The 71,932-nt window shown below is 45.9% G+C and overlaps 1 protein-coding gene and 1 pseudogene across 2 annotated transcripts; both read left to right on the top strand.

The window, feature by feature from the left end:
- Positions 1 to 8,096: 8,096 nt before the first annotated feature.
- On the top strand, positions 8,097 to 48,042 carry Txnrd3 (thioredoxin reductase 3). Of its 2 annotated transcripts, none has more exons than NM_001106609.2 (16): positions 8,097 to 8,511; positions 15,017 to 15,077; positions 16,000 to 16,109; positions 18,570 to 18,674; positions 18,883 to 18,955; positions 27,527 to 27,646; positions 35,120 to 35,262; positions 36,299 to 36,414; positions 37,575 to 37,800; positions 38,864 to 38,956; positions 42,366 to 42,442; positions 42,866 to 43,022; positions 44,767 to 44,874; positions 45,568 to 45,663; positions 46,648 to 46,782; positions 47,295 to 48,042. In NM_001106609.2, the coding sequence occupies exons 1-16, from the start codon at positions 8,353 to 8,355 to the stop codon at positions 47,361 to 47,363; spliced, it is 1,848 nt and encodes a 615-aa protein (NP_001100079.2). In that variant the 5' UTR covers positions 8,097 to 8,352; the 3' UTR covers positions 47,364 to 48,042. Both variants share the same exon structure in this region, with proteins under 2 accessions (NP_001100079.2, NP_001171641.1).
- Positions 48,043 to 48,174: 132 nt separating this feature from the next.
- Positions 48,175 to 58,662, top strand: LOC134486611 (high mobility group protein B2-like; annotated as a pseudogene).
- The last annotated feature ends 13,270 nt before the right edge of the window (positions 58,663 to 71,932 follow it).

Consider the following 71,932-nt stretch of genomic DNA (forward strand, 5'->3'; position numbering starts at 1 on the left):
GTACCAGACATACAAGTGTTATGCAGACAAACATACAAGCAAAACACTCACACATATGAAAAATTTAAAAACTGGTCTCTAAAAGGCAATTGTTAAAGACAAAGGCCTGTATGTTTTATCCCTGCAAACTGCTCTCTCCCCCTGGGGCTCCCTTAGATACCTTGGCCTCTGGACTGAGTTTTCTTCCTTTCTTTATTTTCCTGTTTTCCTGCTTTTTTTTTTCTTAACCTTGTTGTTTCATATTAGGATACATTGCCTTTTAAAAATTTTTTAAATTTTACTTTGTGCATATGAATGTTTTGCCTGCACGTATATATGCTTACCATGTGTGTGTCTGGTGTTATCAAGGCTAGAAGAAGGCACGGGAATCCCTGGGACATGGACAGATGATTGTGAGCCACTGTGTGGGTGCTGGAACCAAACCTAGGTCCTTTGCAGGAATCGTTCACTTAACCACCGAGCCGTTCCTACAGCTCCAAGAAATTTTCTTAGACAAAGACATATGCACAGATGTATATATACAATAGAAACATATGCTTGCTGCTTTCCCAAATATTACGGTATTGACAAAGATATAGAAATGGATTTTGACAGCAGTACCTCAAACTGTCTGGGTCTTTTTGGGTTTTATTAATCACTTATTTTTCACACCCTATTCTTGTTTAGCTTCCATACTGTTTTCTAAAGATTGAAGGTATAATTCTCATATTTCACGGCTCATGGCTTTACAGTGTGCGATTAAATAGATCGCCTTATATTCAATGAGTTTTGCACCAATCAAGAAAATCAAGTCTCAAGCATCTTCATCATGCATTAAAAAACCCCTTGTAACCCACTGCTCGAATCCCCACAGCCCCACATCCTGTGACTCCTCTTCTTGCTGGCCCCCAGCAACCCCCATCTGCATGTGCACAGAGTATTCTTGGCTCTATAGTCTGATTTTAATATATTTCCTTTCAACTAATTAAGAATTACAAGGGATAAGAGGGGCTTAATTAGGCCACATCCATCCTAAGAGGTATGTACAGAAGAAAGGACAAGTATCTAGGAAGGAAGGGAAAGGAACATGGTTACAGTTTCCAGGTTCCGTGTGCCTCAAAGACTCGGTCCTGGAGGCTCATTCCTCAGCCTATAGCACTAATGAGGGATGGTGAAACCTTTAGGAGGTGGGACCTGGTGGGAGGAAGTTAAGTCATGGGAGCCATACTCATGGAGGAGATTTTAGGATCCTTGGCTCTTGGCTTCATTTCATCTTAGATTTTTTTTTAAATTCAAATTCTATTTATACTCTTTTTAAGTCAGTGTGACCACATCTGAAAAAATGTATTTACTTTTTGTCATAGCTGTGATCAAATATCCAGCAAAAGCAGCTTGAGGGAGGAAGGGAGGGTTCCTTTCGGCTCACAATTTGAGGGTGTAACCCGTCATGGCTGGAAGGCATCACGGCAGGAGTGTGAGGCAGCTGCTCCCACTGCGTCCACAGTCAGGAAGCAGAAGTCATACATGCTGGTGCTCACTCTCCCCGCCTTGTTCAGTCCAGAACCCCACACCATGGAAGAGCAATCCCCACAGAGGAGGTGGGAAGCCACCTTGGTTAGCCTGATCTAGAAGCCTCCTCACAAACATGCTCAGAGGATTGTCTCCCATGCGACTCTAGGTCTGCGAGGCTGACAGCACTCATCATCAAGATTACAGCCTGTCTCCTTCTGTTATTTAAAGGCTTGTATAGATGGCTGGGATGATGCTCTCCACACAGACAATGGTTTGTATTTTTCCAGAGCTGGGATGACCCTTGACTCACAGTTGCGTTTGTCCTTGACACTTTCATGCATTGACGGAGACAGTTGGGAGAAACTAGTGAGCGTGTGCTGTTGCCAGCGGGCGTTTATGTTATAGAAGAAAGCAAGCTATCAAGGCAACTTGAGAAGTGGGGGCCGGGGACCACGCAACATGATTGTGAGGAACAAATACACGAATGGGACAAAGCAGAAACTCATGGTTTTGAAAGAAAGCCATGCGGATTTCATCAGTAATGCGGAAAACGTGACAAGCAGACAGCCTTGTAGAAGCCGTTCAACAGATGGTGTTGGCTTTTTGTGACTGTAACTGACAAAACACCTGAAACAATCGACTTCACAGGGGAGATGTTTATTTTGGCTCACGGTGCCTGAGGTGCTCCGCCCTTGTGCTGTGGGACCTGTGGTGAGGTCTCACTGAAGCTGCCTCCATGTTCTCCCCAAGCTTACCACTGGTGGCAACCTCAGGCCTATGAAGAAACCTCTACAGGGGAGGGGGAGCCTGGACAGCAACATGGATCTTTGAGGTGGGAGACATTGTATATACAAACCACAATCAAGACTAGAGACGAGACAGATATAACAAGAAGAGTGGTGGGGACATCCCTCTCATTCTGTCACCTTCTGTCCTTACTTTCCCCAGCCCCTGACCCTGTTCAGCCCACAGGGCCATTGTCATTCTTCTGCCTCAGGTCATCACATTAGGTTCCCATTTGTTTTCTGCACAGCAGTCCCAGGCCTTGACCATAGGGTTCTGCTTACTCTGTAGGTGTCAAGTCTTCTCTCACTGCCATCCATGTTTGTGTTTGCCAATGTGTCTCTGCTTGGCTTGTGATGACCTCCTGGGACTCCGGGGCCAGCCTTCAGTGTGTCAGCACCAGCTCCCATTATCCCTGTCTGTGAAGTTGCCTCTCCAGCCATGTTCTCAGTCTGGGTCTCTCTCTTAAGGGCTCTGACTCCTGAACACAGACAGGCTCTGTCATCAAGCCTGTGTCTTATCACGACCCAGGCTAGTCACCAAGTGTAAAGGTATGACACGGGTCACACAGGCCCAGGACAGGGTAGGGGTGTGGGGCAGCTCCTAAACATATGCCTTTATGCCACCTGCCTGCTTTGTTCTACATAAGCAAGATAAGAAGGAGAAGGATTCAGGATCCTGACCTTTCACATACGGATGGGAGGGAAAGTGAAGTCACATGACGTCAGTACTGGACACACTGCTGATTTGTGATTCTGGTGAATCACTCAGTAAACTTCGCAGTTGTCCTGCTGCTGTAAGCCAGACACTGTGCTAGACTCTATGGCTAGAGGTGTGGGTCTCCTGATGATCTAGTCCCTCCTTCTTGGAGCTCACGTGGTAAAGGGGTTGGGTAAACCCTAATGGCAAACCATTAAGTCAACGTGGTGGAACACTGTAGCCCAGCACTTGGGAGGTAGAGACAGGAGGATCTGGAACTCAGGCTCATTCTTGGTACCTAGTAATTTTAAGTCCAGTCTCGGCTGCTGTATGAGTCATGGTTCTCTGAAGGAACAGAACTGATGAAATGAAGAAAGACAGACAGACAGATAGGCAGGTTAGAGATATGTTAGAAGGGGATGTATTAGAGTAGCTAACTGGCTGTGGTCTGAGTAGTTCAATAGTGGCTGTCTCTGGACACAAAGGCCAACAGTCCAATAGTTGTTCATCCCATGACACTGGATGTCTCAGCAGTTTAAATCTGGCACTGGAGTCCTAGAGTACTCCTAGAGAGCTGGCTATCTTCAGTCCACCTAAGAATCTCAAAGAAATTAGTTCTAATACCGACAAGTGGATGCCTCAATAGCAGGACAGATGGCCTTGCCAGAAAGAGTGGGGACAAGCAGGTGAAAAGCAAACTTTTCTCCATCTGTGTCCTTTTATCTAGCTGCCACCAGAAGGGCTGGGCCAGATTAGGGTGGATCTTCTTGCTTCAAATATTATGATCACGAAAATCCGTCACCGGAGCCCTCAGCAGCTTGGGTGTTTATTGATCTCAGATGTAGTCAAGCTGACAGCGATATCAGCCGTCAATGCCCAGTAAGAGCTTACCTCAAATCCAAGAGTAATCAGAGCCTTTCCATCAACTGCCTGGGTTCCTTATGCTCTACTCAGACAGACCTCATAAATAAGCAAGAAGCTCTCTCCACGCCCTGTAGCAGACCTTGGTGGCAGTTAGGCAGGTGGGAGCAACAGCAGGTGGTGCCCCCTAGTGTTACATTTCTCCTGCTGGCATCTCCTGCAGGCATCGGTACTGGATCCCTTAACATTACAAACACCTCAGAGGTTGTCTGGCGATGTCTGGTGGTGGTGTTAGGATTCCTCAGTGTGGAGCCTGAGACCCTTGGCCCTATAGTTCTCTGGAACCCCTCTGGTGACTAGAGCTGCAGATTCTGGCTCCTTACCACCTCCTATCCTTTGGTCTCAGCTCTCTGCCTTCTCTTTTTGCCTCTCTACTTCCCACCACTGTCACGGTTTGAATGTGAAATGTCCCCACAGGCGTGTGTATTTGAACATCTGGTCCCCAGCCCCTGGCAGGCAAAAGTCTAGGGATGTGTTGCTGGATGACACAGAGCTGTAAGGAGAGGACTTTTATAAGCTGGTCTGAGTTCCAGTCAGAGTCTCATTGGGTCCTGGCTGGCTGAGATGTGAGTAACCCTCCTGCTGCCCTGGCCACCTTAGAGCCACACACCTTTCCTGCCACTGCCAAAAATAAAAGCCTTCCTCACTAAATTGCTTCAGTTAGGCATTTTGTCCCAGTGACAAGGAAAGAAATGAATGCAACTGCCCTTCTTTCTTTCCCAGCACCCTCCTGGCTCAGCTTGCTTGCTGCCCAGCTTTTGTGCCCCAGCTCTTGCTGCCATGCCACCTGCTGCTTCTTTCTCCATGTTACCCCCTTCAGTCCACACTACCAAGGAAAGACCACTCTGGGGGAGCCTAATGCTGGAACACCAGGGGAGGCAGCGCAGGAGGGGGTCTCCCAGGCAGCTCGCCAAGCGAGCACAAACAACCTGATTACGTCATCCAAGAAGGGGTGTCTGGATCAGTCACAGCCATTGGCTTGTGTGTGTACCAACCACATCCTTGGCACTGAACATCAGTCCCTTGGCCTACTTGATAAGATGATACCTATATCTGACACTGCCAAAGTGTCCAAGAACCTGAGACAAGATGGATCATGGACCCAGGGGTGACCTACCACCATTCTGGAATAGTATTCTTCTGTAGAGGAACAGAACAATAACAATAACATAGCTGTACACATTAGAACTGCGCACCCCTCAACCCTCGCCAGGGAAGCTTCTTCTTGCAGTGGATAGAAATTAACGCAGAGACCCACACAATGGGGCAGTGAGCCGAGAGGGAGAGACATTGGGGCACTCAGTTCTAAATGGGATGGCTTCATTAAACCCCTCCCTTCAGGCATCTATGCAGAAGAGAAGGCAGAAGATTGTAGGAGCTAGAGGTGACGGGCAACTCCAAGAAACATCATCTTCTGGGCACCAGACGGATGCACATATGAGCTCAGAGACAATGACACCACACACAAGGCCTGTAACAGGTTCCAACCAAACAGACCCCAGGGGTTTAAGCTGTGGGTCCTGAGCCCAAATGACATGATACAAAATGTGGGGGCCGTGAAAAACTTGACAGCAGTACAAGGTTTCTGAAGGGGCTGGAGAGATGCTAAGCAGTGAAGAGCACTTTCTGCTTTCATAGAGGACCCGGGTTTGGTTCCTAGCACACACGGTAGCTTCCAAGTATCTGCAATCCCAGTTCAACGAGATCTGACACCACCGATGACCTCTCTGGGTTCTTGTATACATGTGGTGTACATACATATACTCCACACACTCGTGTGTGTACACACCCCGCACCCCCCACACCCCTACACACTCACTTTCTGAGGTTTCTGAAAGCCCAACAACCAATTCAAAATCAAAACATAATGAATCAAAGGCGATTCTGCCGGTAGGGCTTGCTTTAGTGGGGCAGCCTTGGTTTCGAATACACCACATGCACGCATGTTGCCCTGTGCATCCCATCAAACCTACACACAGCCCACAAACACTGCCCGAAACACCTTGTCTCAGAATGGAAGATTGGAACATTGTGCACCGCAGTGTTCTTAAGTCTACAGCAAATTTTTCCGTTGCTATAAAAAATGAATGGTTTAATTACAGAAAACAAAGAATTTTAATATTTTCCTTCCAGCATTCCTCGGCATGTAAGGAACAAATTAGTGTATATTTAGATTTGTATTGTGTTAGAATGTTTGATTTCAAAAATTGCTATTTGAGCTGCATACTTAAGTTTCATAAAAAAAAGATTGTTAAATGAGTGTTGGCTTGGGACTAGAGCAGAACTTCCAACCATTCCTGAGCTAGCTCTAAACACTCTGTGTTTATGCAAAGCAGCACTCTCAGTATTGACAATTATAAAATTAAAATATTGATCAATTATGAAGACAGTCACAATGTTCTACCTCTATGGTATCAAATATTCAGCCAAGATTTGTTTCATGTAAAAATAAACTACCCCGTCCATCTCATTAGAATGTAAATTTGCTCTCCTCTTTAATAAAGGGTGAAATTATAAAGATACCTAAGAGTTTCCTAAAAAAATAAAATTCATTAAGATTTATTACCAGTACACATTTGTGAATCTGTTTAATGTACATATACCTTTGAGATCATGTGAAATTGTTCAGGTTAAAAGGGGTTGCAAGTGAAAAAAATTGAGCTTTTGTAGGGTCTCCTAGGGTTCAAGGGCTGGTGATAACAAGTCTGGCTCAAATGTTTGAAGCAGGCCTGGTTGAGCCTGCTCTTCAGAAGAGGCAGCAGCACACTATCCGGTCGTGTGGTTTTCTTGAGGCCTCTGTGGAGCGAGTGTTCCAGACCACAGGTGCTAAGGATAGTCTAGCTAACTAACAGTGGACACTAATTAGGGTCAAAGTGTTTGCTTATTTACAGGAAGAAGAACTTTAGAAGGAGTATTTATAGTAATAACTTTAAAACTTGAGTCTGAGGAGAAGGCTCAGTTGATAAAATGCTTGCGTACCTTATGTTCTTATTTGACCCAGAGCAAGAAAGTTACCTCTCTGGCCTTCTTTCCAAATGGTTCCTGTGTTGTGGATGGCTTGAGAATATGTTGTGCCCTAGTTACTTACTGTTGCTGTGATAAAACACTGACCAAAAACAACTCGGGAGAGGAAAGGGTTTATTTGGGGAAAGTTTCAAGTCACAGTGCATTCCTGGGGAAAGTCAGAAAACTCGAGAAGGAGCAGAGGCTGACGATGGAGGAATGCTGCTTATGGGCTTGCTCTGGATAGCTTGCCCAGCATGCTCTCTTACAACCAAGTACCAGTTGCCCAAGGGTGGCAGCTCCTCCCCAGTGGGCTGGACACCGTCGCATTTATCACTAATCACAAAATATTCCACAGGCTCACCTGCAGGCCAATGTGAAGGAGGGATTTCCTCAGTTGAGTCTCTTTCCGGGCAACTCTAGTATGTCCTAAGTGGACAAAAACTAAGCAGTACACTGTCACAGTGAGTGTGTGTGTGTGTGTGTGTGTGTGTGTGTGTGTGTGTGTGTGTGTAGTGTTGAGGGGTCGGGGAGGTAGAGATGTAGGAACCTAATATTAAAACTAAATTGCAGGGCTGGAGAGATGGCTCAGTGGTTAAGATTGCTCTCTCAGAGTTCCTGAGTTCAATTCTGAGCAACCACTTGGTGGCTCACAATCTCTTGTAATGGGGTCTGATGCACTCTTCTGGTGTGTGTCTGAAGACAGCTACAGTATACTTATAGAAAAAGAAATACATACATAAATAAATATTAAAAAGCTGAATTGCAATAGGAACTTTTTATTCAGCTTCTGTAATGCAAGCTTAAAAGAGAGTCAGTATTTTCTAGATAAGATTTTAGTCACATTTCCTGAACTAAAGTGAAGACATATACCTTTCCTGAAAATTTGGAGGTTGATGGAGAATCAGGAGCGGAAGAAACTGTAGGGAGGACTCTGGGAGGCAGAAACTGGTAAAACGATAATGAAAACAGTAATTACAAGAATAGCAGAGTATACAAGCTTGATACCACCCCTTTGAAAATGACAAGTGACTGCCACCCTGCTACTTGGCAATAGACTGAGCTGTTTGCAGGCTCACAGGACTGCGCTAAGTGGGCGTAGCTTAGCCCTGTGGAGGCCTTGGAGGTGGGGCTAAGCTTTCCCAGGGGCGTGGCTGGTCGGTAGGCCGGCTCCCTCCGTGGGTCGCGCGGTCGGGGGCGTGGCCCCGTAGCAGTCCCGTGCGCCCGTGGCCAGTGCGCAGCGTTCTCAAGTTCTCAGCGGCTTTGCTGGTGTCGTCCCCTAGGCGGCTGCCCGCGACTCGGTTCCCCAGCAGGCCCGGCTCGGCCGGGAGCGACAACGAAGCCCTGGAGAAGCCACCGTCCCCGCCGCCGCCTCCTCGGGCGCAAACCTCGCCTGGGCAGGGGAAGGCTGGAGTCGTCCCCAACCGCCGCCTGGGTGCTGTTCGTGGCGGCCTCATGTCGTCGCCACCCGGCCGCCGCGCCCGCCTGACGTCCCCCGGGACCAGCCGCCCGCCCGCTGAGGTCCGCGAGGAGGTGCGGCGCCGCCTGCGGGATCTCATCGAGGGCAACAGGGTTATGATCTTCAGCAAGAGTTACTGTCCACACAGCTCGCGGGTAGGCGGGGCTGGCCGTAGCTGAGCTCTGGGGCGGGGCCTGATGGGCAGGGTCTAAGCAATCTCTGTGGGAGGAGGGAAGTGGAGGTGAGGACTGGACCTGGTAGGCGGGGCGGGGAGGAGCATGGATGAAGGGGCTCAGCTAGTTCTGCGAGCGGGATCTGGGGACCGATTTGGGGGTCTGAGCACTCTCAGTGGGAGGGGCAAAGCCAGCTCTTATTAGTTAACCCCTGGTGGGCGGGGTCTGGGCAAGGTTGGTGGGTGGGGCGAAGCGGAGGTCTAGGGAGGGTGCCTGATGGGTGTAACCCGAGGGGGTCTGGGCGGGGCTCATTGGGCCGGATGGAACCGTGGTATGGACATCTTGGGCGGGGCTATAGGGAGGGTCTGAGTGGGTCTCAGTGGGCGGGATCTAGTGGATGCGGGGAACCGGGGGTTACTGGGTGTCTGGGGGAAACCTACTGGGCAGGCAGTCCTGAGCTGACCTAGGCGGGAGGTGGGCGGTGCCTGAGGGTGGGCGGAGTAGAGCTTTTGTGGAGCCTCATTGACTACCTGTTCTGACTGAGTAACTCACTATAGGGTCCCAGGCACTAGCCACCTAGGGAAACACTTGCCTTCCAGACTGATATGGGCTTTAGTTTATTAAAAAAACAAAAACAAAAAAACAAAAAACCCAAATCAACATTTAAAATTGTTGTCTTACTAAAATGGAAGTGTGAGGGATGGCGAGGTTCGCCAAAGCTAGATCTAGATCCCACTTGTGAACTAGCGGGACTCCTTGACCAGATTTCAGAACTAGCTGGGGGCTTGTGTTCCACTTGTAAGATGAAGATAGAGGAGGTTGTATAAATCATGGAAGTCGTGGCTAGTTTAATCTCTGTTGCACACTCCGTATTTTGGAGCTGGGTGGGCAGTCAGCATTGTTTTCATATTATGAGTTAAAAATATTCTTATAGAGACAAACCTTTGGCAGGAAGATGCAAGATGGCGCTATTCAATATCTTGATCTTTACTTAACATTATGAGAAAGTTGAGCCAATAAGGGCCAGGTGTGTAAGTTAGTGGGAGCAAAGCCCCGGCTTCCATTTCTAGCACAATTTAAAAGAAAAAAAAAAGATGCTGAGTTAGAAGGATCATACATTCAAGGTCAGCCTGGGCTCCTATTAAGAGTCCTACCCCAAGAAACAGAACAAAATGGTGCCTGCTGTAGGACCCAAGTTCCATCCCCAGAACTCATATAAAAATGATGGCGTAGTGGCATGTACTTTACCTCAGTATATAGAAGGCAGAGACAGGTAAGTCCAGACTACCCAACTCATATGTGTCAGGCCAATAAGAGAAGTTATTGAAAAGAAGGTAGACAAACAGCTATCTTTTGGGAATGACACCTGAGGTTGTCCTCTGGCCTCTATAGCTGCAAGTGCACCCACATGGGAAGATACACACAGGCACGGTCACACGCACATTTAACAAACTAATAAAATGTCCCTAGCAGCGTGGATACTGCAGGATGTTTCCTCCCTCCCCCCAGGGTTAGCCACATCCCTTACTCCTCTGAGAGGTACCTGATGGGGCACATCACTAACAGTGCTCTGTTCCCTCTGGCAGCATGGACCTTTATGTGAGTAGAGTCACATGATGCTCAGCTCTTCCCTTAGCAGGTGTGCTTGCAGACTCATGCATGTTAGGACCTGTGGCTCTGTCTCACTACCTCTCACTGCCGTGATGTTCCCTAGGCTAACCACGAACCTGGGGTAACTCTGCTTGGGTCTCTCAACTGTGGGGATTACAGGCATGAGCCACCACTGGCTGAATATTTTGATCTGAAAAACAGTATGGATAGATGCCTCTCCTTGGAAGCACAGCCCTGGCCAACTTACCTAATTGCTTTTGAGCCACTCTTGTTCTTTGCCAAAAAGCCCAGAAGCGGTGGGCGTCTTTCATTGATTCATGGCGTTGGTCACAGCGGCAGGGCGTTTCCAAGTACTTACACTAATTTGGCCTCTGCTGGTTCTTGCTCTCCAGCCTTGCTGACAGCTGCTGCTTTTCCCTGTGCAGTACTGGTAGGTAATGCTCTTTGCAGAAGTTTTCATCGCCCTAATGAAGCCCATGTGTTATGGCTCCCTTGAGTTTTCTCTTGTGAACCATTAAGACCATTTTTTTGTTTATTTTTCTCTTGTGCTGATTTGTAGGTTTTCTTTATGTATTATAAATACTGATCCTTTGGTTATATGTTGGGGAATCTCGCAGACTCTCATGATGGGTCTTTTGGGAACTGAGGCTGGTGAGTGTCCCACTCCACTTTCCTCTCACGGTCTTACTTAGATCTCTGCTTTAGTCTCTGCAGTCATAAACACACTGTTTTGTAGCCTGATTCCCACACTTGTTCTCTTTAACCCATGGGGAGCTGCTGTTGGTGAAGCCCAGTTACACTGGGGAGCACATCCTTTCTACTGATTGGATTTTAATTTGTGCTGATCTCTTTCTTGAGGTGTGTTTTGGCTTAGAGTGGGGGAGCAAAACATTTCTTGAGGTAAGGTCTCTTACCAGCCCAAACTGGCCTTGAACTCTCTAGCCTTTCCTGCTTCTCTTTGTTCCTGGGTACATCCTAGAAGCCTATCTTTTGTTAACCATTCACTGGCTGATTTTGTGGCAGTTTGTTTGTGGGCCTGTTAAATGCATCACCCACAGTCCATCGTGGTTTCCATATATGGCCCCTACAGAATTGAGAAGATCTATCCCTTCATTGACGTGGTTATGCTGTTTAACAAGCTTTAGTTATTGGATACTGTTTTAGTCAGGGTTTCTGTTCCTGCACAAACATCATGACCCAGAAGCAAGTTGGGGAGGAAAGAGTTTATTCCACTTTGTTTTTTACACTTCCACATGGCTGTTCATCACCAAAGGAAGTCAGAACTGGAACTCAAGCAGGGCAGGAAGCAGGAGCTGATGCAGAGGCCTTGGAGGGATGTTACTGGCTTGCTTCCTCTGGCTCGCTCAGCTTGCTTGCTTCTAGAATCCAAGACTACCAGCTTAGAGATGGCACCACCCACAAGGGGCTGGGTCCTCCCCTCTTGATCACTAATTGAGAAAATGCTTTACAGCTGGGCCTCATAGAGGCATTTTCTCAAGGGAGACTCCTTTTTGTGATAACTCCAGCTTGTATCTAGTTGACATACAAAACTAGCCAGTATAGGTACTTAGCATTGTAGAGACATGAACATGGATGAATCTGGCCCTCAGAAAATCAGAATAGTTGAGCTGTCACCAGCTAGCTCTCATGTACAGAAAAATGAGCTTGTGACAAACAAGGGCTGTGGCAATAAAGGATAAAACAATAGTTTCTTCAGACATCATCACAGGCTAAGGCAAGGACAGGTGGGCTCCTCCTGGGGTAAAGAGGAGGTCTGCTTATGAGGGGAGGCATATGACATAGTAATTGATGTAAGGAAAGAAAGGAGAAGGCAAAAGGAAGGAAGTTGGCTCAATAGAAGGAGCAAGGAAAGAAACTGGAGTGGGGGCTCTCTGGAAATGGCTGGAATTTAACTTCAAAAGTTTTTAAGTGTCTCACGATGTTTTATCATAAGTGTGGGCTTAAGAATATGATAAAGAAATGTTACCCAAGAGCGACAAGGATCTGACCTGGCCACCACAAAAAACCTAGTAGCCATGGGGCAGATGGATTCACAGGCAAGTTGTAGTTAAAGGATGTGTGCAGGACAGTTCGAACTAAACTAGGGCAAATGCTTTGATGTATATTTTTAAACACATTTGTCACATCAATAGAGTAGAGGCCAGTGACATGTGTGGGGACTGGAGAAGCCCTGAAGAGGTGAACTCCCAAGTGACTGTTTGCTGTTGACATGGGTTACCGCCATGTCAAGAGCTCCAAAGCCTGAAACCCACGGGAAAATGGCAAAAACCTTCCCAGGCTATGCTCAGGGAAGTGACAAGTCTTCCCTCCTGGTCAGAGCATTAAAGTAGATAGTGTGCACATAAAATGTCCATTAGAGTTTCCCTCTCCTACCCCTTTTCTACAGCTTTGAAGTCTGCTCTCCTCCAGAGGCTGCTTCTACCAAGATTAGCTAAACCTGTTTCCTTGACTGAGCTGTATGCCATAATCCTGCCTGTCATCCCCACTTTCACCTCTATGATAAAATGCTTGGGGAGAGGATGCTGAGGTTTCTCCATCCGAGGCTCCAGATCACCATTTCTGTGTATCTGTGTGTTTGTCTTTTCTTCATTCCCCTGTCCCCCTGAGTCAGGTTCAAGTCCTCAGAGCCATGCTCAAGGCCTCAGCATTAGAAAGAGTCACACTGTTGGCCACCATCATCACAGTCTATCTCCAGAACATTCCATCTGAAAACCCATCAGCACAGTAACTAATGTTCCTACCTTCCCAGCCCTCACAAAGCACCTCACCAAAAGATGAGTTCAACCCCTCCAGGTGCCAAATGTAAGCTACATCGTTCAGTGTTTGGCCTTTCGCTTCTGGCTTGTTTGGCTTAGTGTAATATCTGTAAGGCTTGACCATCTTATAATGTGAGCTGCAATTTTCCTCGTTCTTATGGGTGAATAATGAGCCACTGTGTGCGTACATGTACCTTGCCTATCAATCCAGGCACCAGTTGATACTTGCCTTGCTTTTGGCTGTTGTGAGCGATGCTCATGAACATGAGAGAACAAAGGCCTGTTACAGAGAATCTTTAATTGTATTTTTCTGAGGAATTGTTGTCCTTTTCCATGGTGGCTTCCCTCATTCACTGACAGATGCAGTGGTCTTCAACCCCTCTGGAAGGGGTAAGGAAAGACCCTTTCACAGGGGTTGCCAAAGACCTTGGAAAACATATATATTTACATTATGATTCATAACAGTAACAAAATTAGTTATGAAGTAGCAACAATAATGACGTTATGATTGGGAGTTCCACAACAGGAGGAAGTGTATTACAGGGTCACAGCATCAGTTGAGAACCACTGCTCTAAAGGCTGTTGCCTCTCCTCTTCCTTGCCTGCCTATCTCCATTGCCTTGAGCTAGAACTTCCCCAAGGCCTGTTTCAAAAGAAGTCGCCCAGGTCTTCTCTGCTATTGTGGCCTGCCTCTCCCCTTGCAAGATATTCTTGAGCTGGAGGTGGGGACAGTGACCTAATTCTCAATGAGTGACACCTAGCTTCATGAGCAGAGTTCTTAATGGGCCTATAGCCTCTGGTCACCTTGGCTTATCTTTCTCTGGGGACTTGACCTTACACAGATAATATGACCAGGGCAGGCCTTGGCATTTTCCACCAGTCTCCCATGTAGAGCATTGGCCTCAGGGTTGAGTGGAGTCAAAGAGAGCCTCTGTTTTGAAGCTTCTGTGACTCAGAACTGGGGTGGAGCTGAGGGGGACTGGTGACCTGCCATTTGAGGAGATACTATTTTGGGGCCATATTCCCTTGAAGTAAAGTTCCTGCCAGGAGAAGAAGGGGCAGGTTCAGGCACCAGGGCCACAGCCTCTGCTTTTCCTGAGGCTTTAGAAAAATTTTTTGAAATAAATGTTCATTTGCTTAATGCTCTTAGGAGATTTGTACAACTTGAAAGGGTCACTCTTAGATAATTATCATGGTTAGATATATGTCCCCAGGCCTTGGAGGCTCCAGGTTTTATCTCAGGGGTAGAGGGAGTTGAGAGAGTCACAGAAAGGCTGTGAAAAGACCCGTGGTGGCTGTTGGGATAACTGGAGGAGGTGAAGTTGATGGCAGCGGTGAGAACAGGAGCTAGAGTTACTGTTGGGAACTAGAAAGTGGAACAGTTCAGCTGAGAGAACTAAGACTCAGCCATTGCTCGCATTGGGCAGGTGATGGGGAGGATAATGTGACCCAGAAGATGTCTGGAAGGCAGGTGTTTGGTTGAAACCTAGCCAGAGCTTTGCACAGTGGCTAAGGTGCAGATTCAATGCTCTTGAGTGATGCCCACACTGTGGTCTCTCAGTCTTCAGTGACCTGACTCTGCGGTGTTTTCCTGGGCCGCTGGTAAATGGGCCGTAGTTAAACTTTCACCAAGCTCCCGATTCCTGCTCCAGAGGGCGGTCTGTGTGTTGATCTGGTTCATTGCTGCATCTCATGGACTTGGAACGGTGGTTGACTGGTCCTAGGTGCTTGATGGTTGATTTAGTTGGATGGACTTAATGACTGTTGAGAGGAAGCACAGGAAGAGGAAATGATAGAGTTGAAGGTTTGCACTGAGGCATGGCACCCATAGAAGAATGCCAGGAACCTGTCCTGTGCCAGAAAAGAGATTTGGCCAGGAAAGTTAGGAGTCATAAGATGGCAAAGAGAAGAATAGAGGTGGCAGACTGGGCTAGTCTGGGGAACCATATAGAGGAAAATCTGAGAAAACCGTTGGCCACAACCTATGTCCCTAAAGATAACTGGTGACGGACATCTCTTATCACCACATGTGACATGGGCACCTTTCAAAGCTGCTGAACCTTTTGAGAGCATGAAGCTCATAAGGGTCTCTCTTATAGGTTAAGGAACTCTTTTCATCCTTGGGAGTGAACTATTACATCCTGGAACTTGATCAAGTTGGTGAGTGACCGCCCGTACACACTGCTGTTTGTAGCAAATGCCAACATGGCTGTTCTTTGCCACGTACTTTGCTAAACTCCGTTTGTTTTCACATCTTTCTATCAAATGAGCCCTTTTTGTTTGTATTCAGCCATACAGGCGATGAACCTTCAAAGGACAGTTTGATAAGGGTTTTCCATGGTTGAGGAAGGGCGTGGGAGGGGCTGTAGGCTGTTAACTCTAAAGTGTTTGAGGCACTGCATCCTGGCCTGCCAGCATTCTACAGACCAGGTTAGGTTGTCATAACTCCACTTCCTGGTTTGTTACCCCTGGGAAAGAACATGTTACGTTTTCAGCTTAGTTTTGAATCTTTGTCATCCATGGTGTGACAGTCACAGAACGTTTCACAGCTTCTGCTGTTCATCAGAATTTGGGATATGATAGTGACCAGAATAAGGCTAAACTTTGCCTTCATGGCATCGGCTTATCACCAAGTTGCCTGAAGAAAGTGAGGTGCTTCTGGTTCGAGTCCTAAGTGTCACAGCCCAGTTGTATTTTCCAAAGTGGAGGGTGAATTGCAGACCACACTCATGGGTACTTTTCAGTGTGACTGTAAGAAGGGTTTTCTTGGCAGCGATTATGACACTTTCCACTTGGGGTTTGCCTTCTTAAAGGACACTTGCCCTTGGTTGCAGCACAGCCGTTGAGTATGTAAAGGCTAAACCACATGCTTCGTTTTGAAAGGAATCCTTGAGTAGGCCTGTGGGTTTAAGGTGTCCTCTGAAGGTATAGTTGTTTTCCTACTTTAAGTCGTTGTTACGTAAATTCATGGAGCACTGCCCTGTCAGGACGTGAACAGGATAGCAATGGGCAGTGGAGCACTGGAAGGCTTGAGCTCTGCAAGGGCCCTTATGGTCTCTTTGTATACTGTTTTATTCCTTAGATGATGGGGCCAATGTTCAGGAAGTGCTGACAGAAATCAGTAACCAGAAAACGGTGCCCAATATTTTTGTGAATAAAGTGCACGTGGGTGGATGTGACCGGATTTTCCAGGTAATGATGGTCATCAGACATGGCCCTCAACACTGTTTGTTCACACTGTAAGTTAATCAGGGTGCAAGGGAAGTAGCAGTGGAAAGGCACAGGGGCTGAAGACTGCAAGGGAAATGAGCTTTCCCACCAATAATACCTGAGAAGTTAGACAGTGTTAACTGCCAGGCACAGGAGGGCTGTTCTTAGCCTGCAGCCAGAGCCTCATAGGACTGGGCCCACTAGCCCATGTTTGTGTGTGTGTGTTTGTGTGTGTGTGTGTGTGTGTGTGTGTGTGTGTGTGTGTGTGTGTGTGTGTAGCATCATGAGGCCCCTGAGGGATTCACAGTGGCTCAGGAGCGTCTCATGTCTTATGGGGTGTCTCATGAGGCCCCACCCCTTCCTAGAGATAGATAAGCTGTTAGTTACCAGCAAGACAGTAGTCTTATGCAGTAGTGTAGCTGACGGCAGGTTGCCCACTGTCCTATCAACAGCCCAATTAAAGTGTATAAACTCACTAAACAGCACCTGGAGCCATAGTTTTGCGGCGCCTTATCTAAGGCGAACAGAGATTTGTTCTTTTATCCCCAGGAAAAGTGACAGGTGGGTCACTGGTGCCAGGACAAGTCTGCCTCCTGACAGGGAGTGAAACAGACAGCTTCCCACAAGACTTGGTGAACACAAACATCATTGTCTAGAGAATTATAATTCTGTCAAGACTGCCATTACTGTGTACAAAGCATGTGGCTTTTAACTTGATTCTGAAAATGCAGGGAATGCCCAGGAGCCATTTTAGTAGAGAGTGACAGATTAAATCTGGGTGTCTATGCAACGTGGCTCAAGAGTAGAGTGGGTGCCTAGCATGTGTGAGGCCCTGGGCATGGTCTCCCCTTAATGTTTATTAAATAGGGTCCTTATTCTATAATTAGTTTTTTGTATTACAGTTCAGTTCTGTTTAAATCCCTTATGTAGGTGAGCACAAGTAACCAATGGTTGATTAAGTACATATCTGAAATTTAATTAAGAATAATTTTTGGCTGGGAGGATTGCCACATTGACTGTTAATTTCTGATCCACATAATTATGCAATAATAGCTCTGTTGTCCTGGAAGGGTCCCAAAATGGCTTAGGCAATAAGTACCAGCCCATAGCACTCTCTCTAGCACCATCAGTCCCAAGCTTGAAGATGATGCCAGAGAATATGGATCTGGAGTTTGAGGAGGTGGATTTTCCTGAGTCACATACAATAAGAAGGGCAGGGCAGTTTTTCCTACGTTTTAAAAACCATCTCAGGCACCATTCCTCAGTGGTCGCAGAGCTCCTTGAATGCTGGTGGTTAAGTGCAAAGCACCTGGGCTGGTTCGCCAGCAGGGCCAGCTCTTACCTGCTGCTTCCAAAGCAACACTGTCTCTGCAGGAAGACAAGGGGGTCAAATAGACAAGAGACTCCAGAGCCTGCTTTATGGCCATTGAGAGAGAAACAGTGAGAGGTGTGTGATAACAGAAGCCCTCCCCTTTCCCCCCTCCCCCCATCATGAAGATAGTCACTGGTGCCTAAGAGCTAGGTTTCAAATGAAGACTAGCACAGAGGAAAAAGGGCTTAAAAAGTGACAACTTGATCATCTCACCATGGAAAGTGGCCTCGTTTGACACTGATAGCAAGCCCAGCCCTCTGGAAATCCAACACACGGTTAACTATCAGAATATCAAGGTCACACTGAACATAAATGTGTGTGTATCTATTCCATTGGCATAAGTTGTACTCTACTTAAGTCTACGTAGGTTTATAACCCCAACATAAGTGATTCATTGTTCCTGAGTTCCTGAGGCTCTTTTTTTTTTTTTTTTTTTTTTTGGCCAGGAACTAAACTTGGGGCCTTGTGTTCCCCTACTAAGCTAAATACTCCCACTTGGAGTGATTTTTAAAAAAGACTTATTTTTAATTTTTAAGTGTGTGCATGAGAGATTGAGAGAGAGGGAGGGAGATAGGGAGGGAGGAATGGAAAGAGAGAGAAAGAGAGAGAGAGAGAGAGAGAGAGGGGAGAGAGAGCGAGAGGGAGGGAAGAAGGGAGGAAGGGGGAGAGAGAGAGAGAGAGAGAGAGAGAGAGAGAGAGAGAGAGAGAGAGAGAGAGAGAGAGGGGAGAGAGAGCGAGAGGGAGGGAAGAAGGGAGGAAGGGGGAGAGAGAGAGAGAGAGAGAGAGAGAAGAGAGGAGAGGAGAGGAGAGGAGAGGAGAGGAGAGGAGAGGAGAGGAATGAATACTTGTGTGCCAGCAGGGGGCAGCGATGTCAGCTCCCTAGAGAGTCAGTTTCCAGCACTTGTGTGCACCCATCATGGGTGCTAGGATCTGGACTCAGTTCCTCAGCTATAGCAGTCTGTGCTCTTGACAGATGAGCTATCTCTCTAGCTCTAGATTTGTTTGTCAGTGAATCCATGCTGTTTGTAAATGGAGTCATGTGGTATTCTGTCCCCTTTGGTGATTCGTAGGCACATCAGAATGGTTTACTGCAGAAGCTCCTTCAGGATGACTCAACTCATGATTATGATCTCATCGTCATCGGCGGGGGCTCTGGCGGCCTCTCTTGTGCCAAGGTGGGAGCAAGAATGGCCTATTTTGACTTTTCAGAAAGTTAACTGTAATTGTGCAATCTACACTTTTATAAGAGTTGGTTCAAAGAGGGTGGAGAAGGAGTATGGTGTCTGGCAAACTCAGGTGTTCACTTAAGGGAGAGGAAGATTGGGGTGGGAAGGGGACAAGACACCTGTCCATAAGACATCTGTCCATGTGCTTGTTTTGTAGGAAGCTGCCAACTTGGGAAAGAAGGTCATGGTGCTAGACTTTGTGGTTCCCTCGCCTCAGGGCACGTCCTGGGGTAAGCTATAGTTGCTGCTTTTTCTCTGCTCTTTTTTTTTTTTTTTGAAAAGCAGGATATTGCATTTAATATAATAATCGAAAGTTGCTGAAAGCTACTCATATACATACAGACATTCATAAAGATTTTGTACAAACTGCCATGCATTTTATTCCAAACAGTGAAAAATAACTTGAATAAGAACTTTTCAGTTAAGGTCTCAAAGGGTTGAAGTTCACTCGACACCTCTGATCTTGGCAGAATAAATTTTTGTGTGAGATAAGCCTTTAACACCAAAAAATTTATATTTTTTCTGATCTTAGAAAAATCTCTTCCATCCACTCTCCTACATTCTTTACATTCTGCTTTTCTGATGAACACACTATGTCCCAGAAATATTCTATGATTTTGGTGAATGCATGAAGGGCTTTATAAAAGAACAAACCATGAACAATGTAATAGAGAAGGGTACTCTATGTACTACTTCTTTTTATTCTACCCCAAATTTGCAGAAAATTGACCTATTCTTTCTTTTTTTTTTTTTCTTCTTTATTAACTTGAGTATTTCTTATATACATTTCGAGTGTTATTCCCTTTCCCGGTTTCCGGGCAAACATCCCCCTCCCCCCTCCCCTTCCTTATGGGTGTTCCCCTCCCAACCCTCCCCCCATTGCCGCCCTCCCCCCATAGACTAGTTCACTGTGGGTTCAGTTTTAGCAGGACCCAGGGCTTCCCCTTCCACTGGTGCTCTTACTAGGATATTCATTGCTACCTATGGGGTCAGAGTCCAGGGTCAGTCCATGTATAGTCTTTAGGTAGTGGCTTAGTCCCTGGAAGCTCTGGTTGCTTGGCATTGTTGTACTTTTGGTGTCTCGAGCCCCTTCAAGCTCTTCCAGTTCTTTCTCTGATTCCTTCAATAGGGGATCTATTCTCAGTTCAGTGGTTTGCTGCTGGCATTCGCCTCTATATTTGCTGTATTCTGGCTGTGTCTCTCAGGAGCGATCTACATCCGGCTCCTGTCGGTCTGCACTTCTTTGCTTCATCCATCTTGTCTAATTGGGTGGCTGTATATGTATGGGCCACATGTGGGGCAGGCTCTGAATGGGTGTTCCTTCAGTCTCTGTTTTAATCTTTGCCTCTCCCTTCCCTGCCAAGGGTATTCTTTTTCCTCATTTAAAGAAGGAGTGAAGCATTCACATTTTGATCATCCGTCTTGAGTTTCGTTTGTTCTAGGGATCTAGGGTAATTCAAGCATTTGGGCTAATAGCCACTTATCAATGAGTGCATACCATGTATGTCTTTCTGTGATTGGGTTAGCTCACTCAGGATGATATTTTCCAGTTCCAACCATTTGCCTACGAATTTCATAAACTCGTTGTTTTTGATAGCTGAGTAATATTCCATTGTGTAGATGTACCACATTTTCTGTATCCATTCCTCTGTTGAAGGGCATCTGGGTTCTTTCCAGCTTCTGGCTATTATAAATAAGGCTGCGATGAACATAGTGGAGCACGTGTCTCTTTTATATGTTGAGGCATCTTTTGGGTATATGCCCAAGAGAGGTATAGCTGGATCATCAGGCAGTTCAATGTCCAATTTTCTGAGGAACCTCCAGACTGATTTCCAGAATGGTTTTACCAGTCTGCAATCCCACCAACAATGGAGGAGTGTTCCTCTTTCTCCACATCCTCGCCAGCATCTGCTGTCACCTGAGTTTTTGATCTTAGCCAATCGCACTGGTGTGAGGTGAAATCTCAGGGTTGTTTTGATTTGCATTTCCCTTATGACTAAAGATGTTGAACATTTCTTTAGGTGTTTCTCAGCCATTCGGCATTCCTCAGCTGTGAATTCTTTGTTTAGCTCTGAACCCCATTTTTTAATAGGGTTATTTGTTTCCCTGCGGTCTAACTTCTTGAGTTCTTTGTATATTTTGGAAATAAGGCCTCTATCTGTTGTAGGATTGGTAAAGATCTTTTCCCAATCTGTTGGTTGCCGTTTTGTCCTAACCACAGTGTCCTTTGCCTTACAGAAGCTTTGCAGTTTTATGAGATCCCATTTGTCGATTCTTGATCTTAGAGCATAAGCCATTGGTGTTTTGTTCAGGAAATTTTTTCCAGTGCCCATGTGTTCCAGATGCTTCCCTAGTTTTTCTTCTATTAGTTTGAGTGTGTCTGGTTTGATGTGGAGGTCCTTGATCCACTTGGACTTAAGCTTTGTACAGGGTGATAAGGATGGATCGATCTGCATTCTTCTACATGTTGCCCTCCAGTTGAACCAGCACCATTTGCTGAAAATACTATCTTTTTTCCATTGGATGGTTTTGGCTCCTTTGTCAAAAATCAAGTGACCATAGGTGTGTGGGTTCATTTCTGGGTCTTCAATTCTATTCCATTGGTCTATCTGTCTGTCTCTGTACCAATACCATGCAGTTTTTATCACTATTGCTCTGTAATACTGCTTGAGTTCAGGGATAGTGATTCCCCCTGAAGTCCTTTTATTGTTGAGGATAGCTTTAGCTATCCTGGGTTTTTTGTTATTCCAGATGAATTTGCAAATTGTTCTGTCTAACTCTTTGAAGAATTGGATTGGTATTTTGATGGGGATTGCATTGAATCTGTAGATTGCTTTTGGTAAGATGGCCATTTTTACCATATTAATCCTGCCAATCCATGAGCATGGGAGATCTTTCCATCTTCTGAGGTCTTCTTCAATTTCTTTCCTCAGTGTCTTGAAGTTCTTATTGTACAGATCTTTTACTTGCTTGGTTAAAGTCACTCCGAGGTACTTTATATTATTTGGGTCTATTATGAAGGGTGTCGTTTCCCTAATTTCTTTCTCGGCTTGTTTCTCTTTTGTATAGAGGAAGGCAACTGATTTATTTGAGTTAATTTTATACGCAGCCACTTTGCTGAAGTTGTTTATCAGCTTTAGTAGTTCTCTGGTGGAACTTTTGGGATCACTTAAATATACTATCATGTCATCTGCAAATAGTGATATTTTGACCTCTTCTTTTCCGATCTGTATCCCTTTGATCTCCTTTTGTTGTCTGATTGCTCTGGCTAGAACTTCAAGAACTATATTGAATAAGTAGGGAGAGAGTGGGCAGCCTTGTCTAGTCCCTGATTTTAGTGGGATTGCTTCAAGTTTCTCTCCATTTAGTTTAATGTTAGCAACTGGTTTGCTGTATATGGCTTTTACTATGTTTAGGTATGGGCCTTGAATTCCTATTCTTTCCAGGACTTTTATCATGAAGGGGTGTTGAATTTTGTCAAATGCTTTCTCAGCATCTAATGAAATGATCATGTGGTTCTGTTCTTTCAGTTTGTTTATATAATGGATCACGTTGATGGTTTTCCGTATATTAAACCATCCCTGCATGCCTGGGATGAAGCCTACTTGATCATGGTGGATGATTGTTTTGATGTGCTCTTGAATTCGGTTTGCCAGAATTTTATTGAGTATTTTTGCGTCGATATTCATAAGGGAAATTGGTCTGAAGTTCTCTTTCTTTGTTGTGTCTTTGTGTGGTTTAGGTATAAGAGTAATTGTGGCTTCATAGAAGGAATTCGGTAGGGCTCCATCTGTTTCAATTTTGTGGAATAGTTTGGATAATATTGGTATGAGGTCTTCTATGAAGGTTTGATAGAATTCTGCACTAAACCCGTCTGGACCTGGGCTCTTTTTGGTTGGGAGACCTTTAATGACTGCTTCTATTTCCTTAGGAGTTATGGGGTTGTTTAACTGGTTTATCTGTTCCTGATTTAACTTCGATACCTGGTATCTGTCTAGGAAATTGTCCATTTCCTGAAGATTTTCAAATTTTGTTGAATATAGGTTTTTATAGTAAGATCTGATGATTTTTTGAATTTCCTCCGAATCTGTAGTTATGTCTCCCTTTTCATTTCTGATTTTGTTAATTTGGACGCACTCTCTGTGTCCTCTCGTTAGTCTGGCTAAGGGTTTATCTATCTTGTTGATTTTCTCAAAGAACCAACTTTTGGTTCTGTTGATTCTTTCTATGGTCCTTTTTGTTTCTACTTGGTTGATTTCAGCTCTGAGTTTGATTATTTCCTGCCTTCTACTCCTCCTGGGTGTATTTGCTTCTTTTTGTTCTAGAGCTTTTAGGTGTGCTGTCAAGCTGCTGACATATGCTCTTTCCTGTTTCTTTCTGCAGGCACTCAGCGCTATGAGTTTTCCTCTTAGCACAGCTTTCATTGTGTCCCATAAGTTTGAGTATGTTGTATCTTCATTTTCATTAAATTCTAAAAAGTTTTTAATTTCTTTATTTCTTCCTTGACCAGGTTATCATTGAGTAGAGCATTGTTCAATTTCCACGTATATGTGGGCATTCTTCCCTTATTGTTATTGAAGACCAGTTTTAGGCCGTGGTGGTCCGATAGCACGCATGGGATTATTTCTATCTTTCTGTACCTGTTGAGGCCCGTTTTTTGACCAATTATATGGTCAATTTTGGAGAAAGTACCATGAGGAGCTGAGAAGAAGGTATATCCTTTTGCTTTAGGATAGAATGTTCTATAAATATCCGTTAAGTCCATTTGGCTCATGACTTCTCTTAGTCTGTCTACATCACTGTTTAATTTCTGTTTCCATGATCTGTCCATTGATGAGAGTGGGGTGTTGAAATCTCCCACTATTATTGTGTGAGGTGCAATGTGTGTTTTGAGCTTTAGTAAGGTTTCTTTTACATATGTAGGTGCCCTTGTATTTGGGGCATAGATATTTAGGATTGAGAGTTCATCTTGGTTGATTTTTCCTTTGATGAATATGAAGTGTCCTTCCTTATCTTTTTTGATGACTTTTAGTTGGAAATTGATTTTATTTGATATTAGAATGGCTACTCCAGCTTGCTTCTTCTGACCATTTGCTTGGAAAGTTGTTTTCCAGCCTTTCACTCTGAGGTAGTGTCTGTCTTTGTCTCTGAGGTGTGTTTCCTGTAGGCAGCAGAATGCAGGGTCTTCGTTGCGTATCCAGTTTGTTAATCTATGTCTTTTTATTGGGGAGTTGAGGCCATTGATATTGAGAGATATTAAGGAATAGTGATTATTGCTTCCCGTTATATTCATATTTGATGTGAGGTTATGTTTGTGTGCTTTCATTCTCTTTGTTTTGTTGCCAAGACGATTAGTTTCTTGCTTCTTCTAGGGTATAGCTTGCCTCCTTATGTTGGGCTTTACCATTTATTATCCTTTGTAGTGCTGGATTTGTAGAAAGATATTGTGTAAATTTGGTTTTGTCATGGAATATCTTGGTTTCTCCATCAATGTTAATTGAGAGTTTTGCTGGATACAGTAATCTGGGCTGGCATTTGTGTTCTCTTAGGGTCTGTATAACATCAGTCCAGGATCTTCTGGCCTTCATAGTTTCTGGCGAGAAGTCTGGTGTGATTCTGATAGGTCTCCCTTTATATGTTACTTGACCTTTTTCCCTTACTGCTTTTAATATTCTTTCTTTATTTTGTGCGTTTGGTGTTTTGACAATTATGTGACGGGAGGTGTTTCTTTTCTGGTCCAATCTATTTGGAGTTCTGTAGGCTTCCTGTATGTCTATGGGTATCTCTTTTTTTAGGTTAGGGAAGTTTTCTTCTATGATTTTGTTGAAGATATTTACTGGTCCTTTGAGCTGGGAGTCTTCACTCTCTTCTATACCTATTATCCTTAGGTTTGATCTTCTCATTGAGTCCTGGATTTCCTGTATGTTTTGGACCAGTAGCTTTTTCCGCTTTACATTATCTTTGACAGTTGAGTCAATGATTTCTATGGAATCTTCTGCTCCTGAGATTCTCTCTTCCATCTCTTGTATTCTGTTGGTGAAGCTTGTATCTACAGCTCCTTGTCTCTTCTTTTGGTTTTCTATATCCAGGGTTGTTTCCATGTGTTCTTTCTTGATTGCTTCTATTTCCATTTTTAATTCCTTCAACTGTTTGATTGTGTTTTCCTGGAATTCTTTCAGGGATTTTTGCGATTCCTCTCTGTAGGCTTTTACTTGTTTATTAATGTTTTCCTGTGCTTCCCTAAGTGTGTTCAGGTCTTTCCTGAAGTCCTCCAGCATCATGATCAAATATGATTTTGAAACTAGATCTTGCTTTTCTGGTGTGTTTGGATATTCCATGTTTGTTTTGGTGGGAGAATTGGGCTCCGATGATGGCATGTAGTCTTGGTTTCTGTTGCTTGGGTTCCTGCGCTTGCCTCTCGCCATCAGATTATCTCTAGTGTTACTTTGTTCTGCTATTTCTGACAGTGGCTAGACTGTCCTATAAGCCTGTGTGTCAGGAGTGCTGTAGACCTGTTTTCCTCTCTTTCAGTCAGTTATGGGGACAGAGTGTTCTGCTTTCGGGCGTGTAGTTTTTCCTCTCTACAGGTCTTCAGCTGTTCCTGTGGGCCTGTGTCTTGAGTTCACCAGGCAGCTTTCTTGCAGCAGAAAATTTGGTCTTACCTTTGGTCCCGAGGCTCAGGTTTGCTCGTGGGGTGCTGTCCAGGGGCTCTCTGCAGCGGCAGCAACCAGGAAGACCTGTGCCGCCCCTTCCGGGAGCTTCAGTGCACCAGGGTTCCAGATGGTCTTTGGCTTTTTCCTCTGGCGTCCGAGATGTGTGTGCAGGGAGCAGTCTCTTCTGGTTTCCCAGGCCTGTCTGCCTCTCTGAAGGTTTAGCTCTCCCTCCCACGGGATTTGGGTGCAGAGAACTGTTTATCCGGTCTGTTTCCTTCAGGGTCCGGCGGTGTCTTCGGAAGGGGTCCTGCCGCTCCTGGGCCCTCCCCCACGGGAGCCCAGAGGCCTTATACAGTTTCCTCTTGGGCCAGGGATGTGGGCAGGGGTGAGCAGTGTTGGTGGTCTCTTCTGCTCTGCAGCCTCAGGAGTGCCCACCTGACCAGGCGGTTGGGTCTCTCTCTCACCGGGTCTGGGAGCAGAGAGCTGCTGCGGGCCGGGATCCGCGGGTGTGGGACTTCCGGTAAACACAGAACGTGCCCGGTTCTAGAGAAATTCTGCTTCCGTGTGTCCCAAGCTCACCAGGCAGCTTTCTTGCAGCAGAAAATTTGGTCTTACCTGTGGTCCCGAGGCTCAAGTTCGCTCGTGGGGTGCTGCTTTTCTCTGCTCTTACAGGCAGCTTCGTCCCTGTCATCTCAGGCAACCCACCCCAGTCTCAGCAGGGCAGCTATCTATGGGTGCAGACTCTGTAAAGGAACAAAGAGAAATGTGTTACTGTGACCCAGCCACCCATGCTTCTGCCATAGATTTTGTGTGCATGTGCCAGTGCTCTCTTACTGTTGCAGTCACAGTGCACATGGTGTGTGTATCCTGGTCACTTTCTGTTTCTATCTCAGGCTCACAGCTGGGCATGTGGCCGTACAGTGGCTGCCATTGTCAGTGTCTACTACCATTGCCCCTTGGTTGCAGGAGCAGTACACATGGTCCTGGCCATGCACCATGGCTGTGTGTTGCAGGGCAGAGTGTGCACCTTGCCGTGTGTGTGTGTGTGTGCGCGCGCGCGCGCACGCGCGGGCGTGTGTAGGGGTTTACCCCCTTTTCTCAATAAAACAGAGCATACAGATTTTGTACAGAATGTTCATTCATGCTTCAAGTACATTCTTTAGTCTTTGGTCTGCTCTGGGCCAAATGCCTGACATCTGGTCATCTCTGTGACTCTGGTGTCAGACTGGGTTTTGTCAGTTTGGAACAGTAAGGGGACAGGGGAGGGAATCTAGGGTCCTGACATGCCTGGCCTCATCATCTGGAAAGCCGCACATGGTCAATGCCACTGGCTCTGGGTCCTGCCCTCCCTCTGACTCCTTGCTTCTTCTCATGGTCATGACTCTGGGGACTGCTCAGTCCATGCACTCTTCTGTCTAAACTGCATCATCATTGATCTGTGACCTCTGTTCTGTACCCAGCCTGATGGCGCTTTCTTGTTCCACCCAGAACCATGATAGGTAAAAGTACAAAAAAAGCATTGTTTGAAATTCAGGCTAATTCAAGGCTTTAGTCTGGAATTCCCAGGGTACAGCAGTGCTCCTTGCTTGCTCCTTGACTTGTCCAGTTGTCTACCCATCTTCCCTTCTTCGGCCTCTTCCCTGCTTTTCTCCTCTCTCATCCAGAAACCATCCTACTAGTCTGTGCACTGGAGAGTGCATTGGGGAGTTCCTTACTTGGGTCCTGACAAGGGGTGCACAGACCTGGCCTGCTTTGTGCAGGTCACAATCAGAGTAGCTGCTCCTAGGCAGCTGGCGAGGACTGACAGTTGGCTCAGAGGAATGAGAGTTAGAGAGAGATCCTGGAAGCTGATGTCTAAGTGTACAGCACTTACCTCATTAGCCGGGGAGCCTCTCACTTTCAAGCATCAGACACAAGTGAAACTCTGGATTCTGTCTCCAGAGCTTTTCATATAGCTTTGGATTTTCCCATATTACTGGGTTGTCTGCAAGTTAGATAGTCGACTTACCCACTTGTGCCTCATTTGGAGGATGAAAGTCGTCTCTGCCACCACTTGAGTTTACCTCTCTATGCCTGGCAGCAAATTGAGAAACCTCACGAAAGCATGCTTACCACCTGGGAGACACTGACGTGCTGTTTTCTTTTCAGGCCTTGGCGGCACCTGTGTGAATGTAGGCTGTATCCCTAAGAAGCTGATGCATCAGGCAGCCCTCCTGGGGCATGCTCTGCAAGATGCGAGGAAATATGGCTGGGATTATAACCAGCAGGGTGAGCAGTGGGTGAGCCAGGGCGGGAGTACTCCAGAAGGACTGAGCCCACAACTCTGCATTGACTGTCTTGCACCCAGTCAGCATTCCTTAGGCACACCCACTCTGCCCACCAGCTGCAGAGGCTGTAGCTTGGCTGCTGTTCTAGGCCTTAGGCCTAGAGACCTAACTTGAGCAAGGCCAGACCCTCAGCAGAAGGTGGGAGGCAGTGATGGCCATTTTCAGACTTTTTTTTCAAGCGTGAAGAAAATAGAATGAAAGTTTGTTGTGGTGGTGTTGAATATTGGATAAGAATCTTGAGTCCCATTCCTGCTTGCTGTCTGGGCTCTGCCATGCAGGGTAATGACCACAGATCCTGTCCAGAAGCAGCACCAACTCTGCAGAGTGCCTGTGGGGGTGCCTGATGCCCCCCTGCAGCATCAGAGGAGCACCAAGAAAAGCTGTGAGGATGAAGTAATCCTCTGACCTCTGTTATGTTAGACACTCTTTCCCCTTTTTCTTTTTGAGGCAAGGGCTTGCTTACCATGTTCCCCTGGTGGGATTTGAACTCATAAACTCAAGTGGTAAGAGTACCTCTACCTCCTGAGTAGCTGTGACAATGGGCATGAACCACCATGCCCAGTTCAAGCTGTACCTTGAAAGCCACAAAGGAGGAGGACATTAGGGCCAGGAGCAGGTTGACCAAAACTGTAGATGTGAGACTATATGGTATATGGGGTGGGTAAAGATAGTAGAGGAAGTGAGCTCAGAGAGCTAAGCAGTTAGGTTTTACCTCAGAGGTGATGGGGGGTGGGGGAGGAGACCGCATGAAGCTCAGGCAGGAGAGAGGCAGGCCACAGCTTTGGAGTTCAGATCCTTCCTGAAACACTAAGACACAAGAAATGCCACCAGCCTGAACCAAGATGTCAAGGCCGAGAGTGGGAAGTGGATTTAGGGATGCTGAAGATGCAGATGTGACTGGATATGATGGGCAGCGAGACACAAGGGTGGAGGGTCTTCATAGTGGCTATATCAGAAGACTGTGGAGGTTTTAAAAATCATGAATGAGTCGTCTGTCTCCAGAGACCTTGATATAGATATGGCCTTCACCTGTCAACCGTATTATAGGTGATAGACAATTGTAGAGACAGCAGATTTACCCAGGGTGGAGGAGAGAGGCAGGCATCAGGTTGTGTGAAGGGCATGGGTGGTGGTTCACTGAAATAGACAGCACAGGTCGGCTCAGTAGCTGGTAGAGTTGAGGTGAGACTAGACCCATTTCACCAGGCAACTCACCGGAGAGCACTAGTGTAGGGTCTGGCAGTTGTAGATGGGATCAAGCCTCTCTGCCTGGTGGCTTGGTTTCAGGACTTCTGTATTGAAGAACGCGCTTTCTCCACGAATCCTTCTGTTGCTTCCTATTCCACTGAAAGCATCTGCCCAACATCCTAGGTTAGCTCTCTGGGGGGAAGGGTCACCTGGAGAGAGTGGGAACTGTGAAGCAGAGTCAGCCTGTGGTGATAAAGTAGGGACTGGGGAGATCCATAGATTGACAAGACTAGCAAACAGGAGGCTGGGATAGTTTAAGACTCAAGAAGAGTTGAGGCTAAAGTAACTACAGTACCAAGTGAATTTAAACACAAAACTGCAGCTTGTACAGGTAACTCAGGTGACAGGCATTAGTGTCTTAAAGGAATTTATATCACTTCTGAGGGCTCACAGTAGGTAAGAAGAGGGACCTTTGTCAGGGAAGTACAGCCACAACCCTAGGGTCTAATGGTGACCCAAAGGCATTTGATGGAAATCTCAGACCTACAGTGCTTTAAAGACTCTGTCAGCAAGGCTAACACAAGAAACTTTTTAGGATGAAGGGTGGGAAGCAAGGGTTTACTGAACAGCTTGGGTCTGTGTCACGTGTGAGTTGGAGCTGCCCAGTGCATGGCTGAAGTGCCCCAGGGCCACCTAGTGAGTGACCACAGTGCCCCAGAACACCTAGTGAGTGACCACAGTGCCCCGGAAAACCTAATGAGTGACCACAGTGCCCCAGAACACCTAGTGACCACAGTGCCCCAGAACACCTAGTGAGTGACCACGGTGCCCCAGAACACCTAGTGAGTGACCACAGTGCCCCGGAAAACCTAATGAGTGACCACAGTGCCCCAGAACACCTAGTGACCACAGTGCCCCAGAATACCTAGTGAGTGACCACAGTGCCCCAGAACACCTAGTGAGTGACCACAGTGCCCCAGGACCACCTAGTGAGTGGCCACAGTGCCCCGGAAAACCTAGTGAGTGACCACAGTGCCCCAGAACACCTAGTGAGTGACCACAGTGCCCCAGGGCCACCTAGTGAGTGACCACAGTGCCCCAGAGCCACCTAGTGAGTGACCACAGTGCCCCAGGACCACCTAGTGAGTGACCACAGTGCCCCAGGACTATCTAGTGAGTGACCACAGTGCCCCAGAACCACCTAGTGAGTGACCACAGTGCTCCAGAGCCACCTAGTGCATGTCCACAGTGCCCCAGAACCACCTAGTGAGTGACCACAGTGCCCCAGAGCACTAGTGAGTGACCACAGTGCCCCAGAGCCACCTAGTGAGTGACCACAGTGCCCCAGGGCCACCTAGTGAGTGACCACAGTGCCCCAGAACCACCTAGTGAGTGACCACAGTGCTCCAGAGCCACCTAGTGCATGTCCACAGTGCCCCAGAGCCACCTAGTGAGTGACCACAGTGTCCCAGAACCACCTAGTGAGTGACCACAGTGCCCCAGAACCACCTAGTGAGTGACCACAGTGCTCCAGAGCCACCTAGTGCATGTCCACAGTGCCCCAGAGCCACCTAGTGAGTGACCACAGTGTCCCAGAACCACCTAGTGAGTGACCACAGTGCCCCAGAACCACCTAGTGAGTGACCACAGTGCCCCAGAACCACCTAGTGAGTGACCACAGTGCCCCAGGACTATCTAGTGAGTGATCACAGTGCCCCAGAACCACCTAGTGAGTGACCACAGTGCCCCAGAGCACTAGTGAGTGACCACAGTGCCCCAGAGCCACCTAGTGAGTGACCACAGTGCCCCAGGACTATCTAGTGAGTGACCACAGTGCCCCAGAGCCACCTAGTGAGTGATCACAGTGCCCCAGAGCCACCTAGTGAGTGACCACAGTGTCCCAGAACCACCTAGTGAGTGACCACAGTGCCCCAGAACCACCTAGTGAGTGACCACAGTGCCCCAGAACCACCTAGTGAGTGACCACAGTGCCCCAGGACTATCTAGTGAGTGATCACAGTGCCCCAGAACCACCTAGTGAGTGACCACAGTGCCCCAGAGTACTAGTGAGTGACCACAGTGCCCCAGAGCCACCTAGTGAGTGACCACAGTGCCCCAGAGCCACCTAGTGAGTGACCACAGTGCCCCAGAACCACCTAGTGAGTGACCACAGTGCCCCAGGACTATCTAGTGAGTGACCACAGTGCCCCAGAGCCACCTAGTGAGTGACCACAGTGCCCCAGGACTGTCTAGTGAGTGACCACAGTGCCCCAGGGCCACCTAGTGAGTGACCACAGTGCCCCAGAGCCACCTAGTGAGTGATCACAGTGCCCCAGAGCCACCTAGTGAGTGACCACAGTGCCCCAGGACCACCTAGTGAGTGACCACAGTGCCCCAGAGCCACCTAGTGAGTGACCACAGTGCCCCAGAACCACCTAGTGAGTGACCACAGTGCCCCAGGACTATCTAGTGAGTGACCACAGTGCCCCAGAACCACCTAGTGAGTGACCACAGTGCCCCAGAGCACTAGTGAGTGACCACAGTGCCCCAGAACCACCTAGTGAGTGACCACAGTGCTCCAGAGCCACCTAGTGCATGTCCACAGTGCCCCAGAGCCACCTAGTGAGTGACCACAGTGTCCCAGAACCACCTAGTGAGTGACCACAGTGCCCCAGAACCACCTAGTGAGTGACCACAGTGCCCCAGAACCACCTAGTGAGTGACCACAGTGCCCCAGGACTATCTAGTGAGTGATCACAGTGCCCCAGAACCACCTAGTGAGTGACCACAGTGCCCCAGAGCACTAGTGAGTGACCACAGTGCCCCAGAGCCACCTAGTGAGTGACCACAGTGCCCCAGGACTATCTAGTGAGTGACCACAGTGCCCCAGAGCCACCTAGTGAGTGATCACAGTGCCCCAGAGCCACCTAGTGAGTGACCACAGTGTCCCAGAACCACCTAGTGAGTGACCACAGTGCCCCAGGACTATCTAGTGAGTGATCACAGTGCCCCAGAACCACCTAGTGAGTGACCACAGTGCCCCAGAGTACTAGTGAGTGACCACAGTGCCCCAGAGCCACCTAGTGAGTGACCACAGTGCCCCAGAGCCACCTAGTGAGTGACCACAGTGCCCCAGAACCACCTAGTGAGTGACCACAGTGCCCCAGGACTATCTAGTGAGTGACCACAGTGCCCCAGGACTATCTAGTGAGTGACCACAGTGCCCCAGGACTATCTAGTGAGTGACCACAGTGCCCCAGGACTATCTAGTGAGTGACCACAGTGCCCCAGGGCCACCCTGTGTTGTGGCTGTAATGCCTTTGGCCAGTGTAGGATGAAGTTGGACAGCAAAGAAAGGAACATGCTTGGAAAGGGTTAATGGAAAGGTCTAACATGATACAATTTATCTAGAGCATATAAAAGATTGAGCTTAGCAATATTAGAATTAATTAGTTCAGTTAGTGTGAAAATCACATTTCTTACTTGCCAGCCATAACAAGCTAAAAATATAGTGAAAAATGACAAAAATGACGAGATGCCTTGGAGCAGAGCTAGCGGTGTACATGGGAAGACTGTTAGTGCGCACCAAAAAGTACTGCGAATTAGAGGCCTTGTCTCAATATTATGAAGAGGCCATATCTCGAGATTATCTCATGACTATGCAGACCCAGCACAATCTGAGACCTTATTTTTTCCCTTCAAAGCTCAAAAGTGATCATTTTAAAGTTTACATTGAAAATAAACTTGTGAGACTGGCTGAGCTTTCTCAGAACAGCGGGTGAATTTTCTCATCCGGTTTGCTCTGACGGAACAGACACAGGGTGGAACAGAGCCAGGTCCTAGATTTGGCCAGTCAGTCTCCCGGGAAAGCTCAGGGGATCTGGGACTTGGTTACTCACGGGATAGGCAGGCTGATGCACAACCATGTTTGGGACCCTACTTTTAACAGTAAAGGTCATTTGGCTTGTGAAGAGAATGTATAGGACCCCTGTAGTCAAAGTTTTCCAGAGTGTTGGAACGGAAGACCTATAAGGGGTGGGATTTGCAAACATGTGCCACTGTGAAGAACTTCGCATCTGAGAGTATACAAAGACAATCTTCCAGCAAAATCCTAGAGCTCCCTTACCCTAGTGCCCTGGGGAGGCAGGCTCTCCATATTGACTGTACTGGAGAGGAGAGGGGCTTTCTCAGATGGGGGCTGGGGAGAGAGGGAGAGACAGGGGAAGAGAGGGGAGGGGGAGAAGGAGGAGGGGAAGAGAGAGTGAGGGGGAGAGAAAGAAAGGGAGGGAGGGGGCCATGTCCCTTGGTTGCTGGTTTGTTTCTGGACTCTCATCCAGTTATGACCAGATTCCCCAGGCAGGCCCTTATGTCTTATAAATGTGGAGCTACACAGAGGTGCGTATCCACTTGTAGGTCCAGCACTTGTAGACAAGATGTAGTCCCACCTAGAAGAGGCAGGGGTGGCAGAAAGGCCTAGCAGTTGGATCCTCGCCTTGTGTCAGGTAGAGCATTGTAAGACAAAAGGCAACTCTTGAGTTCAAACCTCATTTATTATAAAGAAATGTTAGGATCAGACTGTTGCTTTGTAGTAAAGAAGCAGGCTGTGGTTTCCGACAGGAAGGAGTGGCAGCAGGGTGGCGCCCTCTAATGTTACAGGTCTTGGGCAGCATCAGGAACAGGGAGGGATGGGGTATCTTGGAAGGCTTAGGAAGTGGGGATTCCCCATCCCTAGGCGAGATGAGTTTTGCAGTTTGCCAAGGCAGCTGCAGCAGCTCACAGCTCCTCAGACAGTTGTCACCTGCAGGTTCCGCAGCTCTGCCCCTTGTCATGAGCTCTGGTGGTTTCCATAGCCCTAACCTTGGCTTCAGGGCATGGCCTCTAGTTGTCTGCTCTATGCAGAGCAGCCCTGCCTCCTTTGCTGCCAAGGCCTCGATTGGCCCATAGCTCCCCTCTTCTGCAGCTTGACCCGCTGGCTGCCCTCCCCAGCCCCACCTCTGTTGCAGCTGGTATGGCAGTGGCTGTTCCATAGTCTGCTGTCCCTGCTGCTGGTTTGAGCTCAGCCTGCTGTACTAAAAATAAGGAAGACACCTTGAGATAAGTGTTTTCCTTGGCCTAATATTGCAACCCTAAGGGAGGTAGCACAGGAGAGGTTGCCCATATGCCCGCCCCAATCTGGTGAGTGAGAGGAAGAGTCTTATGTTCAGAGAAGGGGCATTACTACCACCAAAACAAACCTTCTATGCAAAGGAAGGTTTCTGTTTGCATCAACCATAGTCACATTATTGTCCCTTTTAGCACAAGGCACAGCAGTCTTTCTGCTGGGTCTGCAGAGGAAGAACTCCTACTCAGGCCTCAGGAAGTGGCTACAGAGTCACCAAGTGGTCACCAAGGCTCATGACAGCAGAGAATCTAGTGCAGACTGTTTGAATCAGCTCTGGATGGGGCTACACCTCCAGGAGCTCCAGCGGCTATGGGGGTTGTGCAGTTTCTTTAAGGTATCTGTAGAGTGTTCAGAATGGCTGGTGATGGCTAAAGGGTAGTCCTGCTGGCTGTTTGTCCTCTTGCTTAAGACAGCCAGGGCACAAGGGAACATCTTAACAGCTGCCAAGGAGAGAGTCAGGTCACCCATCTTCCAACCTTTTTGTTCATCTCTAGGAAGATAGACAGAAAACCCGAGCTTATGATGAATTTACCCTGTGATTTTAACAGTGTTGTACAGCGTTCTGCACCCGTCCATGCCCAGGGAGAAGGATTTCCGTGTCTGTCCCAGCCTGAGGACATCTTCCTATCCAAGGGGCTGGGAGAAGCACATGCCCCAGGGTGTAAGAAGGGCTTTTGGGAGGTGCTCCCTGTGACAGTGTGGCCTTCCCCTTGCATGGTGGGCATCACCATGTGGGATGTGCACCTCTCTGTGGCTTTCCCATTTTTCTTCTCAGAACTCTGTCTCTTCTCTCTCCCAAACTTTGTCATGCGAAGCTGAAAGGAGAAGAAGAAAGCAGAGCAGGTGCAGGGAAGACTAAGTCACACCATGATCTTGTCTTTGAAACAGTAGCATGGCTCATACGTGATCAATCTGCCTGGATGGGATGGTGCACACATAGCCCATGGAGGCAGGAGGGTCACAAGTTCAAGGCCAGCCTGGGCTGCAGAGAATGCCCTGTTTCAAAATGAAGGACACACCAGCAACAAAGCCTCACTGTATACTTTTATCCTGGTTATTTTCCAGTGAAGCACAACTGGGAGACCATGAGGGAAGCGATCCAGAACCACATTGGCTCCTTGAACTGGGGCTACAGGGTAACTCTTCGGGAGAAAGGCGTGACCTATGTCAACTCCTTCGGGGAGTTTGTGGAACTGCATAAAATAAAGGTACAATGTGGATTTGCTGGGTTCACTGTCTTCCTTTACTGTCATTGAATTTGGCCTTGCACTGAAATTAAAATTCCCTGTTGTAAATTAAGGACCACGCGGGCATGTCCTACTCACAATGTGTGGCCCCACGTGTGTGCTTTCACACCGCTGCTTGTTGGTTACATGTCGACGTTAAATCGTAGCATGTGCATTTTAAAGAACTTTTAATTTAAAGGTATTGTTTGCCTTTCATTTCATTGTTACTCAAAATATTTAAACAGCTTGAAGTGCAAAAGACTAAAAATAAGTATTTCAGCAGTGGGAAGCTTTTAGAACATGAAGACAACTTCCAGTCTGCAGTATTCATAGGGGCTGCTTAACATGGCTATGTATGTGATGCTTATATCCACTCGAGTCTCTGTGAGCAAGTGAGCTCGCTTGGATGACCACAGGAGGATTAAACTGGAGTTAGGAGACACAGCAGCCGCTGTCCTCAGTGCATCCCTGTGCCTTCAGATACGCGTCTGGATTGTTTTCTACTTTTCTTTGCAAACAGGATGAGGTAATCTTGGCAGGGTCTTAGATTGTTTTATACCCTCTGAGACCAGTGAGGACTGGTCAACTTGAAGTTGTTCCTTTGAACCGTCCACACTCTGTCGCTTGTTTCTCAGTCTGTCTGAGGCCTGACATTTGGCTGAGTTGCCCTGCCCTACCCAGCTTCTTCTGGGGACTCATCTTCTCCCGGGGCTCAAGTTCAGAGCTTCTTCTCTCCCATCCCACCCTCAATTGTCTGCTTCAGGACCATGAAGGAGCCCCTGACTCAAGCTGTAGCCTTCCAGCTGGCTGTGCCTCCACGTGCTTAAATGCCACTGTTGGTGTTGGAATTTCTTACCTGGAAATGTATTTCCTCGACCACTGTGCTATACAGTGTTGAGCTGTCTGCATTGCACCAGTCACATGGTGCTGCTGGCTCTGCATCCCCATCACAGCCGTTGATGCTGCTGTGAGTGTAGTGATGAGACCGTTTGCAAAAATGAATTTTCCTTCTTTCAAGGCAACCAATAAGAAAGGGCAGGAAACTTTTTACACCGCTTCGAAGTTTGTCATAGCAACAGGGGAAAGGCCGCGGTACTTGGGAATCCAGGGAGATAAAGAGTACTGTATTACCAGGTAAGAGACGGGACCATTTCAACTTTGCTGCACTGTGCATTTTAATGTTTCCATGTTATATGTTCCCTGTCACATATCATGGAGGATTTGCACTCATGACAGAAGTACACACAACACAAGAAACTGCAGTTAACACACTGAAGGGACGAGATGTAAGATGAGGCCGCTAGTGAGGTCACTGGTAGAACCTGCCCAGAAGCCATGCTGTTTCTAGGTAGCTGCCGGAAGGGGCCGAAGCAAGATGGAAACCGAGCTGTGAAGTGCATGGCCCAGGGTAGCAGTGAGCCCGCAGTCAAGAGCAGATGGCTCTTGTGGCTCTTTCTACACTGCAAGTCCACTCCAGTGTCCCCAGGTGTCAAGTTAGGGACTGTGATGCTACAGGAACTCAGACTATGGGGCAGGTGTGTGTCAAGGAAATACTTTTGTATCACACTGTTGTTTAGTTAAACATACCAAACCTACCACACATGCCACATACTACTCACACACTGTACACACCTGCACATACCTCACGCTACAGTGTCTCACACACTGTACACAGCCATACATACCCATACCACAGTATCTCATATACCAGTCACGTTAGCACAACCACATACACTACATACCATGTACTATCCATTTTCATACACTGTCTACATTCACACATACCATACACCATATACTACACACACCCCATATACTAGACACATACTAGATGCCCCTGCAAAACAAAATATTTTCTATTCTATTTTTTTAAAATTATTTATTTTTACGTGTATTTCTGTATACCACATGTGTACAGTGCCCGCAGAAGTCAGAAGAGGGCATCAGAAGCCCTGGAACTGGAGTTAACAGTTGGCTGTGAACCACTATATGGGTGCTGGGAGCTGAGCCCAGGTCCTCTGTAAGAACAGCCAGTGACTTTACCACTGAGCCTTCTTCCCAGGCCCTCTGTCTTCTTGTTCAGGAATTTGCTTGTAGATCTTATTTGACTTTGGACTCACTGGTCCATGTGTTCTCTACAGCCTTTCAGGCAGATCTGACTGGAAGCTTCCAGTGGCTGTTGTATTCTTTTGATGTTTCCACTGAGGCACCAAAATGCCATCAACAACAGATCAGCACACACAGAAACCCATTTCATGACTACCTTCTGCACTCTGTCCTCTTGTCTCTTACAGCGACGACCTGTTCTCTCTGCCATACTGCCCAGGGAACACATTAATCGTTGGCGCCTCGTATGTTGGTCTGGAGTGTGCAGGCTTTTTGGCTGGCTTGGGGCTAGATGTGACAGTCATGGTACGCTCTGTCCTTCTTCGTGGCTTTGATCAAGAAATGGCAGAGAAAGTGGGATCCTACCTGGAACAACAAGGCGTCAAGTTCCAAAGGAAATTCACCCCCATTTTGGTAAGTCTGGGCAGCTTGGACCATTTGCTGTCTTTCTTACTCTTTATAAAATTCCTCTTCCTAACCTAATTCATTTCATCAAATACATTGGTCCCCACACACATAGTGAGGAAAGTAACATATCTACCCCCAGGTTTACAACCCCTCCCCCACACCCCAGTCTCCCTTCTTCCCCCCTGACCTTTTCAAGGCTGCCCTGCCTTCAGTCTCCTGGCTGTCCTTCTGATTTCTCATGAGCTTTCGTCCTTAGACGAACCAGCTGTCCCTGCCTTTTGACTGGCTCACCACTGTTCCTTTTCCTTTAAAACATTCTCTACACCTACCTCTGTTTTTGCCTGTTTCACAGTCGGATGCTTCCTTCCAGTTTTTCTCTCCTTCGAAGCTGCTATTCAGGAAGCCCAGTGGTCACATCTGTGTCCATACATTATGGGTCCCTCTGCTGCTTGTAGTGACATGTCTTCTCTGCCTATCGAGTGCTTTCTGTTCTGGCTGGTGCAACCCTGCGTGTGCCTTCCCATCCAGTCTGCTCAGCCCGCAGATGCTGGCCTTTATTTGTTTCTGTCTGAATTTCTTCACTGGCCCTCACTGTTTATGAATGATCTGTAGCTTTAAGTTTTCTTTGAGTATTAATGGTACTCAGGTTAGCAGCTCTGTTGAGGTGTCTCTCCTGAACCCCTACACGCATTTTAGACACCACTGCTTGAGTCCTCATGAGTACTTCAACTCTAACAAGGTAACCTTTAAGCACCACATTCCCAACCTAGACCCTGCTAATCTTTCTGACTCATGCAGTAAGAGGAGCACTTACTTAATGAACCAATACCTGGAAGACTTCCTTTGTTCCTTTTTTATTTTTTGCTGCCTCTTGTTCAGTGAATCCTCCATTTAATTCTATCTGCAACATGGAGAATATGGATGTTTTCTTTGTCTGCTTAGTCTAGACAGCTCAAGTGATCCCAGATACACATGAGATCATCACACTGCAAGCACGCCTCTACATGCGTGTCCTTTGATCAGTTTGTTGTCTGCACGTTAGAGTCAGTACCTCATATGTCCTTACTAGGTTCAACAGTTGGAGAAAGGCTTACCCGGAAGATTGAAAGTCGTGGCTAAGTCCACTGAAGGACCAGAGACAGTAGAAGGGACATACAACACGGTGAGTGTGTGTGGTGAGTGTCCCTGAAGGGAGTAGACAAGACAAAGCCTTGACAAATGGCCCTAGGCTTAATGCTCCTAGCTCTTCGTAAGAGGAAACAAGTGTGGGGTGGGATGGGGAGGGGAGGCTGCAACCACACTCGTGTTCAGTGATGTGTAAAGAGTCTTGTGTGAAGTGTGTACATATGTGACTGTGCACAGAAAGCCCTGGAAGCTCACATTCAAACCACATTGATCTCTTGTTCTGAGAATCAGATATTTCTTGCATATATTTACTTGGAATTTTTATCATAATTTTCTTATCAAGTATATTTTATAAACAAAAAAAATCAATAGATCAAGTTTTTCTTTTCAAAGGCAAACAATTCCTGATTCTTGAACCAGCACGATTAGCCAGAGAGGCTGAGGTGCAGTGGGTCTCTTAGATACAGCTTTAATAGGAACTGTACTTTCTGTGCGCTCTCTATTCATGGGCATTATGGAGTTATCTAGACAGTAAACATGAATGTATGGGGGAGCAGGCAAGTGAGAAAGTGCATAAGCAAGCACAAGACCAACCTCTGCCTGCTGTGTTCAGTGGTCCAGGAAGATGATGAATCAGTCCAGGCTGTATCAGCAGTCACCCAGGCCTCCAGGAGATGAGAACCTATCATGGGTTTGTTCCTGGGAGCTGTGTGTGATGTGGTTACAAATGGTGTGTGTGTGTGTGTGTGTGTGTGTGTGTGTGTGTGTGTGTGTGTGTGTGTGTGTGTTTTACTATGCTGCTGCTGTACAAAAAGGCCAAATTTTGTGGGATTTTAAAATTATTTGTGTAGATCGTACCTGAAGCCCTTTCCTTATATTGTGTGAATTTCCTGTGCATACATTCATATTCTTCAGCAGTTAGTAGTTTAGTCTCCTCTCTGCTGTAATTCTGGTTAAGTTTTTTTTTTTTTTTTTTGGACTCAGACTGGAGACACCCAGGAAGAAGGAATCTCAACCCAGAGATCACTTCTCTCGGGCTGGTGTATGAGCAGGTCCTGGGGTGTTTTCCTGATTGGGCAGTGGCACCCCAGGCCGGCAGTCCTGGGCTGTGTAGGAAAGCAGGCTGAACATGAGCCAGGGAGCAGCTTCCTCCATGGCTCCTGCCTCTGCTCCTGCTTGAGGTCCTTCCCTGACTTCCCTGAGAGATGGTCTATGACCCGGAAGTGTAAATTGAAATAAACCCTTGCCTCCTCAAGTTGGTTGGTCGGTGTTTTATCACAGCTCTAGAAAGCCACCCAGGACAGCACACCAGCCAGGTTTATAAGTAGTGGTGACAGACAATGGGTGACTCTCTTGTTCTCTATAAGAAGAGGCAAGCTTGGGTGGCTTCTTATGAAAGAGCGATGCTCCCTCAGTGTGCCGTGGCCAATCAAGAACATTCTAGGTTTTGTTTGCCAGGTGGGTCTTTTTTTTCTCAGTTTATTTCTTCAATTAAAAATTAAGCACAGAGATTTCTCCAGTGTTTGAGAAACGTTGGGTCAGTGTCTTTCAAACCTGTCAAGGTGTTAAGTGATTTTTAAATTAGTTTTGAATTCTTGGTATCAACCCAGTTCAGCGATTTCAATTCAATTGTTTAGAATTTAAATTTCTATAATAATGCATCATGTTGGTGTATATATGTATGTGTAAGAGCTCATGTGTGGTGTGTATGCATATTTGTATGATTTGTGTGTGTGTGTGTGTGTGTGTGTGTGTGTGTGTGTGTGTGTATGTGTGTATGTAGGCATTTGTCAGCTTTTTTGAGTCAGTAACTCAATAAGTAGACATGGCTGGCTTTAAACTCACCATGTAGTTCAGGTCAGTCTCAAACTCATAGTGATCCTCCTGCCTCGGTCTCTTAAGTGCCAGAATAACTGTGGGTGTTGCCATGCCTGGCTTTGATTTATAATTGTCTTTTAAATTTTACACCTTAAACCTTTTAGGCTCACCTGACTGTTGAGGTCATTCTGGTTCATGAAAGACACTGATAGTGGTTTATTCTCTTATTTGTCTTCTGGTGACATTTATAGAATATTAGGATTGGATTTTATGTTTGGTGGAATTTACTGATGGAAACTTCTAGGATTAAATTCTCCAGGGAGATGTGTGAATGCAGGATTTTTTTGAAATAGTTTCTTTTGATTTATTATATCTTCTTTTAGGAACTAGTCCATTTCAGCTAAGATTTCCAACACATTGGAATACAGTTGCTTATATAGAACTTACAGTTGGATGGTCAGACCTATTGTACAGTTGGCCATTTTTAGCAAATGCATGTGCTGGCACAGGGCACACTCCCTTAAAGCAGTGGGACACGTCTGTGAGTCTAGAAAGCTCCATGCCCTTGCCAGTCCCCAGCCACCCCTGCTTGGTTCTGTCACCACAGATTAAATGTGTCCTGGATATCGCCCTATCATAGCGTGCTATTTGCTCTTCAGTGCCTGGCATGGTGTATCTAGGTGGCATGCTAGGGCCACTGGTGTTGTGTGTCTCTGTAACTGGGGCAGGAGAACGGGGTAGATACTGCATGACTGTGTGTGTGGTGTGGGCTTGTGGCAAGGCAGTACAGCAGGGCTGGAGCACACAGCAGGAGCAGTGAGTGAAAGGACTGAGCTCCCACAATCCCCTTGGAGGGCCCACTCCTAGTGACCTCACTTCCTCTCCATAGACCCCCACCTCTCAAAGGGTCCTCAGCTCCCAAGGGCACTACAGGCTGTGACCAACTTTTTAACACAAGAGCCTATGGAAGACATCCAAACCAAAGGAAGGGCATACCCATGTGACCTCATTTTACTTTAATCACCAAATCCCTCCAGATACTGCCACAGGATGAGATATTCTGGGCCAGTACAGAAACACGTATGTTTGGAGGTGACATAACTCATGGGCTTATGCAGGTTTAGTGGATGAAATTAGTGTGATGGTTACTGCTGGACAGAATCTCCTGGGAGGGGGACCTGTGGGCATACTTGGAAGATTATCTTAGGTTAACTGAGATGAAAAGATTTGTCCACTGTGAGCTGTGCCGTTCCCTGACTGGGACGGTGGCCCATGTAAGAGACTGAGCAGCCTCTGAGTCCATCACGGTCTGCTTCCTGATTGTGGATGGGATCTGACCAGTCGCTGCAAGATTGAGCAAGCTTGAAGCCTTGACTTCCCCCACCATGAACCGTGGCCAGAACCCTTTCTCCCCTAAGTTGCTTTGGTTGGGCTGTTTTATCACAGCCATAGAGAAGAAACTAAGATGGTGACTAAGCCATGTCTCAGAAAGAGTCCATCTAAGTTACCGATCCAGGCCACTCACAGTATTCCACTGTTTGTCTTTAATACCTCAGCATCTATAGTGGTGTCTCCCTTGTCCTTCTCATGGGGATAATTTATGCTTCTGGTCTCCTTTCTAAATGCAGGTTTTGTTAGCAATTGGTCGTGACTCCTGTACAAGGAAAATAGGGCTGGAGAAGATCGGGGTCAAAATCAATGAGAAGTAAGTGTAGGGTCATGGCACTGTTACTGCACATAACCCCATAAAAACTCTGCTAATTGCTAACACACAGCATTCTAATGCTTCATATTTCTCACCATAAGTATGATGCCAGCCAAGTATTATTACCTTAATCAGCCAATTAGGGATTCTTAGCACAGGCCTTAAAGAGCTTATGTGTTCAATAGCAATCTAAAAACATATTCATAGAAATATGTCCTCCCACTGTCTATGATTTAGAGTGGATTTTAGTGTCTTCGATCAGTCTGAAGCCCTGGGTGATCACTGGGGATGTGGAAGCTTCAGACCTGCAGGAAGCATGGTCTAAGCTGTCTTCTAGGTCACTGGACACCACAGTGCCCAGGCTGTGGTGCCACTTAGCAGTACAGCTCCTTAGTGACTGTGCTCTCCTTCTTACTTTACCAGGAATGGCAAAATACCAGTAAATGATGTGGAACAGACCAATGTGCCTCATGTTTATGCTATTGGGGACGTACTGGAGGGCAAACCAGAGCTCACACCTGTTGCCATACAGGCAGGCAAGCTGCTAGCTCGAAGACTCTTTGGGATCTCTTTAGAAAAGGTAAGTTTATTCCTGTTGTTGACCTGTTAGTCTATATGTGTGTTTGTGTGTTTCTCTATGTATCTGTGTATATATCTGTGTGCCTAGCTATGTATCTGTGTGTTTGTGCTTTGTGTGTTTATTATATGTGTGTATGTGTGAGTATATGTATGTGTCTCTCTGTCTTTGTGTGTGCCTGTTTGTGTGCATAAATATGTATATATTTCTCTGTGTGCGTCTGTGTGTACATCTCTTTGTGTATAATAAATATATTTTCTGTTTGAGTGAAAGTGTATAGGCATAGGCATCCTCCTTTCTTTCTTCCTTCCTTCCTTCCTTCCTTCCTTCCTTCCTTTCTTTCTTTCTTTCTTTCTTTCTTTCTTTCTTTCTTTCTTTCTTTGTGTATGTCTTGGTGTGTGATCTCTTTGTATGGTGTGTGTGTGTGTGTGTGTGTGTGTGTGTGTGTGTATGTATGTATGTATGAATGTGTGTGTCTGAAGTCTGGGTCTCACGGAAAACCAACTTCTTTCCATTTGACTACCCATTACAACTACTGCCCTTGCATTGTAGCCAATGAGTGTTATTTGTACTAGTTTTGATATCCTAATTTTGATCAAGATACTATCTCAGGGCCAGGGATGTAGCTCAGTGGTAGATAACATGCTGCCCTGTCAGTAGTCCTGGGGACCTGTGGCAGGGCTGGCAGATGCAGGGTGGTGGCTCTGCTTGTGTGATGTGCATCCCCACAGTACACATGGCACTTGGGGTGTCTGCAAGGGCAGTGGTTGTAATGGGTAGACAAATGGAAGGAGGCTGGTGCCCAGAAATCCATGGTGAGGCCTCCCGTGTGGAGAGGCTTGAGGCCTGTGTTCCCCAGCTTCATTCAGGAAGACAGCTGGTGGCTCCTACAGGAGCCTCTGCTCAGGTCTCTTGAGTTGTGCTGCTCAGCCTGCTCTTCCCCTCCTAATAACTACAGTAAATACACTTTTTTCCTGTGTTTTTTGAAGTGGTAGACATCAGTCTAATTCTCAACACTGTGCTGGTGCTTGTGTTGCTTAAGGACAAAGATGTTTACCTTCTGACCAGTTCAGGGCCTGTCTGAGAACTCAGCAGAAGTTCAGCAAAGTGGGAGGATAGGGCAGTGGCTAAACACTTACCACCACATGTAAGCACCAGAGTTGGAAGCCCTCAAAACCTTTGGTGTGGGACCACCTGAAATTCCAGCCTTGGAGAGCAGAGATGGGATTCCCAGGGCAAGATGGCCAATAAGACTAGCTGTATCAGGCCCATCTGGGTTTGACTAAGAGATCCTGTCTCAGTTATAGAGTGATGGAGGATGATTCCTGATGTGAATGAACCCCAGGCCTTCACGTGCATGCATGCATATTCCTGTGTGTGTGTAGCTCTTGGAGAAGAACCAGGTTTGTCCTGATACCCACATAGTGGCTCACAACTGTCTGTAACTCCAGTTCCAGGGGGTCCAACACCTCTTTCTGTCCTCTGTAGTCACTAGACAAAAGGTGGTATACAAGCATACATTCAGGGAAACACCACACGTAAAATGAAACAATATGTACATTTTGTGCACACTTGCTCTTTCACATGCTCACCAGTGCACTTAGGCTTCTCCAGGCTTCCATCAGTTAGCTCTTGTAACCACTAAGTCCCTTTTGATCTGACACAGCCCCAGCTGCCTTTAGCAAATCCATGTTGTAGAAACTTGCGGGGAAGCAGGTCACAGAAATCTGGTGTGTTTCTCTTCTAGTGTGATTACATTAACGTCCCAACAACGGTGTTCACACCTCTGGAATACGGCTGTTGTGGACTGTCTGAAGAGAAAGCCATTGAAATGTATACGAAGGAGAATCTGGAAGTAAGTCCTTTATAATCAGCCATCTGTCCTTGAAGCCACTTTCTGTGTTGTAACTTTGCAAGTCCCTGTTGTGCTGATGTTAGAGAAATAATCCTCCTACTTGGGAGAGTTTTAAGTGAAAAAACCCTGTCTCACCAGCAAAGTGATAAAAAGAATAGAGCTCTGGTGAGAGGAAGTCAGGTATGTGAGTTAGGACTTTGGAGATGCAGGTATGAAAGGCTCTGGCCCCATGAACTCAGAGGAGCCTCCTCAGGAACATGGCTACCTGAGGGGGGTGGGAGCTGGGGTCAGTAGTATAGGTGTTGTGCTTCATCTCAGGAGGCAGGGCAGCTCTGTGTGCTGATCTGCTAGGTTTGGGGTGACTGTGACACTAGGCAGGAGTCTCAGTAGTCACCTTCTTAGCCCACACAGCAGCTAGTGTGGTACCTTGGGCCAGCAATGCTCTGAATGCTTGAAAATGGAGTTTAGCGAACAGGAGGCTGTTTCTATTTCTGACTAATGGCTGCACAAAGCAAAAGCGACATGTTGGCGTTTCGGGAGCCTGGCTCTAATGCAGCCATCAGTGTGCTCCAGCTGGGACCTGGGGCTTCCGATGCTACAAGCTGCTGCTGCCCGTCAGCTTAGGGGGACTAAAGAGCACAGTGAGGAGTAGGTTTTGTATGGTGTTAATCTCAAACTTCCCCTCTGCTCTAGGTGTATCACACCTTCTTTTGGCCTCTTGAGTGGACAGTTGCTGGCAGAGACAACAACACCTGTTATGCAAAGATAATCTGCAACAAATTTGACAATGTATGTAAACTCTGGGTGTTGTATTGTTTCCTCTTCTACTCCATTTTCTCTAGGGGTTGGGCCCAGAGAGCCTTATTTGGACAAAGCATACCCTCTACCCTGGGCTGCACCTCCAGCCCGACCCACTGAGATTTTAAAATACAGTTTGGATTCTTGCAAGTTGGGTTTTTATGGCATCTTTAAAGAGGGCAGTGAGGGCAGGAGCAAGCTCTCAGCTGTTGCAGAGGCTGGCCCAGGAGCAGGCTCTCAGCTTAGCTGTACCTGTCAGCTGCTGCCCAGAGCCCATAGTTGAACACGGATGATCTAGAACTGGGGCTGCTAACTCTTCGCCTACCACCCAGCACTGTGTATAGTGCATGCTTGTGTGTGTTCATCAGTGGTGTGGCGTGTGTGGGGTGCTGAGGAGAGGCCCGCGGGGAAGCTCCAGGGCAATAGGCAGGTGCTGATGGAGCTTGGGCAGACAGGGATGTCTCCTGTGCCTGGCTCTGTCCCCTCTGTCCCTTCCTCTGTCCTCACAGAGGATCAGAATAGAGGCCAGAATCCAGTGAAAGAGCTTGGCAGTGGACAGCCTGTGGCTGGACACCCTGGACACCCACTGCATGCTGCCCTGCTGGTGGCCGCCACTTGCCATTCCTGAGCTCTGTGGAGTGTCAGGAGCAGGCTCCTGCTCACTGGGACCACAAGTCCTCCTAGGAAGACTATAGGCCTTGGGATTATGCTAGTGTAGGGCCTAATGTGTCATGTTCATGAGGCCCTGTCTCAGTGTAATTCAGAAGTCACAGGTGGGCAAATTGAGTGTGCTAGTAAATTTGAGTGTGAGTTGGTTCTTACCACACATCTACTGACTTCTTTGACAGATCCTGTGAGAGGCTGTTCTCTGCTCAATTCCTTTCCTGTGGGAGATCCTACATATTTTAGCTGTGAACTGCAGGAAGAAAGCTCCCATTAGCTTATGGAATTCTGTGTTCTGTCTCTGTATTAAAGGACCGTGTGATAGGATTTCACCTCCTGGGGCCAAATGCTGGTGAAGTCACACAGGGGTTTGCAGCTGCAATGAAATGTGGGCTTACGAAGCAGCTACTGGATGACACCATTGGAATCCACCCCACCTGTGGTGAGGTAAGGATCAGGAGAGAGAGAGAGAGAGAGAGAGAGAGAGAGAGAGAGAGAGAGAGAGAGAGAGAGAGTGTGTGTGTGTGTGTGTGTGTGTGTGTGTAGGCCCAGGAACAGCCACTGCCCACCTCTTTTGGGTTCAGGGTGTCACACTGACCTGAAGCTTGTCAATAGACTAGGCTTGCTGGCCAGCAAGTCCAGGATGCACCCATCTCTGTCTCCATGACATGGAGATTTTCCGAGCATGTGCTGGCACATTCAACATGGCTTTCAGGGCTTGAACTTGGGTCCTCATGTTGCCAGCTCTTTATCCAGTGGGAGTCTTCCCAGCCCAAAGTGAGGTACAATGGCTTCAAATAGCCCAGCTTCAAAATAGTTATGAAATTCAGGGCCAGAGACTTTTGATTCTAATTTATTTTATATTAGCGACCTAATTTAGTGTGTTCTCTCAGTGCAGCTGGTGCATGTTCTGGTAAAGCAGCAGTAACATTGCCATCTCTTGTCTTCTTTGCAAACAGGTATTTACAACCATGGAAATCACAAAGTCCTCAGGGCTGGACATTACTCAGAAAGGCTGCTGAGGCTAGCCCTGCTGCTGTTGGGTTCCCTGTCACATTCTCACTCTGTACCCATGACATCTGCTTGGGTTCTGGGCTTCCTTCTGGCGTAGAGATGAGAAGGTGGCAGAGGACCAGCAGCAGCAGCATCTGTAGTCTCAGCTGATGGCGTGCAGCAGCCAGGCTGCATCCTTGACGCCTTGGCTCGGAACCTGCAGAGGTGAGCCAAGGCCGACTCCTGCACGTCAGCCTCGACTCCCCCCACAAGCCCTTGGATGGCACAGTGAGCCCACCCCCCTTTCCCAGTTGCCAGTGCTTTGGCCCCTCACTTTGTTTCCATGAAGAGATTATCTTTTTTCAGTTGTGAACTTGTCTGTAAAGAGGCCTGTGTGCCTAGAGTGCGGCCCTTACAGGTCCATGGTGTCTGAGGAGGCAGGTTAGAGCAGTTGGCTGCACAGGCCTCCTGCTAATAGGCCATATGCACTGTATAGCCATTTAAAGGACTATTTAACCTGCTGTCAGAAACCTGACTCATACCGCACTCCTTGCACAGCTTCTAGGGGAGAACCTTGAAGCCATTCTCCTCCTAGCTTATAGTCTAACAGAGCATCACATAGAAGAGAAAAGTCCTGCATTGCTGCCGTTTTCCCATGTCTATCTTCAGATATTAACTATTAAAAAATACGTAACTACAGTTTGTGTGATCTAATTTGTTAAACATAATTTGTTAAACAATTTGTTAAGTCATGATCCATTGAAAAATATTTCATCAAAATTTTAAAAATGTCGATACTGTTTTGTTTCTGAGGCAGAATCTTACGTGGTGTCACAACAAGGCTGTCCTGAAGCTCAAAATCCTCCCCCCTCAGCCTCCTAAAGGCTTGGAGTGCAGGCAGCACCACCACAGCAGGTAGCCCTTCCTCTTTACACACCCATTGCTCAGGTAGTCTGAGCTGACTGATGACAGCACATGTGGTATGGGGAAATCATACTTCAAAGCTGCTGTCTAACCAATGCTCCAAGCACTGGCTGGACCATCGACTAACTGACTGCCAGGTAAGATGTGTGGAGCTCAAAGCTAGTATGTCTGGGCACAGACTGGATGGAGAGGAGGAGGAGGAGGAGGAAGAAGAGGAAGAGGAAGAGAAGAGGGTAGGGCCTGTGTGGAGGGCTTAGGCTGTCCTGACTCTTGACTCCTTTATCCCAGTGTCAGGGACAGACTTCATTCAGATGTCTTTGCATCTAGAATGGCCCATGTGAGAATTCGCTTCTGGGACTGCTTTGCTGGTCTCTCACTTACTGGAAGCACTACCTTGGAATCCTATGGGTACCAGGTCACTTGGACCCAAGGCCACCAGGATCCCTTACCTGTGATCACTTCCCCCTAGTTCACAGGTGGTACATACGGCTGCTGCCCTTTGGGAGCAGTGAGTTCAGAATGCTTACAAATGTGGGCGGCATTAGGCTTATTGTTCTCACAAGGAGATTTAACCCTGGAACATGAAGTGTTGCTTTTGCAGCTGCTTGCTAGGTGATATTCACTTCTGTCCAGTCACTGCCAAGTGTCAGGGAAGCCATGCAGCCAGTTGTGTGGAGAGTAAGATATTGGGTGTGCCCCCACCCCTGAGGCAAACACTGACTAGTGCATAGCCGGTCGTCTTCTTTATTTGCTATGTGTATGTGAGTGTTTTGTTTCATATATGTCTGCACTCCATCTCGCTTTCCCGGGGTGGGTACCTAGTCCTTGGCTTTCCTCACTCTGCAGAGGTCTGTGTTCATCTTCATTTCTGAAGCACATTTGCTGAATAGGGGAATCCAGTTTGACTTGTGTTTCCCATCAACCCTGTAAGGGTTAAGTTCTGGGTCAAGTGGTCCATTACTATTGTGACCTCATCATGCCACAGTGTCGATTTCCTCCCGTGCATGCCTCTCAGTGACACTCTTTAGCTGTTCTTACGACAGTTTAGAGCTCAGCAGCTGGTGCTCCCCTTGGCTCAGGAAGGAAGGAAGGGCCTTGTTCCAGGGTTTCCAGTGGCTACCCGAATCCACAGGCGGGACCAGACCTTGTGCTGTGCACACACACAGGGCCTTTCCCATCCCAAGCAGGCTTCTGTCTTACCATGTCTGCTCTGTAGTTCTTTCTTTTATTTATTTATTTATTTATTTATTTTTTTTTCTTGGTTCTTTTTTTCGGAGCTGGGGACCGAACCCAGGGCCTTGCGCTTCCTAGGTAAGCGCTCTACCACTGAGCTAAATCCCCAGCCCCTGTAGTTCTTTCTTAATTGGTAGTGAACTCTCTGGAGGAAGCTGCTCTGAGGCAAGTGTGACTCCTCAGGGTCACTGCTTCTGGGACAGCAGTAAGCCAGGTGCAGCTGAGAACAAGCATGGTGATACCTCCGCAGCCATCTGATTGGTGGGAAGGAGATACCTACCGTGGAGACTCTGCACAAAGGAAAGACCCACATCCCGGGGCTGGGAGCGGGGAAGGGGTGGGATGGGAGTCTGCTCAGATGAATTGTACATCTCTGGTCTTCCATTTAATATTTTTAGACTGTGGTTAGTGGGTAACTGAAACCTGGGCAAGCAGAACTTCACACAGGGAGTTATGGTGGATTTTTCTTTATTCTTAGTAGCCTTTCTGGGCTTTACTGGGCTTCTAGGATCTGTGAGTTGATGTCTTACCCCAGTTTGGGAAAATTCTCGGCCATTTCTTCATCAAAGACCTTATATGTTTTCTGCTTGTAGACTTCCCGTGTGGATGCACTGGACTTAATTTTCTGTACCTCAGATTCCTTTTGTTCCCACCTTGACTTGGCCCCAGGGAACCCTGTCCCCCAACCTCTTCTTTATCCCATCTCCTCATAAAGCCCTTGCACAGATTTCTCTGGTGTTGCATTGTATCTGTGGGTTTGGGTTTTGCTGGTAGAATCGCCATGATTCTTATATTTTATCTTTCTGTTCAAATTCCTTATATATTCTCATATAGCATCTACCATTCAGGCCATCTGATAGGCTTATAATTTAACGACTCTGTGTCTCAGAGCTCGGCCATCCCTGTCTGGTTCTTACTGAATTTTATTCTCCTGTCTTTGCATACTTCCTAAGTCTGTGTGGGTGTGGCCTAAGGAGGGAGTCTCTGCTCAGGAGATGGTGTTCATGTTCTCTGTTTCATTGTGGATGGCTCAGGACACTGGAGGTGCTCAGCCAGGACTGTGCCCACTGAAGCCCTCATTAGAGCCACCACTCCTGCTCTCCTATTTTGAGGGTGCAGTAGGGCTTAGGATCTGGGGGTACCTCAGTTGGCCTCTGGGTTGTCAGCTGAGCTCTGCTTTCTGATGACAGCTCTCCATGCTTTGTGGTGGTCACTGGATTGTTGTTTCTTTTCTGAACTGCCTCTGATATCCTATGACCCGATGGGCTCTTTCCAGCCAGCTCCATGGCCTGAGCCATCAGCGGCTCACAGCAGGGCATTGTGTAAAGGCAGAGCGCCTTGGAGGGATGTCACTCAGCACTACCTTATCCATAGCCTCCCCGTGGCAGGATGGATGGCAGCGGCCATACCCCTGAAAGTAAGGGCCTTCTCTCCAGCTGGGTGGTCCAGTCATAGGGCGGGCTCCTGGTGGGTCGATGATTAACCCCCGGGTGGATTAAGAATTTGGTGGCATTATTGAGAGACCTGGAGCCTGGAAGATGGAGCCTGGTTGGAGGAAGTAGGGGGGTGAAGTGCACATTTTGTCTCTGCCTCCTCTCCATCTTTTTTCTCTCCCTTCTTCTACCTCCTTTTCCTTTCCCCATCTCCACTGTCTGCCATTGGATAAGCCACTGTTCTGCCACATGCTCCCTGCCATGGTGTTCTGTCTCACCTCACATGGATTCAGAGACAGTAAAGCCAAGTGAGGAGGGGCTGAGAGATCTCTGAACTCAGAGCCAAATATGCTCTAACGCCCCCCCCCCCAGTTTGTCTTTGACGGAAAGGTGGCTTAATACTCCACCCTACCCCAGGGCTCTAGGTACTGTGGCTGTGGTTTCCCCCCCTGCCCTTGGTGGCTTTCTAGGCTTCCACCCCTTTGCCTGCAGGACAGCAGCTGTTGGGTCTCTTCTAGGATGCATTTCAGTTAGGTTTATCTTTGTGCGTTATCCTTGCTCTCTCAAACACTCTGTATTCCTGTCTCTTGGATGGAATTGGTGCCCTCTCCCAACTTCTTCCACTTAAAGCACATTCTCTGAAACACTGCCCTGCTGTACACAAACAACTCCTTACTGTGTGTGATGGCAAAGCCTGGGTGTGTAGCATGCTAGCCTCTGAGGTCCAGGTCCCTTTCTAAGGAATAATCAGAGGCCACCCTGGTGACCATTTCAGGACCCAAGCTATCTCACCTAGTAAAGGAGCATGGAATTTGTATTTTTTTAATGATAAAAGAAAAATTAGGCCACACTAATCTCTAAGTTTTGAATGTTTTTATTTATTATGTATTCTAATTGCATTTATTTATTTATTTATTTATTTATTTATTTATTTATTTATTCACGGTGGGAGTTGGTTATATCCTCCCATTATATGGATTCTGGAGATTGAACTCTGTTCCAGGTAGCCCTGCAGCCACGTCCTCTGCTCTCTTGCTCCTGTTCAGTGCCCAGGGAGATGATCATTGCCAGAGCCCCATCTTCAACCTCCAGTGAGCACCAGGGTTTCCTGGTATTGGAACTGTTTGTGATAAACAATGAAAGGCAGGAGAGAATCTATATTGAAGGATGAAGGGCAGGGGAGGGGCTATGGTCTGTGTTCTGTCAGCAGTGAAGCAGGGCCTCCTACTGTTGCAGTTGCCATCTGAAAATAACCAGGGCCCCTGGTGGCTAAGGAGTCAGTTTTATCTGGGCCTTACTCAGTTGGTAAGGCTTTGGGCTGAATCTGCCACCATCTCCTGCTCCCAAGGTCATCCTGAGTGGTGTGAAGACCATGCATTCAGGACTGTCATATAAGGTAATCATTGGCTAACACACCATTTCAATGTACTTTGAAGGCTATCAGGCCAACCTAGATGTTTTTAGAGAGGGACAGTTGTCTTAGTGAATCAGTCCCTCCCAGTTTCTAGCCACACAGTCTGGCTAGATTTGATACTTAACAATATGTGTGAGTTCCCTCTTTTAACACATCCACAAGCTCCAGATTAGACCTTTAAAGTCCCAAGGCATCCCAAGGCACACCCACCTAATGAAGCCTTGGGCTTGGTGGGACGGAAGTGATAATTATCCCAGATATCTAGGCAGAACCCCAATTCATAGCCATGTCAGAAGATTATAGAGTTAAAAACTGGTCAGAATGAATGGAGTTATGTTCTGAATGTTCTGTGTGCTCATGAAGGGTGCAGCGTCATTGGGTGTCACTGGTCAGAAGCTCCCTGCCTCTGTTCCAGGAGAGAAGCAGGAGCAAGCCTGCCTAACCAGACCTACCTAACCTAACCTCACCTCAGCACAGATGAACCCGGGGAAGTTCAGGCCCTGAGACTTCTAGGCTACCCCATCCTCTGATGGTCACCATTTTAAAGGGTTCAGCATCCCAAAATGAGGTCTAGCCCTTCCAGGGAGCCTGGATACCTGAGCCTGACCACTCCCCCTCCTGATTCCCCTTTATACCACATTGTGGCACCAGAGAGCAGTGAACATTCTGTAAAGCAAAGAAGAAACTCAAGGTCCTGCAAGGGACCTGGGGAAGAGACATCTTCAATCTTGATGGCATTTTACAACCTCCAGTCTCTGCTCATGTCCTCATCAGGGAGGTCTGTAGTCACCCTGCCTCACCTCCTGTGACTTTCCTGACATTGTCTGTAGTGAAGTGTCTCTCTCTGTCATCAATTCTTTTACCCAGGTCAGGGGTCCCAGCTGCTCTGGGTTCTTTTCAGAAAAAAACTTCCCCTGTAATCCGTGTTTTCCTAAAATCACACACACGACCAGATACAAATGGGAAACTATAACCCATCTAGGGGACCTGACAAAAGAACATTGAACACGAATTTCTAGATCAATGATGGCACCACCAGGCAGCTGTGGATCCCACAACCTCACTTTTCAGATGCACAGGCAGCCTTTAATTCACAGTGGAAGCGCCAGCATCTTAGCCTTCACAGTGGCCTAAGAAGGTTACAACCATGTAATTCCGGTTTACAGATAAGCAGGAAAGAGAGGCGAATCACTTTTCCAAGACAACAGAAATAATCAACGGCAGAGTCCGAATTTGAGGCCCTAGGGCTTGGTTCGTTGAATAGGCGGGAGTTTGGGGACGTGGTCAGCTTCTGCTGACTCCGCGCCAGTTAATAGCAACGGTTATTGCTGCGCCAGGATTGAGGTGGCCTTCCCAGCTGGCTCCAGCAGGTGGCGACAAAGCACCGAGCCAAACGTGCTCCTGACCCGGTAGTAGGTTTGGTTTGGCTGAAAATGTAACCGACACTTTGTCAAGGGAGATGCCTTTCTTGAACCCAAATAAAAGTTGCAAATGGGACAGCGACTCTGGGCTAGCAACGAATCTGCCAACATCACATCTGCAGTTAGTCCCAAGAATAGCTGATCTTATGTGGTTTTGGATCTTAGGGTGGATCAAATTCAATTTTCCCCTCAGAACTCTAGGCCTGGAAGTTAGTAGCTGCAGAGCACACTCGCCATGTACTTACAGTAAGAACTTGACAATAGCAGTGATTTTTTTTAACAGCTCAAAGCCCAGTACCATAGGGAAAGAGGGCGGCCCCCTTCACACCCTCCCACCCCCGGTTCATTTGCTCACCCTAACCTGCGAGTGTGCCCCTATGCAGGGTGAGGGGGACTCATACCCTATCCGGTCGCTGTCTCTCTTTCAACATCTCAGAGGGACTCCACATTAGCTAGCCTTGGTTGAGGTTCGCTCCTGTGCTTGGCGGCTGTGGTTACAGGGGCTGCAGTGGTTTTGAGCACTGAACATTCCTTTTCGCAGCAGTTCCTGCTATAGTGAGTCCCGGGCACCCATCGCACAGACAGACACCCGCCTGGGAACAGTGAGGACCCGCTCTCTGCGCACTCAGCTTGGGCGGGTCTGACTCCGGATTTGGTGGAGTCCTTCTGCACCACCAGGTTGGGGAGGACTAAACTGGAGGTGGTGGTAACTTCTTCCAGGAACCCCGAAGGCCATAAGCACAGCAGATCCCACAGGACCTCCCGCAGGGTCTCAGGATGTTCCCTGGACCTCTTCCTCCTGGAGAATCCCATTTTCTCCTCCACTCTCTCCCTCTCTTCCTCTCTCCCCCTTCCCTCCCTCTTCTGGCTAACAGGAATCCCGCTTTATTCTTTCTTCTGCCCAGCCATTGGCTGATCAGCTTTAATTGACAAGGCAGAGAAGAAATGGTGAGCGTGTTCACACAAACTTGAAACAGATAGTTGGAATAAACATTACAATGCCACGTCTGGATTGCGACAAGACCAGGGGCAGAGAAATCAGCATTTGAATAACACAAGGATAACATTTACACAGTGCATAAAACTTTATGTCTGCAAGCCAGCTCTTAAAGACTGAGTTGTCTCTCAGCTCCAATTTTTTATCTTTTGAAAGAAAGGAACCTTTAATTTGTACTTTGTAGCACATTTGGTCTCCATTGTGCACATTTCAACTCTGAGTCCTGCCCATCCTTCCTGTCTATTAATTCTGGTTTTGTTTTTTTTTCCTTCTTTTCCCATTCTCTCAGTTGCAGTGCTAAGTTGCATGCCCCCACCCTGCCCACACAAGCGCACGCGCGCACACACACACACGCAAGCACACACATGTACGTGTACACACACAGGCACGCAGGCACTCACACACACACACAAGCACACACACGCACGTGCACACACATGCATGCAGGCACACACACTTATGAATTTCATTAGCACTGATTTTTCCATATTCCTAGATTTTGGTATTTTGTTTTTATTTCACTTTTATCATAGAATTTTAACTTTTCTCTTTGTTTTTCCTTGATCCTGGGTCACTTCCCCTGGGTCCACCTATCTCTTCTTTTCTCTTTAGGTCCAATGCAGGGCAGCACTGCACTGTACTGTCACCAGTCTCTTCTATCTTACAGCAATGTCTCGGTCTTTCCTTACTTTACAATATCTTGACAGCAGTGCTGGTACTGGTGTGGTGTGGTGTGGTGTGTGTACACACACACACACGCAAGCACACACATGCACGTGCACACACACATGCACGCAGGCACACACACACACACGCAAGCACACACATGCACGTGCACACACACATGCACGCAGGCACACACACACACACACACACACACACACACACTCATGTATTTAGACTTTCCAGAAGCCTGTATAGAAAACATACAATCCAGCTATTATAAGCTATATACCTAGACTGGGTAGATTAACACTATACTAACGTATTCTCCAGCTACAAGACTCTGCTGCTTGCAGTTTCTCCTGGCATCATGGTTCTGCTCAATTTTTACTTCCTCATCTTCCTCCGTCCTCTCTCCTTCCTTCTCCTCCTCCTCCTCCTCCTTCTACCTGCCCCCACTCTTCAAGACCTCCCATCTCACCTTTTCCTTCCATTGCCCAATCATAGCCTCTAGCCTTTGTCTGGCCAGTTAAAATGGGGAAAAGGCTCACATGAGATCACTGGAGTACATGATAGACTGCCTTCATCAGGGAGCAGCATCTCTTGAGGAAGGAGAATTAACATCAGAATATAAATAGCACCAGGGCAACCCACAACGTATCCCCCCTTTTTGTCCAATAAAAAAGGCTCTTTTCAGCAAAACAAGAGGCTGGGGATTGCTTTAGCGATAAACCAGTTCTCGCTGGAGCTTGGGGAAGGAAGTCTCTCTGTGGAGGTCTGAGGGAAGAGCTCGTGCCAGGTAGGTGCTGCACCGTCATCATGCGCAAGGGGGACCCCAACAAGTCGCGGGGCAAGATGTCCTCGTATACCTTCTTCTTCGTTCAGACCTGCGGGAGGAGCACAAGAAAGAGCATCCCGACTCGTCGGTCAACCTCGCCGAGTTCTCGAAGACTTGTACCAAGAGATGGAAGACCTTGTCTGCCAAGGAAAAGTCGAAGTTTGAAGATTTGGCCAAGAACGACAAGGCTCGTTATGACAGGGAGATGATGAACTATGTTCCTCCCAAAGGTGATAAGAAAGGAAAGAAAAAAGATCCAAATGCTCCCAAGAGACCACCGTCTGCCTTCTTCCTGTTTTGCTCTGAACAATGCCCAAAGATCAAAAGTGAACACCCCGGCCTGTCTATTGGAGATTCTGCAAAGAAACTGGGGGAGATGTGGTCTGAGCAATCTACCAAAGATAAACAACCGTATGAGCAGAAAGCAGCTAAACTAAAGGAGAAGCAAGAAAAGGATATCGCTGCGTACCGTGCTGGGGCAAAAGTGAAGTAGGATAGAAGGGTCCTGGTAGGCCAACAGGCTCAAAGGAGAGTGAACCAGAAGGTGAGGAAGAGGAGGAGGGAGAGGAGGGGGAGGAGGGGGAGGAGGAAGAAGAAGCAGAAGATGAAGAGGAGGAAGATGAGGATGAAGAGTAAGTGGCTGTCCTAAAGTGTGGAGTATATGTGCTCAGGCAATTATTTTGCTAAGAATGTGAAATTCAAGTGCAGCTCATTATATTCAGTGTAAAAACTGCAGATTTTTGTATAGCCAATGAGATTCTTTGTAGAGAAAATACTTTTTAAAAAGAGTTTGTAGTTTTTTCAGGAGCTACAACGTACAGTTAGATTTAAAGCTTTTGATGATGAATGTTACTAAATAGTTATGTTACTAAATGTTACTAAATACTAATAGTTTCTTTAATTTCTTATGGTAGCAAAAAAAAACTTCATAGGAATTTGTATTACCAGTAAAAGGAATTTTTTTAGGATGTTGCATTTTTGTTTTTGTTTTTTAAATTTGTAATAAAATAATGTATATTAAAAAAGGCTCTTTTCTCTCAGATATAAATTGAGCACAACCACAACAATTATGTAAGTTATAACATATGACATACACTTAGCATCCAGCCCATCATATTTGCCAGTGTAGATAAAGTACTCTACCATCTATCCTAACTTAAAAGGTTTACAATTCTGTGCCTAAATTGTGTTGATTTTAACTCGTATTTTCATCTGAAATCCATTCTTACAAATCTAGATCATCTTTCTTAATGCTATACCACTCGTTTGGTTATGAGACTATAACTAGTCTTCAATCCCATCAGAGATCTGAGGAGGAATTAAATACTGCCCGAAGCCCAGACCCGGTGAGAGAGAGACCCAACCGCCTGGTCAGGTGGGCACTCCTGAGGCTGCAGAGCGGAAGAGACCACCAACACTGCCCACCCCTGCCCACATCCCTGGCCCAAGAGGAAACTGTATAAGGCCTCTGGGATCCCATGGGGGAGGGCCCAGGAGCGGCAGGACACCTGCCTGAGACACCGCAGGAACCTGAAAGAAACAGACTGGATAAACAGTTCTCTGCACCCAAATCCCGTGGGAGGGAGAGCTAAACCTTCAGAGAGGCAGACAAGCCTGGGAAACCAGAAGAGACTGCTCCCTGCACACACATCTCGGACACCAGAGGAAAAAGCCAAAGACCATCTGGAACCGTGGTGCACTGAAGGCCCGGAAGGGGCGGCACAGGTCTTCCTGGTTGCTGCGGCTGCAGAGAGCCCCTGGGCAGCACCCCACGAGCGAACTTGAGCCTCAGGACCACAGGTAAGACCAAATTTTCTGCTGCAAGAAAGCTGCCTGGTGAACTCAAGACACAGGCCCACAGGAACAGCTGAAGACCTGTAGAGAGGAAAAACTACACGCCCGAAAGCAGAACACTCTGTCCCCATAACTGACTGAAAGAGAGGAAAACAGGTCTACAGCACTCCTGACACACAGGCTTATAGGACAGTCTAGCCACTGTCAGAAATAGCAGAACAAAGTAACACTAGAGATAATCTGATGGCGAGAGGCAAGCGCAGGAACCCAAGCAACAGAAACCAAGACTACATGCCATCATCGGAGCCCAATTCTCCCAGCAAAACAAACATGGAATATCCAAACACACCAGAAAAGCAAGATCTAGTTTCAAAATCATATTTGATCATGATGCTGGAGGACTTCAAGAAAGACATGAAGAACTCCCTTAGAGAAACACAGGAAAACATTAATAAACAAGTAGAAGCCTACAGAGAGGAATCTCAAAAATCCCTGAAAGAATTCCAGGAAAACACAATCAAACAGTTGAAGGAATTAAAAATGGAAATAGAAGCAATCAAGAAAGAACACATGGAAACAACCCTGGATATAGAAAACCAAAAGAAGAGACAAGGAGCTGTAGATACAAGCTTCACCAACAGAATACAAGAGATGGAAGAGAGAATCTCAGGAGCAGAAGATTCCATAGAAATCATTGACTCAACTGTCAAAGATAATGTAAAGCGGAAAAAGCTACTGGTCCAAAACATACAGGAAATCCAGGACTCAATGAGAAGATCAAACCTAAGGATAATAGGTATAGAAGAGAGTGAAGACTCCCAGTTCAAAGGACCAGTAAATATCTTCAACAAAATCATAGAAGAAAACTTCCCTAACCTAAAAAAAGAGATACCCATAGACATACAAGAAGCCTACAGAACTCCAAATAGATTGGACCAGAAAAGAAACACCTCCTGTCACATAATTGTCAAAACACCAAACGCACAAAATAAAGAAAGAATATTAAAAGCAGTAAGGGAAAAAGTCAAGTAACATATGAAGGGAGACCTATCAGAATCACACCAGGCTTCTCGCCAGAAACTATGAAGGCCAGAAGATCCTGGACTGATGTCATACAGACCCTAAGAGAACACAAATGCCAGCCCAGGTTACTGTATCCAGCAAAACTCTCAATTAACATTGATGGAGAAACCAAGATATTCCATGACAAAACCAAATTTACACAATATCTTTCTACAAATCCAGCACTACAAAGGATAATAAATGGTAAAGCCCAACATAAGGAGGCAAGCTATACCCTAGAAGAAGCAAGAAACTAATCGTCTTGGCAAAAAAACAAAGAGAATGAAAGCACACAAAAATAACCTCACATCCAAATATGAATATAACGGGAAGCAATAATCACTATTCCTTAATATCTCTCAATATCAATGGCGTCAACTCCCCAATAAAAAGACATAGATTAACAAACTGGATACGCAACGAGGACCCTGCATTCTGCTGCCTACAGGAAACACACCTCAGAGACAAAGACAGACACTACCTCAGAGTGAAAGGCTGGAAAACAACTTTCCAAGCAAATGGTCAGAAGAAGCAAGCTGGAGTAGCCATTCTAATATCAAATAAAATCAATTTCCAACTAAAAGTCATCAAAAAAGATAAGGAAGGACACTTCATATTCATCAAAGGAAAAATCCACCAAGATGAACTCTCAATCCTAAATATCTATGCCCCAAATACAAGGGCACCTACATACGTAAAAGAAACCTTACTAAAGCTCAAAACATACATTGCACCTCACACAATAATAGTAGGAGATTTCAACACCCCACTCTCATCAATGGACAGATCATGGAAACAGAAATTAAACAGTGATGTTGACAGAGTAAGAGAAGTCATGAGCCAAATGGACTTAACGGATATTTATAGAACATTCTATCCTAAAGCAAAAGGATATACCTTCTTCTCAGCTCCTCATGGTACTTTCTCCAAAATTGACCATATAATTGGTCAAAAAACGGGCCTCAACAGGTACAGAAAGATAGAAATAATCCCATGCGTGCTATCGGACCACCACGGCCTAAAACTGGTCTTCAATAACAATAAGGGAAGAATGCCCACATATACGTGGAAATTGAACAATGCTCTACTCAATGATAACCTGGTCAAGGAAGAAATAAAGAAAGAAATTAAAAACTTTTTAGAATTTAATGAAAATGAAGATACAACATACTCAAACTTATGGGACACAATGAAAGCTGTGCTAAGAGGAAAACTCATAGCGCTGAGTGCCTGCAGAAAGAAACAGGAAAGAGCATATGTCAGCAGCTTGACAGCACACCTAAAAGCTCTAGAACAAAAAGAAGCAAATACACCCAGGAAGAGTAGAAGGCAGGAAATAATCAAACTCAGAGCTGAAATCAACCAAGTAGAAACAAAAAGGACCATAGAAAGAATCAACAGAACCAAAAGTTGGTTCTTTGAGAAAATCAACAAGATAGATAAACCCTTAGCCAGACTAACGAGAGGACACAGAGAGTGCGTCCAAATTAACAAAATCAGAAATGAAAAGGGAGACATAACTACAGATTCGGAGGAAATTCAAAAAATCATCAGATCTTACTATAAAAACCTATATTCAACAAAATTTGAAAATCTTCAGGAAATGGACAATTTCCTAGACAGATACCAGGTATCGAAGTTAAATCAGGAACAGATAAACCAGTTAAACAACCCCATAACTCCTAAGGAAATAGAAGCAGTCATTAAAGGTCTCCCAACCAAAAAGAGCCCAGGTCCAGACGGGTTTAGTGCAGAATTCTATCAAACCTTCATAGAAGACCTCATACCAATATTATCCAAACTATTCCACAAAATTGAAACAGATGGAGCCCTACCGAATTCCTTCTACGAAGCCACAATTACTCTTATACCTAAACCACACAAAGACACAACAAAGAAAGAGAACTTCAGACCAATTTCCCTTATGAATATCGACGCAAAAATACTCAATAAAATTCTGGCAAACCGAATCCAAGAGCACATCCAAACAATCATCCACCATGATCAAGTAGGCTTCATCCCAGGCATGCAGGGATGGTTTAATATACGGAAAACCATCAACGTGATCCATTATATAAACAAACTGAAAGAACAGAACCACATGATCATTTCATTAGATGCTGAGAAAGCATTTGACAAAATTCAACACCCCTTCATGATAAAAGTCCTGGAAAGAATAGGAATTCAAGGCCCATACCTAAACATAGTAAAAGCCATATACAGCAAACCAGTTGCTAACATTAAACTAAATGGAGAGAAACTTGAAGCAATCCCACTAAAATCAGGGACTAGACAAGGCTGCCCACTCTCTCCCTACTTATTCAATATAGTTCTTGAAGTTCTAGCCAGAGCAATCAGACAACAAAAGGAGATCAAAGGGATACAGATCGGAAAAGAAGAGGTCAAAATATCACTATTTGCAGATGACATGATAGTATATTTAAGTGATCCCAAAAGTTCCACCAGAGAACTACTAAAGCTGATAAACAACTTCAGCAAAGTGGCTGCGTATAAAATTAACTCAAATAAATCAGTTGCCTTCCTCTATACAAAAGAGAAACAAGCCGAGAAAGAAATTAGGGAAACGACACCCTTCATAATAGACCCAAATAATATAAAGTACCTCGGTGTGACTTTAACCAAGCAAGTAAAAGATCTGTACAATAAGAACTTCAAGACACTGAGGAAAGAAATTGAAGAAGACCTCAGAAGATGGAAAGATCTCCCATGCTCATGGATTGGCAGGATTAATATAGTAAAAATGGCCATTTTACCAAAAGCAATCTACAGATTCAATGCAATCCCCATCAAAATACCAATCCAATTCTTCAAAGAGTTAGACAGAACAATTTGCAAATTCATCTGGAATAACAAAAAACCCAGGATATCTAAAGCTATCCTCAACAATAAAAGGACTTCAGGGGGAATCACTATCCCTGAACTCAAGCAGTATTACAGAGCAATAGTGATAAAAACTGCATGGTATTGGTACAGAGACAGACAGATAGACCAATGGAATAGAATTGAAGACCCAGAAATGAACCCACACACCTATGGTCACTTGATTTTTGACAAAGGAGCCAAAACCATCCAATGGAAAAAAGATAGCATTTTCAGCAAATGGTGCTGGTTCAACTGGAGGGCAACATGTAGAAGAATGCAGATCGATCCATGCTTATCACCCTGTACAAAGCTTAAGTCCAAGTGGATCAAGGACCTCCACATCAAACCAGACACACTCAAACTAATAGAAGAAAAACTAGGGAAGCATCTGGAACACATGGGCACTGGAAAAAATTTCCTGAACAAAACACCAATGGCTTATGCTCTAAGATCAAGAATCGACAAATGGGATCTCATAAAACTGCAAAGCTTCTGTAAGGCAAAGGACACTGTGGTTAGGACAAAACGGCAACCAACAGATTGGGAAAAGATCTTTACCAATCCTACAACAGATAGAGGCCTTATATCCAAAATATACAAAGAACTCAAGAAGTTAGACCGCAGGGAAACAAATAACCCTATTAAAAAATGGGGTTCAGAGCTAAACAAAGAATTCACAGCTGAGGAATGCCGAATGGCTGAGAAACACCTAAAGAAATGTTCAACATCTTTAGTCATAAGGGAAATGCAAATCAAAACAACCCTGAGATTTCACCTCACACCAGTGCGATTGGCTAAGATCAAAAACTCAGGTGACAGCAGATGCTGGCGAGGATGTGGAGAAAGAGGAACACTCCTTCATTGTTGGTGGGATTGCAGACTGGTAAAACCATTCTGGAAATCTGTCTGGAGGTTCCTCAGAAAATTGGACATTGAATTGCCTGAGGATCCAGCTATACCTCTCTTGGGCATATACCCAAAAGATGCCTCAACATATAAAAGAGACACGTGCTCCACTATGTTCATCGCAGCCTTATTTATAATAGCCAGAAAATGGAAAGAACCCAGATGCCCTTCAACAGAGGAATGGATACAGAAAATGTGGTACATCTACACAATGGAATATTACTCAGCTATCAAAAACAACGAGTTTATGAAATTCGTAGGCAAATGGTTGGAACTGGAAAATATCATCCTGAGTGAGCTAACCCAATCACAGAAAGACATACATGGTATGCACTCATTGATAAGTGGCTATTAGCCCAAATGCTTGAATTACCCTAGATCCCTAGAACAAATGAAACTCAAGACGGATGATCAAAATGTGAATGGTTCACTCCTTCTTTAAATGAGGAAAAAGAATACCCTTGGCAGGGAAGGGAGAGGCAAAGATTAAAACAGAGACTGAAGGAACACCCATTCAGAGCCTGCCCCACATGTGGCCCATACATATACAGCCACCCAATTAGACAAGATGGATGAAGCAAAGAAGTGCAGACTGACAGGAGCCGGATGTAGATCGCTCCTGAGAGACACAGCCAGAATACAGCAAATACAGAGGCGAATGCCAGCAGCAAACCACTGAACTGAGAATAGGTCCCCCGTTGAAGGAATCAGAGAAAGAACTGGAAGAGCTTGAAGGGGCTCGAGACCCCAAAAGTACAGCAATGCCAAGCAACCAGAGCTTCCAGGGACTAAGCCACTACCTAAAGACTATACATGGACTGACCCTGGACTCTGACCTCATAGGTAGCAATGAATATCCTAGTAAGAGCACCAGTGGAAGGGGAAGCCCTGGGTCCTGCTAAGACTGAACCCCCAGTGAACTAGTCTATGGGGGGAGGGCGGCAATTGGGGGAGGGTTGGAGGGGAACACCCATAAGGAAGGGGAGGGGGGAGGGGGATGTTTGCCCGGAAACCGGGAAAGGGAATAACACTCGAAATGTATATAAAAAATACTCAAGTTAATAAAAAAATAGTAAAAAATAAATAAATAAATAAATAAATACTGCCCGAAGATGTAGGAGGCACAACGATATAGCTGTCAAAACCAATTTGTGGTGAGAGCTGACTTCCTGGACAGACCCCTAATTTCATATAATGTTGGAGCATCTATCTTCAGCCTTCTGGCACAGAAACATCTGACAGACCCTAAATGAAGCAGGAGTTATGAAGGACTTGCTTACCCTGTACTGGCAGAGCTTAGAAGTTCTATATCTGTATCCCTCTAATTTCTATAATATTACTATATCCCCCCCTTTTCTTTCCACCCCCTGTCCTTTACCTAAGGAGGAGGCACAGAGAAGAGGAAAGGTGAAATCCCTGAGTCTAAGCTCTCTAGTTTCCTCCCTGTCCAAAGTTACATTTGCACATTATTCCTTAAAATGACAACATATCTATAATTCATAAAATAGCCAGAACCACCTACCTCAACCTAATGGACTGGGATGACAATCTTCTTTTGCTTACTTCTAGCTGAATTGGGGCAAAGAATTCCCATCTGGAGGTCAAAATGGAAATAGGGAAATTGGTTTTGTCAAAGGAGGGCTAGCTGGCATCATTTGCTTTCCAGTTCCTATGTGTTGAGAAAGTTCATAGCTGAGCTGAAGTCCTGACTGTAACAGTCTGAAGGTTTTGATGGGCAAGCAGCTGTTCTAGTGACAAAGACAGACACTGCCTCAAGTAAAAGGTTGGGAAAAAATTTTCCCCTCAGAACTCCAGGCTTGGAAGTTAGTAGCTGCAGAGCACACTCAACACACACTTACAGTAAGAACTTGACAATAGCATATAGAAGAATGCAAATTGATCCATTCTTATAGTCCTGTACAAAGCTTAAGTCCAAGTGGATCAAAAACCTCCATGTAAAATCAGATACACTGAATCTATTAGAAGAGGATTTGGGGAAGAACCTTGAACACATTGGCACAGGAGGAAACTTATTGAACAGAACACCAATGGCTCAGGCTCAAAGACCAATTATTTACAAATGGGCTCTCATAAAATTGAAAAGCTTCTGTAAGGCAAAGGACACTGTCAATAGGACAAAATAGCAGCCTCCAGATTGGGAAAAGATCTTTACCAATCCTACATCTGATAGAGGGCAAATATCCAAAATATATAAAGAACCCAAGAAGGTAGACTCCAGAGAACCAAATAACAGTATTAAAAAGTGGAGTACAGAGCTAAATAGAGAATTCTCACCTGAAGAATTTCAAATTGCTGAGAAGCACTTAAAGAAATAAATGTTCAAAATCCTTAGTCATAAGGGAATACAAATCAAAAGGTCCCTGAGATTCCACCTCACACCAATAAGCATGGCTAAGATAAAAAATCTCAGGTGACAGCAGATGTTGGAGAGGATGTGGAGAAAGAGGAACACTCCTCCATTGCTGGTGGGACTGTAGGCTGGTAATACCACTTTGGAAATCAGTCTGTCAGTTCCTGAGAAAATGGGAAACAATTCTACCTTAAGACACAGCTATAACACTCCTGGGCATATACCCAAAAATGCTCCAACACATAACAAGGACACATGCTCCACTATGTTCATCACAGCCTTATTTATAATAGCCAGAGGCTGGAAAGAACCCCTAACAGATGAATGGATAAAGAAACTGTGCTACATTTACACAACATTAAAAACAGCCATTAAAAACAGTGACTTCCTGAAATTCCCAGGCAAATGGATAGAGCAACCACAAAAGAGAACACATGATATGTACTCACTGATAAGTGGATATTAGCCCCAGTGCTTACAATGCCTATGATACAACCCACCGACCATATGGAGCTTAGATGGGAGGAAGACAAGGGTGTGGATGCTTCAGTCTTGCACTGAGGGTAAACAGGATGATCATTTGAGGTGAAGGAAAAGGGAGACCTGGAGGGAGAGAGGGGGAGGAAATAAGAGGGCAGTAACAGGAACTGGAGGGGATGTGAGATAGGTACAGAGGGTCATGAAATCCAAAAAAAATATGTGTAGGGGGGATGAGGAACTGGGAATAGCCACTGGAAAGTCCCAGACACCAGGGGAGTGTGAGGCTCCCAGGATCTGACAGCAATGATTTTACCTGAAATGCACTGAGAAGGGGGAGATAAAAGCTGTAGATACCATCTCCAGTAGATATGCATGTCCCCCAACTGAGGGACGAGGCCACTCATCTACCTCAAAATTTTTAACCCAGAAATGTTCCTGTCTAAAGGAAGAATAGGGACAAAAAGTGGAGCAGAGACTGAAGGAAGGGCCATCTGGGTACTGCTCCACCTGGGGATCCATCATATCTGCACACATCAAACCCAGCAGTGTTGCTGTGGTCAAGAGGTGCTTGCTGACTGGAACCTGGTGTGGCAGTTTCTTAGGAGTTCTGGCCAACAAGTGATCAATGCAGATGTGAATGCTTCTAGCCAACCATTAGAAGGAGCTCAGGAAACCTGAGAAGGGGGATGCAAACCCATTAGAAGAACAGCATAGTAGGGGAATGTCAGGGTGGGAAGGCAGGAAGGGGTGGATGATTGGGTGGGGGAACACCCTCATAGAAGGGGGAGGGGTGGGATAGGGGGTTTATGGAGGGGAAACAGAGAAAGGAGATAACATTTGAAATGTAAATAAAAGATATCCAAACAAAACAAAACAAAACAAACTAAAACCAGGAAGAGAGCCAAAGTTCTCTCACCTCCCAAGTGGGGGCATTGAGACACACACATACACACAAACTTCTTTTGAAAAGTGAAAAATGGGGGCTGGGGATTTAGCTCAGTGGTAGAGCGCTTACCTAGGAAGCTCAAGGCCCTGGGTTCGGTCCCCAGCTCCGAAAAAAAGAACCAAAAAAAAAAAAAAAAAGAAAAGTGAAAAATGGGGGCAAGCTCTCCTAGCAGTAATGTAGCTTTAAAGGCAAGCAACTATAGGGGACTAATAACAATAAAACCCCTAAACATCACCACACCACCACCACCACCACCACCACCACCAGCAGCAGCAGCATAGGCTGGCCTGAACCACCCAGTTCTCCCAGAGACTTGACCACCAACCAAGGAGTGTACCTGGAGGGATCCATGGCTCCAGATAGCAGAGGATGGTCTTGCGAGGAGGTCCTTGGTCCTGGGGAGTTTTGATGCCCCAGCATAGGGGGATGCTGGAGTGGTGAGGTGGGAGAGGGTGGGTGGGTGAGTACCCCTATACAGACAAATCGGAGGAGGAGGGAGGGTGGACATGGGATGAGGGGTTTGGTGGGGTAACTAGGAAGTAGGATATCATTTGAGATGTAAATGAATGGAATGATTAATAATAATGAAAAAGAACTATGATTCTATCCCTGGATTATGTTTAGAATTTTAGTCTGTAACATCACTTGAAAATCATGTCATCTACTCTATAAACTTTCTCTATGTTAAGCCACCTGAGTTTGGTTATGATACTAAAACTATTCTTCAACACCAATCAGAGGGACTAAATATTATCTGAAAATACTGAAAGCACAAGACATAGATAGCTTCAGAAACTTGATCAATTTCTAGACATTTGACTACCTGGATAGTCCCTCATTTTACAGAATCCAAGAGCTTCTGTCTTTGACCTTCAGGCCAAGGATCATCTATCTGACAGACTTATTGTGCAAAAATTTGAAAGACCACTGACCCTGTCTCTGCAAAGCCAGTAGTCAATTATTCTGTAAAAAATGTCCTTTTCTAGACAATATTGTCTGTAGATGACCTGTGTAATTTCTGCCCAGTGGCTGCCTGGCCACAGTAAGCAACTCCAATTGGAGGCAATGATCCTCAATATTTTCTCTGAACTGTGAAGGGGGTACTGTCAGGAGCAGACATATCTCATAGTCAAATGTGTTTTTAAATAGTGAAATTGCCTTAACTGTCTTATGATTGGTTATTATTAAAATTGGCTCATAAAAAGACAGCTGTCTTTCCCATGCTTACAGGGCAGAATTTCATTCTTAACTAGTCTGTGCACCCTCCACAGACTAACACAAACCATGTAGATATCTTGATGCTACTTGTGTTAGTTAGGGTTTTACTACTGTGAACAGACACCGTGACCAAAGCAACTGTTACAAAGACAAGGACAACATTTAATTGAGGCTGGCTTAGAGGTTCAGTCCATTATCATCAAGGTGGTAACATGGCACCAACTATGTAGGCATGGTGGAGGAGGAACTGAGAGTTCTACATCTTCATCTGAAGGCTGCTAGCAGAATACTCACTTCCAGGTAGCTAGGACAAGGATATTAAAGCCCACACGCACAAAGCCACAACTACTCCAACAAGACCATACCTCCCAACAGTGCCACTCCCTGGGCCAAGCATGTACAAACCATCACAGTGCTTAAATTCTGTTTTGAGATTTGAATATTGCAGAGTGTACAGCGTTGGTGAGATTCATCCTCAGACATGATGAACTGACCTGCTTGGACTCCCGGTGTCATGGATTACAAGTCATCTTGCCTCATTCAACCTTACAGATGGATCCAGTCAGAACTTCAGTCAAGCCCTGAGCCTTCTAGGCATCAGAAACTGAATAACAATTGCTGACTTGGCTTTCTTAAAGCCTATCCAAATCTCCTAATTTTCCTGCCCTTCCCCTCCCCTTTAAAGGTATTTTAGTTTACCAAACTCTGGAAAACGGGACACATCCATTTACCAAATTTCATTTCTTTGGGTTTAGGGTTACTTCCTATAGGTAAGTTCAACAGTGTCTCACAATTTCTTTGGCTTCTTACCACTTGATAGTGAATTCTTTTTTTAAAAAAACTTTTGCTGTTAACATGGTGTTTTAAATGGAATTCTTAAGCCTCTAGTTTACTTCCTATCAATAGCTGATCAATTTCATGATTACCTTGTGCCAGAAGGCCTGGCATACCCATATGGGATCTTATGTGTTATACATAGTAGATGACTCCTATTCCTGATCATTTGTTTTAGCTGAGTAAACAGTGAAGTCAACTCAGAACCATCCTGAATAAGTTCAGCAGTCTCTGTGTGTAAAACAACCCTTTCTGCATATTGAGAGTCAGTTGCTATATTAAGAGACTCTTGAAAATCTGACAACACCATGACTATGCATATAGTTCAGATTTTTGAACTGACTTGTAGGGACTCTCAGTTACCTTACGTACATCTTCCAATTTATATCCGGCCTTTCCTGATTTATTACATCAGTGTAACATACAGGGGATTAAAACATTGGAGTTCTTTTTTTTTTTTTTTTGGTTCTTTTTTTTTCGGAGCTGGGGACCGAACCCAGGGCCTTGCGCTTCCTAGGTAAGCGCTCTACCACTGAGCTAAATCCCCAGCAAGAACTTTTTACTAATGGAGAATCCAATTAGTTCTTTTTATGCACTGAAGTTGCTTGTTTTTAGGGTATTTGTTGTTAATCTCTTCCACGAAATTACTTGTTGCTCTTTGCTAATGTTCATCTTGTGCCCATAATGAGGCAATCTCTGCATTAGTTAAAGGTACCACAATTTCAGCTGGATGCATTCCAGCTAATTGTGGAAGTCTCACTTTTTTCCTTTTAGTATCAATTAAAAAACCCTTTCTATGTAGGTTTTTAATTTCTTACTGTGTTTATGTGCTAAAAATATTCATTCTAAGATATAATCTTCCATCTGCGTGAGAATTTCTGTAGGGGAATGAGTAGAGGGTAAGATGACTAAGATGCAGGCCATCTTTGAATCGACAAGATCTAGATCTGTATCCTGTGATTTCCTTTCTATCAGAGCTAACTCCTCAGCTTCAGCTGATAATCTCCTTGGGCTATTTAAATCTTTATCACCATGGAAGGTTTGAAATAGATTGCTTAGCTCTTGAGTAGCCAAGCCAATTAATTGCAGGCCAATTATCTCCTAGCAGCTTCTGGAAATCATTAAGAGTTCTTAATTGGTTTCTTCTGGTTTACACCTTTTGTGGCCTAACATTTTGTAGGCTTATTCTATATCCCAGATAGTTAATAGAATCCCCTCTTCGTAGTTTTTTAGGGGCAATTTGCAATCCCCAGCAAGACAAGTTTCTTTTTTACTTCATCAAACATTCTTTCCAGGATATTTATATCTGAATCAGCCAATAGGATATCATCCATCTCACGATAAACAATAGATTGGGGAAATTTCGAATCATCTCCAATGACTGTTGTACAAAATATTGATACAAGGTGGGGCTGTTTAACATTCCTTGTGGCAGGACTTTAACTTTTTATTCGACAGCTTCTACTTAAGGTAGGTACTGAGAAAAACATTTCCTTGTCATGTTCATTTAGAGGAATTGTAAAAAAACCAGTCCCTTAGATCAATCAGTATGATAGGCCATTCCTTAGGTGACAAGAAAGGCAATGGTATTGCAGGGAACTCATTGACTGAATAATTTTATTAATTGCTCTGAGATCTGTCAACATTCTCCATTTGCCAGACTGTTTTGTAAATGACAAATACCAGAGAATTCCAAAGACTGGTGAACTCCTCTATATGCTGAGCCTCCACCTGCTCCTGGACTAGCTGTTCCAGTGCCTGTGGTTTTTCTTTTGTAATAGACCATTGATCAATCCAAATGGGTGGTCAGTCAAACACCTTAGTGGTAAGACTGTTAGTGTTTTAACAGCAGACGCTCCTTGTTGTAAAGCTGACTTGTCAGCCTCTGCTGGGTCTTGTTTATGGATAGCCTAGAGAGTCTATAACTGTATTTGATAATATTCCTTAACTAATTTGATTTTTTTAAAATTAGGAGTGGGACCAGTTCTGTGGCCAGCCTCTGAAACTGAAGGGATATTGATCTTTTCCCCATAAGTTTATGGGTTATCAGCCACGGCTGGCCTTAATTTTCCTATCTGACCCTCAGGCCCTGTACATTTAAGCCATCTGCTGCTTTGTTTACTTTGGGATAAAGTCCCAGCTCCTTGATGTTGGATGTCTATTTCTTGAAGTGGCCAACCTGCAGGCCATGGTTTGGAGAGATAATGGTGATATCTGCTTCAGTGTTGTCCATTCCCTCAAGTTCAATATTATTTACTAACATTCTAAGCTTGGGCCTTTGATCCTCTATAGGAGTTTGCCAAATATTTGTTTTTGGCCTCTTTTTAGGTTTTTGAATTGTTTGTGGAATTTGCTTCAACTTGTTATTTGCTCTCACAACATCTGTTATCAGAGCAGTGGTGTTTAATTGTTTTGGGGAAGAGAACTCTTCCTGTCTGGCATTGGGGTCCATAAGATGTACCCCCAGGAGGTTTTTGGTAAGGTGTTGCTTCATTTGTCTCTTGCTGCCCTACATTCCCTAGCCCAATGTTGGCCCTTGCCATATCTTTTACATATTCTAGAAGGCATAGATTCCTTTTTGGGATTAATTTGGTTTTCTCTGCAGTTTATTCTGAAGTGACCCAACCCTCCTCACCACAATTAGGACATCTGAAATTTTGTGCTGTCTCAACGCCTCTAGTGGCAGCTTCTCCTATTAAGGTCATATCAGATGAATGAGGTCTAACATGAACTGTATATCTAATCCACTTCCTTGTATTCAGCATTCAAATTTTCAAAGGCTAAGGACTTGATTAGTGCCTTACCTGCTGATGGATCTGATACACTTCTTTCCACAGCAGAAGCCAACCTTTGCAAAAAGTCACTGAATGTTTCCTTTGGACCTTGCATGAATTGAGAAAATGGTTCAAGTCTTTCTCCTGTTTCTGTGACTTTGTTCCAGACATTTAAAGCTGACAAGCAACACAATGCCAGGGTTTCTTCATCATATATAGCTTGCACTTTTAACTCAGCAAAGTGAACTTTGCCAAGAGATGGTCTTTGGAAATATTTCTACCTTGTGCTCTATTTTGCTGTGCTATTTCCTTAGACTTTTCTCTCTACCATGAGAACCATTGTAAATTTGACACAGGTTCTAGTATTGCTTTTGCCATATCCTTCCAGTCTTGGAGGATTATCCTGTTTTTAA

The sequence above is a fragment of the Rattus norvegicus genome, chromosome 4 (assembly GCF_036323735.1).
Source record: "Rattus norvegicus strain BN/NHsdMcwi chromosome 4, GRCr8, whole genome shotgun sequence".
Taxonomy (NCBI): Eukaryota; Metazoa; Chordata; class Mammalia; order Rodentia; family Muridae; genus Rattus; species Rattus norvegicus.